Source organism: Vidua macroura, chromosome 1, assembly GCF_024509145.1.
Source record: "Vidua macroura isolate BioBank_ID:100142 chromosome 1, ASM2450914v1, whole genome shotgun sequence".
NCBI classification, from domain to species: domain Eukaryota; kingdom Metazoa; phylum Chordata; class Aves; order Passeriformes; family Viduidae; genus Vidua; species Vidua macroura.
In genome coordinates, this window is record NC_071571.1 from 73,940,740 (window position 1) to 74,012,828 (window position 72,089).

Consider the following 72,089-nt stretch of genomic DNA (forward strand, 5'->3'; position numbering starts at 1 on the left):
TGTTGATTGATGAGAAGCTCAACACAAGACAGCATTATGAACTTGCTGAAAGGCAACCATATGTATCCTGGGCTGCATCCAAAGCAGCGTGGGCAGCAGAGTGAGGGAGGGGATTCTGCCCCTCTGCTCCACTCTGGTGAGACCCCACCTGCAGTGCTGCATCCAGCTCTGGGGTTCCCAGCACAAAAAAGATTTGTTGGAGCAAGTCCTCCTGAGAAGGGCCATGAAGATGATCAGAGGGCTGGAGCACCTCTCCTCTGAAGACAGATTGAGATACTTGGGGTTGTTCAGAAGGGAGAACGGAAGAGTCCAGGGAGAATCTACAGCAGCCTTCCTATCTAAAGGGAAATGTGCAAGCTGAAGGGAGACTTTTCACAGGGTTATATAATGATGGGCAAGGGATTTATTCTCTTTCAGTTTAAACTGTGAGAGAATATACTTAGATTAGGTATTAGGAAGAAATTTACTGTATGAGTGTGATGAGGCACTGGAACAGGTTGGTCAGAGAAGCTGTGGTTGCCCCAGGCCAATCTGGGTGGGCCTTTGAGCAAGCTGGTCTAGTGGAAGGTGCCCCTGCCCATGGCAGAGGACTTGAAACAAGATGATTTTTAAGGTCCCATTGAACCCAAACCATTCTGTTATTCCATGATCTAACACAGCAAGTTAGATATCCGGTGTGCTGTTCAATATACCTAACCAAAACAGAAACTTTCAAAAATACCTTTGCATGCCAGTCTGCTTCATGTTATTATCTAATGTTAATATCTTCTAAAATATTACTGATGGGCTGTAAGTGTGCATTTTCTACATAAATGAGAATTTCGCCATTTAGACATTTACATTATTACCTCTGCACTCTTTGAAATTTGGAAATGTGTGTGTGTGTGTGTGTGTGTGCGTGAAATACAGTTTAGCCTTATATAGGATGAAGATATGATTGAATACCCATGCCCAGTGTCCAATTGAAAAAAAAATTAAAAATTATGCCTTTAATGACTAGATATTTCAGAATAAAAAAAATTTCTTATCCTCTTTTATAGAAAAATAAGGTGGGTTCCTGTGAGGGTTTTAAAAATCTTTTTTCCAGTTTTAGTGTTATCAACAAACAAACAAATTCAAATTAATACAGACATTAATTATCAAATTTACATTAATTGCTCTCAGCAGACAAAGATAATTTTGATCACATTTATGCTGAACACTTATGAAGAAACCTAAGAGATTGACAGGAAAGACAGAAAGCCAGAATGAAAGCTATCATTTTTATAGCCTGGGTCATTTTGCTGCCACAAAGAAGAATAAATATATGTGTTCCCTTGTGTTTGAGTATGCAAAATTTTTTTGCATAGATTAGGAAATTAGGACTACAGAATTCACTTTTTTTACCCCTTTATGGTTTTGTGCTTGATGGTATTGTGGAATTCTAAGCAGAAATTTAAAAATAAAATCATAGTTAATTGATAAGTCTACATTACTTCTATGATATTATTTCTGTTCCTTAAGAATAAGCAAGAAAATGTTTGATTATTTTTTTTTGTTTAATTTTCTATAGAATTAGCTTGGTTTTTTTTCAAGACTTTTTCTCTTGATTATATGTCAGACATTGCTTGTGAACTGAAATTCAGTTCAAATTGCTAAGTCAGTTTCCCTCTATTCTTACCAAGTATTTTGACTATTCAAACTGAGCTTCCTGAAAACCTGCACAAATCTGAGTAACTGGAAATTAATTATTTTTTTTTTTCAGGTAAGATTTGGCTAGTGAAAAAAACACCATAACTAATCAACCACCATCATGATAGATTGACTCTTCAGTGGTAAGAATTATCTTACGATCATGGTTTCAGACTGCATGTGTTTGATTGTTATTTGATATGTGTTCCAAGCATTTTCTGTTAGTTTTCTAAACTAATTTTTTAGTATAGACAATATTCCTTTAGCTATTAAATCCACAGTTTTAAGATCAAGTTTGAAATTTTACTTTGGAGACCATGCTTATTTTTCCAGGTCAACTTTGTACTTTAATCATCATTAGTGTATATTTAAAAAAGAAATTAAGAGGTTTGTGAAGAAATAAAGTTTACTGCTAAGATAATTTACAAAATGTTTGCCAAACACTAAAAAAAAAAAAAAACCAAACAATTGAACAATTACAACTAAGTGAAGTCAAACTTTTGGATCAAATTAATAATTTCATGGAAGCTGAAAGAACTAGAGATCTTTGACATTTAATCACTGCTTTTCTAATTGAATTTAAATCAGGAAGAGGAATCCAAATTACTTCCTTCTCAGGCAAATGTCCAACAAACCAGACTACTCTGATGTTATCCCTCTCATTTAGTAGTATATCTGTTACATTAAGCTGCTCAGAATGTGCTCTGATTTAACTAAATTTTCATTCCTTGGTAAAGATTTTTTTCCGTAAAGTACCATCCATCTCACTCAAAGTACTTCTTAGCATATTATGGAATTGCATCTATTTGGTGGCTTCCTTTTTATCTTACCTGGTCCAAGAGCTAAATCATCAAAACTAAAGGCCTATTTTCTTGCATTACTGAGAATTTTCCTAAATTGATTTTCATCTGATATTTTTCCCTGTTGGTTCCATGTTCACATTATCTCTCCAGATCTTACATTTTCTAATGCTTTATAATCACAAAACTCCCCAGGTTTCTCTTTGAAATTTTGATTTATGTCTTCTTATGAAGTGTGCTATGAAGTTTTGTTTTGTTCTACTTTGCACTCAAACTATAACATTTTAGTGCCATAGAAGACTAATGATGGTTGTAACAAATCTATGTTTGAACCCTTGTAAAATGTCAATTGCTTAGTCAACTGAATTTTTTTTGGTTTTTATTGATTTGTCATCAATAACACAGGCTAAAATCCATTCCAAAGGTTTCATGATAGCTCATCATGCCTCTTAGAACTCAGTGCTACACAAAATACAGTAACTAATATTCCCATAATATTTTCTCTTATATGTCAGTGTTAAAAATGATTCTTCAAAATTAAAAGTTTTCTGAGGTTTAAAAAAAATATGTTGCTATCCATGTAATTAGAAGTTAAAGAACTTTTAACATATTATTAATGACTAACATTACATAGAAGCAAACATTGCCACCAAGCATTTACTTTTCCTTTCTTGGATCAGTCAACAGAATTTTGTTTGCATCATGGAATTCAGTGTGATTCTGTGATATTTTAATATGTATGGGTATACACAGGAAAATTGATGTTAAGTTTTAGTCACACTTTCTTAGCACATCACTAAAGCTGGATAACATTGAAAGCAGTGAGAGGGTAAACAAGACAAGAATACTTTGGATAGCCAGTCTTTAATTCCCACTCAGGTGAGAACTTAGATGCAAATCTTTTAAGCAGGCCAGGGAGGTCACCAGTTTCTTTGGTATTTGTCTTACTTCCACTGATACTAATAGATCATAAAAGTGTTGTATATCAGCTCCAAACTTCCCTTGATGTTTGGTCCCATTGATTCCAGAGGAGGGCTCAAATCTTTGGGAAGCTAGAAACTTGCACTTTATGGTAGGATGCTAAAGATAAATGCTCTTTCATTGATTGAGATTAGTCATACAGAAGGTCTATGGATTTTTCTATCTTTTGTGATTATACATAACACTTTGAGATGACCTTAAAACTAGGAGAATGCTACTGTAATCACCTACTTACCACTAGCATTTAAACAAACAAAAAACACTTCACAGAGCTCAAAATGTGTGGATTTCCTTTCAGAGGTGCAAAGGGACTAGTGAAATACTTTTGTTATTTACATTGCACTTAAACTCTATCCTCACTACTATATGCAAATCCACTTTAGAACACATATTCCAGTTGAATATTTAAGGGATTTTGAAAATTCATCCCTTTGGGGATGAAAGTTACAGCCAGAACTAGACCTGGGTAAAAATATTTAATAAATGCAAGCAAATCCACCATGTATAGTCCCTTCAAACAAATACTGATTTTATACATTTGTTTACATACAATATTTTGTTCATGTTGATAAGTCAATAAAATAAAAATTAATCTCTAAACTGAATTTGCTCAATTCAATATACCAGAAAAATCTTGTTTTCTTGTTTAGCTAGTTACTGTATTGATGTATCTTTTAATTAAAATGTAACAACCAAACTATTTCATATTTCATCAAACCATTTCAACTTTAAAAGACAAATGGTATAAATGTTTAGAGCATTTTGTTTTCATACAATTGAAAATTATTTTTAAATAATTCCTTTCCTGAGATATGTTTACTGCTAACAAATCAGAAAGCCTATTTCTTGCCCAGTTCTCAGTTTAAAGGTATGACTTGTCCCAAGTCTGACTGAAGGCAGTAAACAGACAATGACCTCTAGCAGGTAGCAACTATAGTCTAGAAAATGGTTTCAATGTTAGTTAAAATAAAACAATATAGTTATTTATCACTTTTTTTTTTTTTTTTTTTTCATATTTAATTTCTGACAAGCCAAAAGAAGCATTCTAAAATATTTTCTTGTTGTAACCAGAAGCTGGAGAGCAAAAGAACTGCATGGGGCTAAAATGAGTAAAATTAAAAACAGAAAATGACAATCTATTTCCTGAAATACAGTGAAAACGATAATGCAGTTATATGGGCAAAAGATAATTTTAGACTACAGCATGCATATTTAAGTAAAAATGACTGGGCATTCTTGTCCACAGTTTCACAGCTGGTGACTTATTTTCATACATGAATTTGTCATTTTATGACACCCACTGTTGCATCCTGGGTTTGGGTTCAGATTAGGGGTTCTGATCTTTGTTAGTTAACTGGTGCTGTGTACCCTCATGCATCCCCCGTGTTTTCCACCCCCCGCGGTGGTTAGCTCCAGGCTGCCTGCCATTGGAGTTTCCCCCTGTCACTCCTGTAGCCACTCCCTGTCCACTCCTGAGGATTCTGTGTCCGTCACCCCATTCCCGCGATCCCATTCACCCTGAAGCCCCCTGTCCGCCCCTGCCACATTCCCATTGGTCGCCGTGGCCACGTCATCGCCACGGCACCTGCATTCATTGGGCGGGAGGGCTCCTGCTCTCCCTGTCCCACCCCCCATATCATCCCACTCGCCCCCCCCAGTCCCGTCACCATTTTCGTCCACATGAGGTTGGGAGTGGGCTGCAGTTTCTACTTCATGGCTCCTGCGGCCAATAAAGCCTCCAGCCGCCACGCAGATGGATTTGGACTTTTTCCCTGCCTCTTCATTTCCTCCCTCGCGCCAACGGCAAAGCACGGCCAGCCCACCCCGAGGCGCGACAACAGAAGCGCCTGGAAATAGCGACAAGCGCTGGCCCCAGCGAGAATCCGAGACACCCGAAGCCAGGCACTCGGGAGCTGACCGGGGCCGAGAAAAGTAACGCACTGTCGCTACCCACTTATAGAATCTGACTTGTCTACCACAGCCCAGAATATACATAGAAATATTTTTTGGCACAGTTTCATACATTAAAACCAAAGGAAAATACTGTGACCATAAAGTTTTGGGTAGGGCAGAGAATCTTCCCTGGCTGATTCTACATGATGATAATTTCCATATAAAAGCAAAGAGATTGCTATTATCTAAATTACCATTTTGTATATATTCAATTGCTTCCACAGCCTTGAAAAGTAGAAGGATGTACTCAGTTTTAGCACCTTTTAAACATTAAATTCATCAGCTGTGATAAGAGCATGACTGGAGATTTGCCACAGACCACTGAAGCATTTAACAGGTATTCCACTAACCTTTCTGCTCCATCTGAACCTGAACAGCCTTCTTACAGTGCAATCAATGAAATGAGCCTGCCCATTCCTAATGACTGCTGCAGGGATACAAAGTTCTGAGTTCTAATACAATAGTAGAACTACATACTACAAATGCTAAAATATGTCAAGTTTTACCAGATATCTTTGAAGACACTTGTGGTATGCCATCATCTGAGGTTTTGCATTTCTACCTGGCAAATTTTCTGCAGCAAAAAAATACAGAGAATGTACGCTAAGTAAGTAAGTTATAATGAAAATCATGCACTAAATATATCAGTTGATATCAGTGATGAACTTCAACATTTTAATTTTTATGACTAAAAAAAAGGGAACTTAAGAGGATTGTGGAAAAACTTTTTAAATTTTTAGATAGGAATTAATTTTACCATTCCATTGATAGATAGTAAGCTCAAAACATTTAAAACTAAATCCTCATTAATTTTTTTTATTCTGTACATAAGAAAGCAATTTTTATACCTTCAGTTATGCTTGCTTCTCTCCAAGCATATATAAGCATATCTAAGGTTTTCCCATGCACTTAGTTATTCAAGCCTCCTTGAGGTTGATATAATTTTTCAGGGTTCAAGGGAAAGAGAACTTGGTCGTTTTATGAAGGAAAGCAAGAGTGAAGTAGAAAAATGAAGAATTTTCTTTTGTATCATTTGATAAAGCACTAAACATGAAACAGTAAATACCACTGGTTAAAGATTATTGCATCTACAACAGGCTTCGCAATCAATATGATCATGCAGAGCAAGTCCAGAGGAGGGCCATGAAGATTAGCAGATGGCAGGAGCACCTCTCCTGTGTAGACAGCCTGAGAGAGCTGTTGTTGTTCAACCAGGAGAAAGGAAAAGTTCAGAGAGACCTTACAGCAGCCTCCCCATATCTGAAAGAAATCCAACAAGAAAGCCAGAGAGGGACTTTTTACAAAGGCATGTAGTGACAGGACAAGAGGTGAGAGCTTTAAACTGAGAGTAGGTTTAGTTCAGATATTAGGAAGAATTTTTTTACTGTGAGGCTGGGTGAGGCACAGGAACAGATTGCCTAGACAAGTTGTTGCTAGTTCATCCCTGGAAGTGTTCAAGGTCATTTTGGATAGGGCTTTGGGCAACCTGGTCAAACCTGGTCATGGAAGGTGTCCCTGCCTGTGCCAGGGAAATTGGAATGAGAGGATCTTTAAAGTCCCAAATCATTCTATGGTTCTATGATTTAATACTGAGACTGATACTTTGTACTGATTAATCCATACCAGCCTGGGTGATAGAGATAATATAGAAAAATATGCAGTAACAGCAGTAGAACACATTTTATATAAACTTTATTCCGTAGATAGCAAAGAGGATAATTTAGTACAGAAAAACTGAGCTACATCTTTCTAGTAATTTTAAAATTTATTTTATATTTCAAAGAAGTCCAGAATCCTTAAAATTTGACATGTTTATTTTTACATCTTTAAAAATTGTGCTATTGACATTTTGCAACAGGAACAAAATCACAAGGTCTAGTAAAACTCACAAACATTAAAGCATCAATACAAACAAAAAATATAAAGAAAAACATTAATAAATACATGTTAAACCATTACATAACTTTTGTTAATTTTTCAAGCTTACCTAAATTATTTTTCAAGTTTAATTCAAAGTCAGTATGACTTTGTTGCTCAGTGATTAATCATTTTTAAAATTGGATCTCACATCAATGATGAATAATAGAACATGATATAGAAATTAATCACAATATCTTAGCATTCAAGAGAATCAGCAGATCACTTAGCCCAGTTGTTTTTACACAGCTTGATGTCAGAATTACTGAGGTAAATTGTTTCTGCATGTGTTTTTTAGGTTTTTAAAGCATTAGACCATTTTTCACTGTCTCCACCATATCTTTGTTTCTGACCATTGGTACCTTACACAGTGGTCTCACAGGATCCGTGACCTAGTTCACAGCTTGAAAGAACCCAAGCAAACACAGGCAACTCTTCAAAATTGGGACGGTTCTTACCCAGAGCATCACACAAAACAGCTGCACTGTTAGACTTCTGCATGCACAGAGCACAGAGATTTATAAGCTGTGAGACCTAACTCGTCATCCATGAGCGTAAGTTGTGCTCAGGGCCTTCAACAGAAGGTGACATTTATTTGTGGTTCCCAGCTCTGCCCCCACTTCTGTTTGTAGAAGCAGCAACAACCAGCCAAGGTCAACTCTGTGACCCAAAACAAAGATAAATTAATGTCTCTGAGAGTTTGGTACACATGAGCCAAAATTTCCAAAAGGAAAATGTTTTATCCAGTTCTTCATTCTTTCTTCAAGTATTTACCATACTCTTAACAAACAGAAAAAAAATGAAGCAGTCAGACTATGAATGTTGTTGTTTTGGTTTGTTTCCTGATACTTACTATACAAGTCAGTAAGTTAATAAATGCCATCCTGATGTGTTTCAATACACCACTGTAGTATTTTTAGTGATGTAACTTCTTAGCTTAGCAATCTTAGCAAACTCCCATCTAGATATCTGACAGTGTTCACTCTTTTGCCCTTTAGCTGAAATTCAAAACACAAGAAAGAATTTTATCATGTTTTCTAAATAAATTATTTGGGATGGGGAAGAAAAGGAAACAACAATAAGTTGTTAACAATTCTAAAGGGTGAGCCAGTGGCCATGTGTTTGTGCAAATGTAACCAGGTTTGAGAAGGTGAATTTTTATCATATGGATTAGTTATTATATAGATAGTTTGGAAGAGGAGGAAATAGACTTTATGCTTTGCAAATGAGAGTAGCTCTAGCAGAGTTTGTGGCACTGCATGAACTAAGCCCTGTGCAAACTGAAACATCTCAGTGCAGAGATAACAGCAAGTCCAGCATGAATTCATCCCATCCACTATCCACTGCTCCAATAAATTAAACTTGCGTTTTAATACAGTGTGTGTTTTCTATTTCCTCAGTATAGCTGAAAGATTTTTTTTCCGTGCATTTTCTGCTACATGCCACTTTGTTGAACACATATGGGTTTGCAAATGAATATTGCCTTGTCCTTTTCATTCTTTTTACAATTTCTCTTTAATTCCTGGTTTTAATTTTGCTCTTGATTTCCTAAAAGAATTGTTAGTTCAAAAACTCTTGGAGAAAAATAATCAGTCTAGCCCAATCCTCTGCAACAGAAGAGAGTTCTCTACAATTTAACTTCCAAACTTACCTCTTATTCCAAAGTTTCATTTTGAACAAGTTTCACTGCATCTTTCAGAACACTGTGCTTTATTGTTTTTTCTTTGAATGTTTAGCCTAATTTTACTTCTATTCCTTCACTTTATTCTTCACTTAGATCACTTATGTTCTAGCACTTAATTATGCTCTTTTGTAATTCTTAACACAAATCCATGCTTTCATTTGATATTTACACCTTCCTTATACACAAACACTTATATCAGTCTAAATCACCATTTAGTGAAAATTTAAATACATTTTTTTCCTAGTAATTCTTCATTTCTCTCTCCTTATAACACCTCAATAATTTTCTGTTCTTTAATTTCCCTGTAATTTGCATGAGTAGTATTGAATTGCACATATTTATCTCCCTGTACTTTGATGGTCAGTCACCTTTACTCTATTAATACTAGGATAATAGCTGGTATTCTAAACTATAAGCTGAAATTTAAAAGGCAACACAAATTTTTGCATGCAAAACTGTAAATGTTTTCTCTACACATCAGACTTCTCAGTTTCGCAGCTAAGTAACAGTCCAGTATATTTGTACTTTGAAATATCAAGCAACAAAGCTTTCTTTTACTTTGGGGACAGTGGGCTTCATCATTTTCAAACATTTTCAAATATTTTTTATTCCACCTTAATAAAGACATACCATGGCCTACATTTGCAATAGAGTGCAGTGCAACTGCATATTTCCATGCACATATATTTTTCTACAAACACTTAGACAAACTGTTTATTTGTAATTTACTTCTGGCCTACAGAGAACCCTGCAGTGGGTTTTCACTGAATAATCTCAGTCTTGCAGAAAAAAAGAAAATCTGCTGTTACCTAGAATGAGAATGGAAAGGGGAAAATACCAACTATGAAGTCCTCTAAGAGGTAGTGACTACTTTACCTGTTTTTTCCAAGTTTTAACACCTAAATTGTACTCTGTACATGGATTTGACTAGAATTAGATTTGAGAGACAAGAAAGCCCAGGGCAAAACTGGAGCAGAGCTGTAAACAGATTCTCAAGGGAAATGAAGAGGTATAAAAATTCTCGGTGCTGAGGATTTCTAGTGGTGAAGAGATGCATTCCTTGACTGTGAGTTATATTTGAATTAAGGCTAAGAGAAAGAAAATTTTAGAGGTGTTTTCATGGGGGTCTGGGAAACATTTTCCCAGGCAGGCCAGGACTGATATTTAGGTTATTTTCTGAGGAATAATTTATCTCTGGAGAAAGTGAGTACCCTTGACTGTGGCTCAGCCAAGTTTTATGGCCAGGCCTGAGTTGGAGAGTCTGGAGTTTTGGTGGAATGGGGCTGGGATGAGTCTTCTAAAGCAATGTAAGGCTTGATGCTTGTGTCTGAACTGAAGGGTGTCTATTCCAGGTTTAACTTTTGCCTTAGGGATCAAAGGATCGATCTCCACCAGAAATGTTGTCACCTCATCTCTATCTTCCCTTGTGACTCTCCCCTAAAGGTGACACACAGCAGGTGTGCAATCAAATGGCAGTAATTGTTATCATGAGGTGCAGGCTACAGCTTGGTGCACCATGTACAACTTTCCACTTTCCTATTTTTTACTCACACGTAAAGACATAGCGGACATCTTGTCCATTCATGGACATGTTTGGCAACTCTTAACCCAGATTTTGCTTGAAGTGCTCAAGTTCTCAGATTAGTCATGTTCTAGCTTGGGCTGACCCTGAAAAGGAGCAAGAAGGTGACAGTGATAAGGTCCTTTAAAAGGTAGTCTCTTTTTTTCCCCGTTTTTCTAGTATACAGGTACAAGGTAAATTAATTTTGTGGGCAATATCCTGATAATAAACAACTTCAGTTTTTCTTTTATGTTTCTTGTTTTTATATTATTTTATATCTTCTTTATATTATAAGAGCATCTATACACATGAATCCACAAACATCTACTGCCAAAATATGCACAACCTAAGATGCATTAAAATTACAACTGTCAATAGGTGTTTAAATTCTCCCATGCTTAAGTTCAGATTCTTTCACTGAGCTGAAACTAGGAAGAACATTTTTCTTTTGATGGTGTTAAATATAACAGAAATTTAAAGATAATTAAGTGGTGCTCTGTAGCACTTCATAGCAGAATACAGTGAAATATTTTTCTTCTCTTTCTGAAGCGTCAGAAATAACACTCATGAGAGCTATAAGAAGAGTTCAGTAAATTAATTGTTTGTGTAGGATAACAGGAATCCTAAGAGGGCAAAAATATTTAGCCTTAGCTTTGACTGGAAAAATGTTATTTTATATTGTTTTTCTGCTGTTGTTGGGGGTTTTGTTTGTTTGTGGTTTTGTTTTTTTGCTTTAACACGTTTAGATAAGCTGGATTAATATTCTCAAAATGAAAAATTTGTTTCTAAAGCAACCAGAACTTATTCACTCTTTGCGCCTAATCAATGCTTAAAGGTTAAAGGACTTTCTAACACAACGGAAGAAAATTAAAAGCAAGCACAAATCTATCAGTCCTGCTAAACATTGCATTTATAGATGCTAATGAATTTATTCTTTTTTTCCCTGCATAAAATGCATCTTTTCAGAGCTTGGTTACGATTCCCTAATTAAGAATTCACAAATGTGCCATGTAAACGTACATAATTTATCTCCATCATATTGAAGGTCTGGGAATTTTGCCAGTGAATGAAACATTGTATTCCATAGGAACAACGAAATGAATACTTCTGTGTCTGATATGAGAGATTCATTCCTTAAACTGACATTGTCATAAATCTAAATTAGAGCAAACTGTGCAGTCAGGTTAATATCTAATCAGTCTTTCAGTCTGGGACTTCAGAGGCTTGAAATGTTGATTACTTAATAAGGCAAAGAATAGCCAAAACTTTAAAGGCAGATATGAATGAGCTTTGTTGTCAACCTACTTTCCTCTTTGGAAAACAGAAGCTGGTGTTGCCACTAATCTCTGCTTTTTTATCTGTTCCAGAAGGCAAGTTTGGGACTTTGATGACTTAAGGGGGTTTTTGTCGCGTTAGAGTTGCCAACAGCTGCCTTAGCGCAGAGCCAGGGAATGAGGCAGACGTGGGACCAGATGGAAGAGCAATCTCAAGGGGATTGACCTTACAAGAAAAATTAGAAAAAAATTAGAGAAAAAAAAAAAAAAAAAGTCTCAATATCTCTGGCTTCTGGCAGTATGACCAGAGCATCATGAGCCTGTGTCCTTCCAAAAAATCCCATCAAGGTTCCACATACACTTCAATAGCAATAAGCCCATGTCACAGGCTGTATTCATTTCTACCTAGAGAATGACAGTATGTCACTCTTCTTCATTTAATGGTGACAGAAAAAGCAGTCAGAGTATAATCTGGAGTTCTGGTTACTCACACTTCTTTTTTCTGTTTCACATATACTGTAACAAATTGGCTTTCTTTGCTGTGCCCTAAGTGCCTAATGTAAAATAGAATCAAACTGGCGAAACTGAATAGGAGACACTGATGTCATGTTCAGGGGCTCATTATTTACAATCATCTTAGTATTTGAGACCTCCTTAAAACTGAAGAGGTTCTTCTATGAACCCTAGAAGCCAAGTAGGTAACAGTATGGAAATCTGGCTTTAATCTGGCATGGAATGCAAACATATCAGAGATACATTAAAATTTGTCCTGCCCAGTATAATTTTCAACAAACGCTTGCTTCCACTGCAGATCTTCCCACTGTGCAATAATTTGCCTTTAAAGCTTTAACTATCATCCCTCTCCAATGTGTCCATGGATATAAAATTAACAGCATGGTTTTGCTGGATAAATTAGTGCATATGTCATGACATTGAAACATGTAATGAAATTCACAGAAAAAGATGCATCTGATTTATGTCTCTGAGGTTAACAACATTCTTTTCTTTTTCTTCCTTTTTGTTTTTTTTTTTTTTTTTCTGAGAGAGAATATAGTTGATATTCTGAGATATTTAAAAAACATTTTAAATAAAAGACATTTTGGTTTTTTTTTTTTCTGACATTTTGTTTTTTTTTTTTTTTCTGAGAGAGAATATAGTTGATATTCTGAGATATTTAAAAAACATTTTAAATAAAAGACATTAAAAATGTGGAGAAGGAAAGGCCTTCAGACCCTCAGAATCTGAAAGTTCAAGGTAGAGTTTTCAACCATTTCATTCTGATTAACATATTCTAACTTTGAATTAATTCTAAAAAATACTCCCTCTTGCAAATATTGTTTAGGAAATAATATATTTGAATAATATTTGAAATAATATTTGAAATTCATAGAAAATACATTAATATCCTTGGAAGTGTTCAAGAAACAACTGGACATGGCACTTAGTGCTGTGGTTTTGTTGGCATGATGGTATTTCGTTAAATGTTGGACTAAATGAACCTGGAGGTCTTGTTCAATCTTAATGATTCTGTGATTCTATATGCTAATCCTTGGGATAAAATTCTAAGAGTTAGTCAAAGTAAATCATCTATCTCTGCTATGAAAATTCAAAGTGTATGTTAATTCACCCATGATTTGCCCATTCTGAAATGAATTCTACTTGTAAGAGTCAACCCTCTCAGAAGAATCTGAACAAAATAGTGCAGCAACACCTCTTAGTTATGAACATTCAGTGAGAAGCTGTCATGAAATAAAGCATAGCTTTCCCAAGAAGCTCAGATTCACTGTGATAACTCAGCAGAACACATCTGAAACCAGTTGGAACTACACAAGGAAGTTAATCACTTTGAACCTTTTCTAGTTCTACAACAGTCTTTGCTGTTCTTTAAGATAAATTCTTCTTAAAAGTGAATGGAGAGTTTGCTTATATTCATCAACAGAATGGCAATTGCAGCAAAGGCTGCATAGAGAGTGCTTTGTATTAGTGAAAATGGGCAGAATTTGTACATTGGTAGAAATGTACAGCTCTCTTGCTGTAGAGCTGTTTGGCAAGATTGCCAGCATGGGTCAAGAAAGATGGAGAAATTGTCTCATTTTAGATTTCAATTCTGTGTTTCTGCACTCTGGTGTAATTCACTAGTCTATTAAGAAGGGACAGTGAACTGGGAATAACCCTCTTTTCTGTAACTGGAAGAGAGGGGAGAAACCCCTCCCAGCAACCCTGCTGTGTGATTTTAGAAAGAGAGAGAAAGATGAGGTTTCTCAATCATGGGAGGGATAAATTTGAATAATTAGGTCTTCTAACTGAAAATAAGAAATTAAGTTTAATGATATCTTGGCACATAGTACAGCCATTAATTTAAAAATCTCTGGTTCACACCTGATCTTTTTTAAGACAAAGTAAAATTTATAATATCCTACATTTTATCTTTTTTTTTTTTTTTCTTTTTTTTCACAGCATAGAGATACCTTTGACGTACCTGATACCTTTTACTTCAACTTGTTCTTTTGGTTCTTGGGTTGATTAAATTCTATGTATTTTTCATCTTAAAAAGGTATAATGCTATATCTGGTCACCATTTTAAAATTTAAGTTCAAAGCCCAGTGGATAAGTCACCAGGATGTCTTCCACCTAGCCTGATGGTATTTAAAATTTATTTTGACAGTTCTAAAATATTCCAGCTGATTGAAATGTCAACATTTGCTAGATGGTGCACAGTATTTAACAGCAGTTATTTTCCAGTGAAGTTACATCTAAAGAGAATGATAGAAGTAAATGAAATAAAATTAAAATATAAGAAAATGAAAAAATAATAGTAAGAGAGAAAGATAAAAAATTAAACCATACAATGCTATTTGGTCTTTTTAATGTTTCTTTTTCCACTCTGTTTCAAATCACTAATCAAAATCACTTCCCTATTTGTAGGCCAGAAGAAGAATTTAGTTCTAAGATTATATCTTGAACATCTTGAGATAGATGGTGGAGGAGAACTCAAAATAAACCATAATTGGGCACCACCCGTCTTCCACAAAGCAAAGGAGATGCCAAAAGCCCCAACGTGCCCTAGGACTGAGATTGTTGCTGAAAGAGTCAAGATCCTACATGAGGTCAGCATTGCAATCTGGGACAGAACCAGTGCAGATCCAACATGGAAGACCCATACTAGAAGGAACTGTGTCATTTCCAAGCCACTAGATAGAGGTTGCTGGTGTTTAAAACCCAGTTCAAAATGGTGCAACATTACAACAGTGAATCAACAAAGTCAGGGATGTAGGAAAGTATGAGAACTGTAGTAAGTGTCCTGAAAGGTAAAAATTGAAAAAACCCAAAACACTGGCAATGACTGTCAACAAAATAACATCAACTTGATAAGCACCTTGTAAACCTAATATTCTAACAGTTCAGAAGAATGATTTTATACTCTGTATGCACAGCACATGATACAAACTTCCTTCTCTCAGTCAAAGACAGCAGACAAAGCTGTAAGAGAATTCAAATGGCTCTCCTTGCCTGACCACAAATGATTTTTGATATCTAGGTTTTCTTCAGTGGCTGGTAATTTTGGTACTAATTGGACATATTTTTAAATCACTTGATTTTTTGAATAACCCAAAGTTCCGCCATTTAAAAGCACATTATGAAAAGGAATGCTTAATTATCTAACCTAGTATTAACATTGGCTCCAGAAAATTTATAATTAAAAAGGTTACAAATAAAAAAAAATAATAAATAAATTAAAAAATAAAAAATACATTGCATCTCATCACTTGATATATAAAAAATATTATGAAACAAAAATTTAAGGAATCCCTTGATTGTTTTCCATAGGAGTGAACCATATATTTAAATCCCTTTTATCTCTAGTTTAGACTTCCAGTCTAATGAACAAATAAAATATTAAAAAAAAGAAAAATAGAAATAGTACTCATTATAAAGCAGACATAACTATTAATATATCCTCTTCTGACTCCAGTAGATTAACTGATGTCACTGCAGTAGAATAAATATAAATTATTGTAATCTGAAAATATTTATAAATTAAAAATCCCAGAGTTGTAAAAATGCCATGGTATCTGTGTGATCTGTTTGTGCACAAATATTTTGGATGCTGCAATATTAATATGTCTCAGAGACCCCTCTTGTCAAAAAAAATCAGATATGTGGTACTGTCTGGTGAAAAGCCAGCAAAAGATTTTTTATGTTTTCCAATTTAATTGCTTGTAATACTGAATCAATATTAATCATACCAGCTGGCAAAAAGGTAAGTGAAATCAAGAAAGTCTACAGTAGAAACAGCAATATAGCATTAAATTTATACAGCTGCAAGCTTGACAGCACTGACTGCATATTTGAAAATCCATTTTGCTTCCTCACATATGCATATGGTTACGGCTTGCTTTTCAAATAAATCTGATCAACATTTTGTGGTATTTGAACATTTTCCCATCTGGTGGATTGTTCATAAAACTCATTTTCCCTGATTTAGTGAGGCAAGGAACACACCAGACTGAATGGTTTTAGATTTGTATTTGGAACTTCTGGGTTTTTGCAATCCCTCATATGTCGCAGAATACATTCCTAATTTTTCAACAGATTAATTTATGTTTTAAAGCTAATAAGCCAGGTGTCATGGTACTTGACTATTCTTTGCTATATTATGATATTTTATTGTGAAGGGTCATGCTCACTGGGTGTCTGTGTATTTTATTCCAAAAGAAGAAATTAATTTAATTTTTAGAGGCATTTTACTTCTTTACCATAATGCTCGATCTTCTAAAATGAGTCTCACTATCCCCAAAAGTATTAATTAGTCCACATGTAGCTCTTGCTTTCATGGCACAAAATACTGCTTGTGACTCTAATGATCCAAATTAAGTAATATTTTTTTTTTAATTAAATTAAGGCATTAGTATTTCCTGTACTGATTTTTACTTCAAGAGTCTTATGGTTTAATGACACCCAAAAGCTTGCACAGTGCAGCAATTAAGGCAACATGGGAATATCTTAGTAAATATCTAAACAACACACCTGTGGTAAATTGCAAACACCTCTCTTTCTCATCACTAGAAAGTATGCTAACACTGTGCAGAAACCAGATATTTAGTGTTCAGTTCAAACCCTAAATCTGTCCACTGGTTTATAGAAAACAGTAAAAAAGATGGAACTTATAATCTTGAAATAACCATATTCACATGATACATGTTTTTTCTTCTGATCCAAAGCATTTTCTTTAGTCTGTGACTGGTCAGCCTGAGCTGACAAATATTTTCCTGTCATTGCTTTTGTCCTCAGTAATATTCTTTCCACAAATGTGGTGTATTTCTGAATTTCTTGTCACAAGTCTGACAGTTGTGTCCATGCTGCCAACCTCCTACATGGCACTCAGTGAGCAGATCTAAACAGATATAAGTGTCCCTCATTGGATGGCCTACACTAGGTGCCACCTTTGCATTATTAAAATATCAGTCATGGTAGAACCCTTGTGGTGTACATGATTCTGCTGAAGAAAAGGAAGTAAAATTAAATTCTCTGTTAAACCAATAGAAAACATGTTAACTTTCAGTATTCTCATGTTGCTTCTCAGCTATTACTCACTTCTTTGACAGAATTTAAAGAGCTTTCCTTATTATGTTATGAAGTAATTAAAACTATCCTCCAATAATGCTGGCAATATTTTCTTTAAAGAACCATCACTGTCAGACATTTTCAGCTGCTCTACATCAGTCCTTTGTAAAAGACTTCAACATTTTAACAGGGAAAATCTCCCTTGTATTTTTAGGAAGTGTTCTCTAACTTACTTATTTATATGCAGATCAATTAATATTGCTGGTTTTCCATATTTTCACTGAGCATGTCTTTGACTTAGTTCATGCAGCAGGCCTCAGCAGGCTGGATGTAGGGTACAGAAGCCTCATAAAATGATAAATGCTTTTCAATGAAAATTTCTTGCTCAGTTGACAGCTGCTGGATATATTTAGTTGGTTCTGATAAAAAGTAGGATTGATATCACCCCATGTTTTTAAATGAAAGTGATAATGGCAACTATGTCCTGTGTTAATCTGGTTGTTGATGGGTTGTATAAAATGTGGTGTGAACACAAAACAGATTGGGCTACACAGATATTGCAGCTGGGAGAGAGACATAACAAGTATATTACATACAAGCTGCTGTGTCAGACACTGTTTCTCAGATCAAGCAACCTGGACATGCACTCCACAAGAATTATAACTACCTAAGGAATTTAAAGGATTAAAGTATTGATGTGTATGGATGCCCTGAAGACTAAGCTGTGAGGCAGGTTTTGAACTAGTCTTTTGTATCACTTGAGTACATGCATGTAAGTAATGCTTTAGATATAAAGAGCCTGTATCTGTCCCAAAATCTGATTTTTGAGGAGATTTAAGCTTCTAGAAACTGTTAACTTGAAAATCCTAATCTGTTGTGTCATTCATTTTATTTCATGGCAGCTCTGTGTCCTATTTAAGCACCATTTTATTTTTCCAGACTTTATTAGGCTGGTGATTATAGGAAATGTTTAGCTGGAGAACAGTTGAAGGACAGCTACCCTTACATCTTAAATCTTGCTTATGAGGCAAGATAAAGCTTTAAAGAAGAGAAATAAATCCAAAAAAAATGCAATAAAATGTAATTTAATTAGAGACCTGGCAACAAAAGTATGGTTTTTATAGCATCATCTACTGATAAGTACACTTTCACCTTCTTCTGCATCAGACCTTCCCTGTTTTACACTCAAGAATGTCTTGGCATTACTGAGCAAAAACCTCACACATTTAATATAGACCAAGGATGAAGGTAGTTTGGCAGGATTAAGTATTAGCACATCAAAACCACTTGGAGTATATTTTTTCCATTCATGAAGCAAATTAATGCAGGTAGTCATTATAGAAACAGGTATATTAAAACAGAATCAAGGCCATACATCTAACTTCATTGCAAATCTCAAGGAACATGCCTTTACAATAATATATTACACGACCTTCAGCTCCAAATATCCATTAGACATTTCTAGCTGTCATTCATTCTAAATTAGTAAAGTATACAAAGTGATTTCTTCTTATGAATTGACGTGGTCTGGATCATCACCAAAAACATATGACTACCTCATTGAGTGTCTAATCTACTTTTCCTTGATAATGATTCTTTGCACTTACATTTCACTTTATCTTTTCAAAGATTTTCACAAAGTACTTTGCAGTTCTTCCTCTGCATAAAGGGAATGTTTAGTTTACACTCGGGAGATACTGTACATACAAACTGGAAAGGCAGTTGGGTTCCACTAGTGAAAGCTATTTTTTTCCTTAAGGTATTTTTAGTAGTTCTTATAGCGTATGACCAAGGGAGTTTGTGCAAGTATTACAAGTTATGAAATCCTTTCAAAGCTGAAATAGGTAGCTGGTGATAGGTAGATGTCTAGTGAGGAACAATTGCACCCTGTTCATTTCACCACCATTTGCCTCACCAAGAAATTCAGGTGCTGACCTCTCACCTTATTTTAGGGAGTAACAGCTTCAAATCCCCAATTAAATAGATTTGTTTGGCACACAGGGGTTTTTTTTTGCTAAAAACGCAATATCCAATTCTTTCAAATGAATGTTATTTTCATACACTTAGAGATGAAGCACAGGTTGGGTCTAATAGTTCTGCAGGATAAAAACAAATACTTAGAGCAGAGAGCCATATCTGTTCTTTCCTCCATGATCCAGAAACCCTTTTGTTTTAATCAGAGCTAGTAGGGATCCTAGTCTCTCCCCCTTCCCAGCCCTCCTTATGGCCACACAACCTAACACCCCTATTATAGCCTTTTGTTTCACATTTTTCCACTTTCAATTCATCCCTAAAAATGTTGTTATCAAATTAATGGAGTTTAATGTGGCCATACTCACTTTGGAGTTGGCCAGTAGCTGAGTAGACTGATTGTCTCATTCATTGTCAACATTCAATAACTGGAAAAACTCCTCAAAGTTCTTGTCCACAAGCCCTTTGAGAAGAAATCATACCATTTTTATGAAATCCGTATTACATGTAACTCTTATTCTTCAATATAATGACACTTTAAGGCTTCTATTTTCTGAAAAAGTTAGTTATATAATCACTACCTTAATGCAACATAAGAGATTAATTTCTTTCTAGTTTAGGACTGAACCCATGGGAATACAGATCTCAATCACAATAATAAAGCAACCATAAAATGTTCAGTACTGTACTGTGTTAAGAAGAAGACCCAAACTGACATTCTTCATGTCCTTCTGGATGATTATCTCTCTAGAACAAGTACTCCATGTCTCCACAGGATGACAGCAAAAATATGTATCTGTGGACATGTAAGGTGAGCATAGAGACATTATCATTAATTACTTCTGAACAGCAGTGAAAGTGCTTCAAGGTTGTTTGCTGCCTGCAGACTTCTCAGTTTCTCCATGCAATGTATCACAAGGGAGAGATTTTTGAAGAAATATCAGCATTCAAAATAAAATAAAAAGGTATCAATATGATATATGACTCTAATCTCTGCTTTGCAAATGTTAATGCTTCTGCTTTTGACAGTAAAAGAGAAAAAATAGAAAGAATAGCTAAAGAAAGCAAATCTGGTCATTTCAGAGTGTAAAAGTAATATTTGTGTTAAAGAAAAAGTACTACATAATTTGAGCAGATGGAGTGCTTTGCACACCCCACCCCACCTCCATCCCCCAAAACAGATAATGCAAATCTGAAAATTTTCACATTACATCAAACCTTTTTTAGGCTTCTGCACATAGTTCAAAAGTTGTGTCATATGTGATACTTCCAAAATGCTAAATACAATAAAGGTGCCTTCCATAAAATGCTAGATGCAATGCTATCCTCTGAGGATAGAATCTCAGTTTATGCCCATCAGAAGCAAACATGCTCTAATAATGTAAGGATTTTGAAATCTGCTTAAAAATAAACACATTCTGAATTATGGAAATAATTAGGGTGTATCTTCATTTTACTTTGGAATAAAAATATTTAACCCTTTTGTTTTGTTCACTGTTTTAAGCAAATCATGAACACGTGCTTGTGCCAACATGGATAGGTGCTGCATTGAAGAGAGACCATTCACATTTTTCAAAATATTACAAAATAGCAGGGCAAAGTTTGGTGTCTTGTCTTTAATTGGGTCAAGATCTCCATTATGGAAAAGGAAATAAAATACAAAGGATATAATAAATATGTTAAAAATGACAAATCACTATAGTACCTATTTACTTAAAATGGAAAATGACAGACTACTAATGCTCTGTTAAAGGTGAGACACAACACATGCTTTGAGTAAGCAGGCAGAATGATGGAAAGTCTCTGTCCCTTTGTTAAATTAATATAAAATTAAAAGTGTGTGGAGTAAGAAAAAGCAAAAGATTTCTATCTTCATACCCTAGCAGAGACCTTTTCATTTTTTCTTTCTGTTTATTTGTTGTTTTCTTTTTCCCAATCACAGCTTTTATAGAGTCTGAATAATATTTGTAGATATATCAAATGTAGGCAGTTGTCTGACTTATTTTTCATGTTGAATGAATCTTCACTGTGAGAAAATTTTTTCACTTACTTAACCCCAAGTTAAAAGTGTTTCATCATGTAGACAAACATTCAGTGGACACTCAAATCCCCAAGTATGTAAAATACAGGAAGCTGAGTTTGATTTCATGGCTTTGTACATTTTGGTAATATTATACACACCTCAGACATCTCTCTTAGTATCATTCCAGAGGTGATTTACAAAACAAATTACTGCTGAAAATGTGGTTGAAAGATAAAACTGTAAGTTAATGCTTGTAAAAATTTGGCTTTGATAATTTTCTACTGATAAGGAATCTGTGCTCAGCAGTTGATATTTCAAATTATATATTATATAATTATATTTAGCTTTTCTATCAAATTGTACTCTAACATCCTTTCAAATATGGGAACACTTTCCACCCACATGACAGACATGGAAGGCATTCTCTGTCTTAGTGCATACTTGCTAGAGTTTTTAAAATTATTTTTAACCTTGAAAAGGGTATACAGACCTTGGTAATATGAAATGGACCCCTTTATGTCACCAGAACATAGACAATCATTACAAAGGATTTAGCATAGCTCTTCTTTTATACTAACTCCTCATCTTTGCCTAGCTGATTTTCTTTATTTCTGCTTTTAACTATAACAAACACAGGGGAAAATAGGATTTTGACAGATTGAGTAACATTGTAAGAAGCCAGGGTGTTACTGTTAAAGCTTAAACAGGGTGGAAAGGGAATAAGGGTAAAGGCAGTACAAAGGATTTACACATTAAATAAACCTTGCTTCAGCAGCTTGTGCTTCCCACACATAGCATAGTGCCAAAAAATCACATGTGCATACTGCACGTACAGGTAAACCAGACAAAGCCTCAAAAGCATGAGGGTATTTCTGAACACTTGACTGCAATACTGTTACCCCGCAACATATTTCAACATTTTCATGTACCTTCCTACTCCTCTTCAGGAGTTGTGAACAGTTTGTACATGGAATCAATTGCCAGAAAACAGAAAACTGTTGTGACACAAGAGGCTGAATTCCAGTTGAGCTACAAACTTCCTGAGAGCTTGTACAGCAGTGAAGGTCCATGCTCAACCCCACTTAATTTCGGGTAGCTGACTGCAGGGTTCTGTAAGGCGAAAGGCTGCTGTTATTGTCAACAAAAGGAAACAGGAGCTCCAAGGGCACTTCTTAAACCACCAGCTAAAGACAGAGATTACAGCTGTTGTGCTCTGTCATGGTTTAACCCTAGCCAGCAGCCAAGACCTACACAGCTTTTTACTCACTCCCAGGATCAGGGAAAGAATCAGAAAGGTAAATGGTAGAAAACTTGTTGGTTGAAATAAAGACAGTTTAATAGGGAAAGCAAAAGCCACACACACAAGTAAAGCAAAACAAGGAATCATTTCACTCCTTCCCATGGGCAGGCAGATGTTCAGCCATCTCCAGGAGAGCAGGGCCCCATCCCTTGGTTAATTCTACCTCAGAGAAAACTAGTACAACTTTTAATGGTGAAGATGTATCTATGCCTTAAAACTCAATCACCACACTGATAAGTTTTTGTACCACATCGAGCTCCAGAGATTTCAGTGGAATGCAGAGGTTCTGTCAATGAGTCACAAAAAAAAAAAAAAAAAAAAAAAAAAAAAAAAAAAAAAAAAAAATTAGTGTTTTCAGAGTGGGGATGCACAACATCCCAAATGTTAGAAAAGGAAGGTGGATAAAGCAGGAGACAGGAAACACCTTACACAGGGATGTGACCTGAAAGAAATTAATCCTGTTCCTTCCTTATCTCAAGCAATTTACCAGGGCTGCAGAGGAGTGTCTCCTATTTGTACTGTAATTATTTTGCATCCTGCCATAAAATTAAACCAGATTTTCTGCTGTAAAAGTTAGAAAGACCCTTTTTTATTTCAAAATGTACCTAAAACAAAATAAAGTATGATATAATACTCCACCAAGATATGAAGACCTAGAAGTCATATTTTCCATTTCCTTGAATGAGGATTTGAATCTCAGTCTCTGTCCTTTCAAGTTCCTAAATCAAGTGTTGTTGTAGTGTGTTTTGTTTGAAGTTCATGTCTGCCCCCTGTTCTCCTCCTTAATCCCCTCCTCTCCCAAGCTGCCAATCTTCCCCAGGTCCTCCCTAACCCCCTCCATTCCAAGTTGTCAGTCCTCCCTTTCCCCACCCCTTTTCTCCAGAATGTTCCTTGTCAATCCTCCCTATCCCTACCCTTCCTTCCAGAGTGTTCCCTGTCTATTTTGTTATACTCGACACCCTATTTGTTACTTTGTGTTATTCCACTCCCCTACTTCTCCTGATAGGTTTATAATAGTTTAGTCCACTTTAGACCTCTCCCCAGCTTTACCCTCATTGGTTAATGTTCCTGCACCCCTCCTCCTGTGTTACTGTATAAAATTTCTGTTCAGCCCCCGAGTCTTGTCTTGGGGCTCCATCTTGTCCATCCCATAAATACACTCTGGTTTCCCCCAAGACCCGTGTCTTTGTTATCTGTCCCTGCGCCGAACCTGCCGATAGCTGGGATTGCAGAACTCGCAGGGGGACAGTCGCGCCCCTGCATTCGCCGCCCAGCACGCCCCGTGACAGCGCGCTGCAACAAAGCGTAATCTCTGCTGCTTGGAAAAAGCATCACACAAAGTAATTTAACTTTTGCTGCTGAAGCTGATCCACATACTCTGGATTATTTACACATTTGGAGGGAAAGACTGACAAAGCTAGAACAAGAAAAAATGTGATTCTTTAGCCTGGTGGACATACATATCTCTTGAGACAGTGGAACTGCAGATTATGGTCCCTGCTCTTACATAATGAGTTATTGGAGCATGTCACATTTCAGCCAGCAAAATCACAAAGACAGCAGGACATTTTATTAGGAAGGAGAAAAAAAAAAGTTTAATCTCTCAAAGTGCAACATCTGGTGACTATTGCTTATATTTTCTGATGTTGGATTAATATCACATATTCAATGTGGGTGCATTTGAACTGTAATCTAATTAGATATTGAAAGTATTCCAGTGCCACTTAGCCAAAATATTGGTTTTGTTTGCAGTCATAAGCTGCTGCATTTACTGACACTCTGTTGTTGTACCAATCTTTCCTTCACCAAGGTCTCATCATTCTGCAGTAAGCAGCAGGAGGGTACTAATCCTCTGCAATAGCACTTCAATTTTCTCATTACAAAAATTGGCTCCATTTTCCTGGCTTAGGCAAACCCAGTGTCGCTCAGACCTTGGGGGCCACAGATTGGGAGCAGCGAGAGCAGAAGAAGCGCCAACTGCAACAGCAGATAGATATTTTAGCAGCAGCTGTCTGGTTGTGTGTGCTCCTCCTGGATATCGGTTTAAATGCTCCAGCTCAGCCAGCATGAGGTGTTTGCCCCTTGACACATTACAGAGCCAAGTAAGAGTAGGATGGTCTTTAGAATGAAGCAACAAGCAATGTCATAACAGCTCAGCAGATTGTTAGCATCTTCATATATTCTCAAATGCACTGAAAGAGTAATCAGAGTAATAGTAGCAATATAGATACAAAATTATGAACCAAAATCATCTTAAAATCACGCCTTGTAGTTGTACCAAGGCTTTTTTACAGTGCATGTCACTGTTTTTAAGTTTCATAGCATATCTGAAAGAAAAGCAAATTTCACTAGGCTGACTGTGAAAGTGAGAAAACTGAAACAGAGAAGTCCATCTTTCATGAGCAATTAAATGGCACAAAGGGCAAGAGCAGCAAAGTCTCTTAACTTACATCTTTGTGCTATTCTATTAGTTAGTTAGCTCCATCCAAGGTACTGAATGGATCATTTATTCCTTATTTTATTAAATTTCATTTATTCCACTTCAGTATTCACATGCAGCTTTGTGTACAGGAAGAAATTAAAACCATGAGTTCCTATTAAATTACTCATTAAATTTGTGTAAGTCTGGGAAGGTACAGGGCTCCCTCCACCTTGAAGTCTGAGCACTCAATGCATTGAATCCCACAATCATAGAATGGGTTGGGTTGGAAGAGACCATTAAAGGTCATCCAGCCAAACTCCCCTGCAATGACCAGGGACATCTTCAACAAGAGCAGGTTGCTCAGAGTCCCATCCAACATGACCTTGAATATTTCCAGGGATGGGACATCCATGACATCTCTGTGCAACCTGTCATAGCATTTCATCACCACCCTCATTGTAAAAGAAAACCCTTCAAATTTCCGTATATTGAATCTAAATCTCTTTAAGTTTAAAACCATAACCCCTCATCCTGTTGCAACACACCCTGATAAAAAGTTTGTCCTCATCTTTCCTCAAGTCCCCCTTTGAGTACTGAAGGGCTGCAATAACATCTCCTCAGAGACTCCTACAGATTGAACAATCCCAATTCTCTCAGCCTTTCCTCACAGAAGTTCTCCATCCCTCTAGCCAACTTCATGGCCCTCCTCTGAACCTACCTAGACAGGACTATGCATTTTTTAAATAATAATAATAATGTATTATTGCACTATGTAATTGTACTTAATTGCACTATGCAGTGACACTACAGGCAATCATCCATTTTATTTGATTTTTCTTGGCATGTCCTAGACCTGCAAAATAGGATTTCAATTAGTAAGAATAATTAATATTTCTGCTTTGGTATAAAAACTGAAGATACATGAAAATAATATCTATGTCCCTAATTAATAAAGAAAAACAATCACAATACTGCTATTTGTTGTCTTGTAATGGCTGTTGGTTTTACCTATGCTTAGTTGCTAGTCTGTGGTCTAGAGATTAAGTCTCTGACCTAGCAATGGAAATTCTTAAAGGTTTCACATGGAATCAATCCCAAATTTAATAACTTTTTCAATACTTAATGTTGAAGTATCAGCTTTGTCCACTAATTTATAACTGGAACATAAGTATTCATGATAACCTATTTCACCTCTTCAGAAAAATTTTGCTTCTTAATCCTTTGTTTTCTAAAACTCTACAAGTAACTGTGTTTAAGTTCTACAGGAGCAGCACAGCAGTTGAACTCTTAACAATTGGCATAATATATCTAATAAAATTTCCCACAATTTCTGGATAGGTGAAAAATAATCAAATGCCTTGGAATTTGTCCAAGGTCTAACATTAACACTCTCCTTTCATAAGGGCACCAAGAGTAGTGTTTTTGAATTTCAGTTTTATGTCCCCTTTATTATAAATTATAATAATGAACTTATCACTTATTCTTGAAGTTGGTCCATGCAACAGAGATTCTCTGTCACTAATTTCTAAATGAACTTAGCAGTGTTCTTGCCAGAGTTCTTGGCTGGAATTGTTCCTGGAATTAAAAAAAAAAAAAAATTAAAAATGAAAAAGTTGATCCTACAAGAATCTATGGGAAAAAATGTCTAGCAATATAACTGATGTAAAACAGGAAACTGAGGTACTTATAGGACTTTACAGTCTCTCAGGCAAATAATATTTTATGTGACTGCCATGCAATGCTGACAGACAAGTTTGTTTGCATTTTTTTAAATTTTACAAGTTTAATTTCCCACAACCCCTAATCCCCACCCTTCCCACACAAAGATTAAGAATGCTTAAATGACATAACCAATTTTCCCTTTTTTCATGTTATCTATAGTATATATTCAACTGAGAAAAAAAGAAAAGCAAACAGTAAATCTGAATAAAATTTTGATCTCTAAAAGAGTATCCACTGACTCTCCCCTGATCAAAATGGACTTAATAAAAGCTGTTTCTTTAAAGAAGAAAACAGAAGGGAGAAGTATATTTATTACTTTGGGGTTAACATTAATTATAAGTTTTCAAGAATGTTGTGGATTTAGGGGCCTCTAGAGAATTACATGAGAAGCACGAACAGTATTTAACCACTTTTTCAAATCAAATTAAAAAAATGCCTTTTATTTTCAAAAGTATATTTCAAGGCTGTTTCTATTAACAAAAACTTATTTACAGGAATGTTGCTTTCCTGAAAATATTTTCAGGACAGAAACCCTGGGGTAAGAACAATAGATCTGCACAAAGACACACAGCTTTCTGATTGAATATCTTGAATTTTTAGTTTTACCCTTTCCTGTTTAATGGAAGAGAAGACACAGTACTATATTGTCTTGGTGACCAATCCTAAGTGATTAACTAAAACTTTAAAATCATTCTGAAATCACAATATCATCATGGAAGAGCTCACAAACACCTTTTTTGAAATATAGTCATTTTAAAACTTCTTAAGGTACACTGAGTAGCAATTATGGCTTATAAAAAAGTTTGTTTTATAATAATTCCTTAGCTAAAAACATGGCCCAGAGCTGCTTTTGATAATTATAGGATTTCTTCAAAACCCAAAAGCTAGCATATAGCTCTCTGGATTCACTCAGAAACACTGATATCAAATTATTTTTTCTTCTGTATCACTAATGGGATTTTCTTATGCTGCTTTGGGTTCATCTGAATGGCTCTTCAAATTCCAAGACAGTCCCATCTCATTAACATGAGTGAAGTCATACCACTGCAGAAGTGCAGAAACAGAAAATCTTTCTGCATTAAACTTTTAGAGATCTGATATCTCTCTTCTGCCTGTCCACCATGGAGGAGTTCTTCAGGTTATGGTGATAACATGTCTCAGTTAAGGCATTGTCCTTTTCAGATTTGACAAATAAAATTAGCCTTGTGCATATGTAGCCAGACCATAAATGTGTGTGTGAAGATGTATCATCACCCATTTAGTATCCAAGCTACTGCTTTTAACTGGCCATGTCCTAAGCAGACATTTTCCAAACCCAACAGTGTTTTCCTAATGCTTTCCCAGAAAGCACTTCCTGTACGTGCTGCTCAACCCATATTTGCCTTTTGCACAAAAAAAAAAAAAAAAAAAAAAAAAAAAAAAAAAAAAAAAAAAAAAAAAAAATTATTAGAATTGCTGACATGGGGGGAAAATTTCTCTCACCTATCCTATTATTCAGTGTGTTTTACCTGCGTTGATAAATATTTGAGGTAATAAGCCAGAAGGAGGATGAAAAGAGGATAATCATAAATGCAAATAGCATATGAGATGGCATTGAACCTGTACAATCAGGAGTCAGAGATGCTATTCTAACACAGCTAATTATTAACAGTGCCTGAGACATCCTTACTCTTCCCAGTGTGCTTTCAGCCACAAGCCTCTTATCCTCACTCTGTCAACACAGTGACCTTATATCTCCTTCCTGAAATGACAGTATTAATGGCACAAATACATAATTTCCATTGTCTAACTTTGTGGAATTAGGAAACTTGCTGTCACGTGTGCCAGGATGTTTTACAGGGTGATTTCTGTCCTCCCTCCCTGTTTGAGGGGGTGATGCTGCTGTACAGTGGCTGTTGCTGTGTAGCTCACCACCAGGATCAGTGACCTAGAGACATGCAGGATCTTCCATGTATCTCACACGTTGTCATGGAAAATGCACCATGCAGGCAACCTAAAAGAGCAACACAGAGCTGTCTGGCAAAGGAACATTGCTCAAGAGAGGAAAAGTGTTTGAAAATACCAGTAGATGTGGCAGATAGTTAAGCAGTTCATTCCTTATTGATCCACAACAGAACATCCATCAATTTAACATGTACATACGGAAAGGCAAGCAAAACTTAAACTGATTAGAACCAAAGTCAGAGAGTTGGTTAGATTTAGATTATTGGCTGTTAGTAGGGACTGACATGTTTTGCACCTCTGGCCAAATGATAACAATATGTTTCAGAAACTAATAATATCTGAGAATTTCTCATGCCAACTGAATTCTTTTCTGTAAGTCAACTGAGCCTACCAATGAGAGCAGGCAGGGAAATAAAATTTTACTGGAAAAATTTCTTATTATTCTCTATTTCAAATAATGAGGGAAACCATTTGACTGTTTTGGCTTCTATGCAATTATGTTTATTTAAAGAAGCAGAACACTACTTAATTATGTATGTGAATACTTGGCACGTATAATTACTACCCAACAGGCAAACTCTGTTTGGGTTTGTTGGAATGCCAATGGGCTTTTATTAGTTCAGCCCATCATTCTGTTGTGAAATGGAAATGAAAAGTGGAAAATATGTTTTCCTTCTCTAGGGATCACTTCAGCTCCTTTTTCTCTTTATTTTATCAGACTTCTTGTTGCTATGGGGGTCTTGAAGGCCTATTATTAAAACACCCTGCAGTCCTAAGGGAAGAAAAGCAAGCTGGTGCTGCAGATGGAAAGAGTGTGAATGGAATAAACTATAAGCACCAGAAAATTCCAATAAATGCAGCAAAATCTATGCATTATTCTCTTTTGTTTCCAAAGTTCATCTAGAGTTTTCAACTTTTACCTTTCTTTTTTTTTTTTTCTGAATATAAGATAATTTATAGTGTAATTCAAATATAGAAGTACAAAAGAAAAAACAAGTTAGTTATGCTGGCTCTTCTTGGGTCTCCTTTTGCACAATGCAAGCTATATCCAAGCTAATCTATTCCATAAAGATATCCAACCTGAAGCAGGAATGGATTTAATATTAAATATCATTGCAGAAATGACATCTCCATAGCTCATTCAGAAAAAGAAAGGAAAAGACACAAGATACACCTACTTGGCAGTTAAGTACTAGTTTAACCAACAGGTTAAGTCTATTGAAAACTTACATGACAGTAGTTTTTACAATGATTTAATCATTATACCAAAAGAATAAAATCTGGAAAATTATTATAATTGTCACCAGGATTGTTTTTGTAATTAGCTTTGTAAGAATGAAAACTGATAGACGTTACACGTAAGCTTTTTGGAACTTAATTACAACTAAGAGTATAAGTACTGAGCATATTCTATTAATTTTCTTTTCTTCAGTTGCATACAATAAATTTTTAACATGGCCAAAGAATATCCATGCACACTGAATAAGATGATGATATTGCACTTCAGGTGAGTCAAATAATCTTCTAAAAATTGTGTAAAAGTCAACTTCCACAAACTGAACACATCAGAAAAAGCAAAGACATTTCCTATATTTCTCTGACAGCATCTACATGAACAGAGTCAAAGATTATTTTGTAATAACCAAATGATTCTTGATCAACTCTAGACCTAATAGTGACACATTTCTGAAGACCAGGAAATAAAGCCACAGCATAAATTTGATTTTTCTCTGGAAGAGAAGGAGCATATTTTGCATGAAGTTTTTTGTTTTGTTTTTTTTTGTTTTTTTGTTTTTTTGTTTTTTTTTTTTTTTTTTAATTTTTATTTTTTATTTTTGTTTTTTTCATCATTTGTTTCAAAGGGCACTCTGGTTAGACTAGTTTCTAGTTTTATCTTGGAAATATTTAATTTCTCATTCACATAATTGTTCTTAACTTCATCTTTGGCTTATATCATGACTTCATATATCCAGAGAATGGACTTGCTCCCTTCCCTTCCCTTCCCTTCCCTTCCCTTCCCTTCCCTTCCCTTCCCTTCCCTTCCCTTCCCTTCCCTTCCCTTCCCTTCCCTTCCCTTCCCTTCCCTTCCCTTCCCTTCCCTTCCCTTCCCTTCCTTCTGGTTTTATCTTTTTTATTTCCTTTGAGGAACCTGGAAGCTAGTTTTAATTTATTTCAATCTTCTGCTAAGAGGTGCTACCTAAAATGCATTCACTGCCCTCAGCTGTGTTGGTTCCCTGTAATAGAGTGCAGAAAAATTTGTGGAATTTTCTAGAAGAATTGTACAAATCCATGGACATGTATAAACCTAAGCACAGGATTTTTAAGGTACTTCATTATGCATCAACAGAGGCAGTACTAATCTGCAATACATTTTTGAGGTCATTCAACTTGAAAGGCAGAATAAGCACAGCTTTGCAAGCCCTCTCCTTAAAATGCTTGAAATATGGGTGGCTGTCAGGACTATGAGATCAACAAAAATTATGTTATTGCAACTGACCTAAAAGAGTGGAAGAAGAAAATAACAAGTAATTTGTGTCTGGCCAGAATGAATAGCCTCTCAGGACTTTTTTGTGATTTTGCCTTTTTGAGGGAAACACAGGTATTGCTAAAATAATACAATAGTGGCTACACGACTACTTACTCCCAGCTCCATTCAAACTGAGGCTTCAGCAGTTAGTACAATACTTCCTATCCTACCCACCACATATCCACATATATTTTATTCATCATCTCCTGGTACAGAAATGTATTACAGATTTTGTTACAAAGTACCTTATGCACATTTATAAGTGTGCTTGTTCCACTCTGCCCTGACTTACAGAGACCTAAATCTTTATATAATAATTTTTGGGTTTGATTAAACTGAAGTACATAAATAGCTGTAAAATGCTGTAATCAACATATTGCTCAACTCTTTCCCAAAAGCAGTGTCCAGTTCTGAAGCCTTCTGTGAAGGAAAACTTTCCTGGCTGACTGACAAGTACTCTCCATGAAATTGCTTCATGAGAGTCGTAAATGCAGTAATCTTGCCCTAGAGCCTCATGCATTATGCTCACAGTACATACCTGTCATTATGTGGCACTAAATGCATCAGAATGAACTGATTTCATTAACTTTCCTGGATCTAGATTGGAATGGATAAAATACTCTGAAGCCTTATCACCAAAGAAATGGTCTTGCAAGCTAATGTTTACAATATAGATTCACAGTACCAGTGCATAGTGCAAGACTCAGGAGCTGCTTAATTTATTTTTAATTTGCTCAGAACTAATTAACACTTGTTTTAATCTAATTCTAACATTCAAGGAAACAGGGATGGGGGGTTGAGAAAAGGTCAGAATAGGGGTTGTACACACCAACATTTTTACATAATTCTAACTTAAGGCTGAAGAAAATCCAACAATTTCTCCAAATCTGATGAAAGAAAAGTGTTCCAAATATAACTGTAGAACAGCAGGAAGTCTGGACAAGGTATTGCACCGTTTATTATCATACCATTTTGGACACTTTGACAGTAAGACAGAATTAAAAAGGTCAATAGTAATAGAAGCATAGGTTATTTCATTCAAATCTGAATTGATAATAAAGGTAAACTCTCTCTCTGGGCAACATGAATCAGTGATTCTGCTAAAGCTGTTTCAACTCCTGTCATAAAAAACCTTATTTTTCAAAACTTGTGTGAATATCTGGCTGAGTAGAAATTGCAAATTGTCCTAAAATAGTTGATTCTTTCAGTATTGTGGCTACTAACACGTATACAAAAAAAAAATAACACTTTTTATTAATGCTTCAGAGCCTGTTCTGGTGCAGGGATATTGTAGTTGATATTCCTCTCTGGGAAATTCTTCAAACTCCATAAACTTATGGGAAAATAATATAATATTCAGGTGAATGAAGTGCCATTTTATGTTTATATACTAAGCTATTACTACTTTTTCTTAGCATTAGTGAATTAAAATATAAGTTTAAAAAATTAAATAATGGTGAGTGTTCTTGGGGGACAGCAATTTCTCTTAGCTGGGTAGATTTGGTGACATCACATGAAGTATGTGCATTGGAAGTAAAAAAGACTCATAGCATAATGTGTAGGTCAGTGGTTTTGAAGTAAAAATTCAGAAAGGAAGGTAAAGGACCCATAACACAAGTGACCAGACAACAAAAATAAGAAATTTATGTGTTGCACACCTGCTAATCAAACAAAACAAACAAGGCAAAAATATAAAATTATCATAGGACTTATTTCTTCATTTATTATTAAAAAAACAAAAAACCCAGAACTTAACTATAGCTGTTTAGAACTCTATTATCCTGTAGGAAGTATGGGCTTCATTTCAGATTAATTTGATGATGCAACTTTTTTTTTTTTTTTTCTGGTACACAACACAAAGTGGAAACTGTTTGTTGTGCCAATACAGATGCCTTTCATTATTCTACTTTTCTCCTGCCTAGCACAGTAAACCAAAATTTTAACTTTAGGATATTTATTTATGTGGATAAAGATGAGAATAATCTTAATAAACAGCTCTACTAGTCCTTACATTCTGTTACTGTTCTTCAGTAATGCTCTTTCTCTTTGCCTCATTGTCTGATTCATACAGGTAAATACATAAAGCTTCTAAGAACTGCATCATGGTCCCTGTAGGGAAATAAAGTTCTTTATGCCAAAACTTTTGAAATGAACACTTAAAATGTTTCGGGCTGTTGGTCTTCTTTATCAATGCCCTAAGTATCAATTTGAATGGATTTATGACTACCATTTGAATCATTACCAGTCTCAGTAGTAGTGTATTTATGAGCTAGTTGTGCTGCATTATAACCACTGACTAATAAAAAATGACACTCATTAGCAAAATTCAAAAAAGACAGAACAAAATTTTTGCTTTTTTTTTCTTTTCCTTTTGCCACTCTACCATTAAGAAATGAGAAAAAGAAACCCGTTGTTATTTGAGGTTATTTTTTTGTTTTGTTTTTACACTTCAGTATTTTACTGTGACAGCTGCTGGTTTCTATTTTTTGTTTCTTCCAATTTTGCTATAACTAAATTTCATTAACACTTTAGGAAATGTGAACATTTTCCTTCCATCTGCTAAATGGCTTTTAAAACTCATTTACTTTGATTCAGTAAACCTGGAAACAGCTGGCAAAAATTATTTTTATTAAGTTCCTCAGTTTCATATTTACAAGATATGTGACTTTTGTATTCTTTCTTAAGTTCTGTAATTGGTTTCTATTTCTCAACTGTACAATTTCTTTCTAAATGCTAATCAACCAGGTGGTCAGATGTTTAGTTATCATTCTGCACATTAACCAGTTTAATGTGTCTCAATTTAAATGTCTACAGCTGATGATTCAAATGATGTGCATAAAAACTGTAAGAATGGTTATTTAGTTTTCAGTCATTACTTTCTTCTTCCTCTTTCTAATTCTGAACTTGATTGTGATGATTAAATAACCTAAGAAAAGAATATGAAAAATATGTTCCCTGCCCTGGATGCCTGTATACTAAAATGTTGATATTTTGCAGCCTCTGATGTACTATCAGAGTGAAAGAATGAGTGATAGAGACTGGTTCACAGCCTTCTGATTAGCTCCTTCTGCTTAGTTTTGGATTTGAGAGCCTATATGCACTACTCATTCACTTTTAGCTTGCTCCAATTCTACAAGAGGAGGCATCCTGCAGCCAGAGAAAGACACTAATTTGTTTCTGGAGTGACAAGTCCATGATCCTGGTCTTTCAGAGCTGCAGAAGATATGTCCATGAGTGCAAATCCATTAACGCAGAAAAATTTATCCTTTTGAGACATATTCTTGCACCTGATACAACGCTAAGGGCTGTACTCTGCCACCAGAATTTAAGGTGTGAAAGAAACATCCAAAACCAAAACCTTTCATATCACTTGAGCTGCACACAGCTGTATTAAAACAGCATCACTGAGATGCTTTGCATCAAGCCGTACTTGATGGGCTTTTTCAGCACCATGAAGATATTTCAAGTTGTCATTTTGGGAATATGTAATTAAAGTTCAGATATCCATAGAGCAGTGCCAGTCTTATTACCAAAAATAAGACTTGAGTCTAATTTAATCAGTTCTTTGTTTAGATCTTTGACACTTAAGTAAGGACTCTATTTTTTTTTCCCCATGAAAATATATTTCTTTCATCTTCTTAACAAACTTAATTTGTGATTAGTTTCAAGCAATAACTGAGTTACAGGAAAAAAAGATACAATAAGCATTATTATTTGAACAAACAAATATAAATCAAAAATTTGTCAAAAAATTGTGGCAGTGGTGTATGCATCATCATCATGCTCAATCTATTCCCACAGATTCTTTCATTATCTCTGGTAGATGCCATTGGCATGAACTGAGTCAAAGACTTCCAACACCTTTGGGAATCCAGACTGCACAGATAAATCTTCACTGACTTTCTGCAGATGAGGTTAGCTTCTATGAAATGAGGGAAATATCTGTGTTCCAAAATAACCTTTGAAAAATGTCGCTAGACACTCTGGCACAGAAGGTTGACTAATTTGAATGATGTTTCCAAATAAAGGAGTGCAAGACTGAGTAATTTCAGGCTCAAAGGACAAGTTTTGCAATATTTCTAAATAGAGTACTATTGTAAAATGTAGGTGAACTTAATGGGAAGAATGATGATGTTTAACTCTAGTTCAGAAGGTTGAATGATTTCTTTATTATAACTATGTTATAATACATTAATATACTATATAAAGGAAGATATTAAAACTATATACTTACTTTCATTAATTATTATATTTACCTACTCACAACTCATGACTCTGTTTGCCAGAGTCCTAACATAGGTGGATCTGATTGGCCACCAGGCTCAAACAATTCTCACTAGAATTTAATCAAGCAATCACCTCTGGTAAACAATTCTCTAAGCACATTCCACATAGGAAAAACAAGGAACGGAAATAGAAATTGTTTTCTCTTTCTTTCTCTCTGTGCACCTCTATGAAAAATCCTGAGAGAGAGAGAAATGTGCTTGCCACAGAGTACTGACAAACAATTACAACTTTAGCCATTGGAAAAGTTCCACACAAACACTGAAATCTGCCTTTGCTCCACTGAACATGAATCTTCAGATTCTTATGATGTTTTCAGATAGTAAGAACAAATCCTGTTGAAATAGTATTTATGTAACATAGACAGTGCTGTCCTACCATATCCGTGTTTGAATTATGTACACATGACGTGCATATTCCACCAGAATAAAGCCTTAAGTCATTAAACAGTAAGATTCAATCAGTTACCATGCATTCCTAAATATTCATGGACACATCTGTCAACTCATATCCATATCTTCTTGTGTAAGTAATTCTGATACTCTGAAATGTACCACTTAAAATTTCATGCTGCACAGTGTAGATTTTTAATAGGCTAAGTTACGAATATTACGCCTTTTCTTGTCATAATGAGCTAGAAATACATTTGTCATTAAAAGCTTCATTTAACATTTAGTTGTTGACTAAGTGTCGACTGATGGTTGAAAAAAGATTAGGTGCATTTCACTGTGCTGTTGTCAGTAAGGCAGTGAGCTTAACCCTGTGGGGTACAAAATAAGTCACAGAGGATGTAAAGCTGCTTGGTCAGTAGCACTTTAAAAACACAGTTTCAAATTTGCATGCAATCTAGGTAACAAGGGCTATCTCTGTTTTTAACAAAGGAGAATAGTAAAGAGATGACTTGTTAGGGGATGTTTCTAGAGTACTTTAGAAGTTGTACTTAATTACACTAATCGATTCATACTATCATCTCTCAAGTTTAGACTGGCTTTATGTACGTGACAGAAACCAGCTGGGGATGGCAGAGAAGAGCATATGAAACAAAAACCTTCCCTCATCTCCAAAACCAGAAAAACTTCCCTGTTCAGGTTTCTGAATACAGGCACTTAGGAGGGCAGAGAGCAGAATGTAGTCAGAGGCAGTCACACATCTCACAGCTTCTCATTCAGATTCCCCTCCTCCACAAGCTTCTCTTTGCCCCTTGAAAAAGCAGTAGTAGTAGCAAGAAATGTGTGGTCCTCCATCCAGTGAAGACCAGCAGTGGTGCTCCTTTCCACTGCCAACTCCAGCAAAAGGAGGGACGCGCTGCTGAGGGCAAAAGTGCCTTACCAAGATGTGATATGTCTAAGAACCTTCAGCTGCTCTTGAAATACAATCTACTTGGTGATAGTCCAGGTGACTCAAATGTGGGATTATCTGAGTAAGCAGTTCTTAAAGAATATCACACCTTTCATTTTCACTCATTTTAACACAAAGGTCATTTATATTCCTTGCAAGGATTCAAATCGTGGTCCTATGCATCTTAGCCCCTCTTAATACCTTGAGTGCTGTCTCTGGGTAAGAAATGCCAAGCATACTATTCAGAGCTAAGTCTGTTGCTCAGAAACTGGGTACACACCAGCAATCCTCACTTGCTGTGTATGAGATGTATGAGATGGGATTCAAGAAGCCTGATAATCTGGGGCCAGAAATCCCTCAGTGTTGCCAAATGCAACCACATGCAGTGAATACATTTATGAATACACTGTTTCCTGTGGTTTTAATTTCTAAAATAAAATCTAGGTTTAGGACTAGATGTGGGGCTTTCTCTTATTTCCATGGGAAAAAAAAAAAGATTTTCAGACCTGGCAGCAAAATTGTAAAAAAAAACAACAAAAAAAAAAAAAAAAAAAAAAAAAAAAAAAACAACAAAAAAAAAAAAAAAACAAAAAAAAAAAAAAAACAACCAAAAAAAAAAAAAAACAAACAACAAAAAAAACCCCAAAAAACCCAAAAAAAACCAAAACAAACCAAAAAACCCCCCCCAAAAAACTAACCAACAAATGCCATATTAAATAAATAAAGATCAAACTGTATTTTTAAAGTCTCTACTATGATCTTTTTGTATACTATGCATGCCAGTCTATGAATGCAGCTTTACAGAAGACAAAAGCAACAGTCTCTGAGGCAGCAAAGGATATAGCAATGCTTGTATTCTCTCTGAATACTGGGAACTCCAGGAGCCAGAAGGCAGAAGTTTTCTAGAAAGCTGTCCAAGAGAACAAATGTAGGGCCTTGGAGCATAATTAAGGAAATAACTACTTCTGTTTTACATTCCTCATGAAAGAACATGTTAAGACTTATGAATTCAAAACATGAAATTAAACAAAACACATTCCCCCTTCTCTTGTTCCCCAAATAAAGTAATTCAGAACATTGCTTTGAATTGCTGCCTGTATTAGCTAGCACAGACATCAAATATTCAGCTGGCAGCCTGTCTGAACACAAATGCTTTAAGCTGCACTCCAAAAGTCAACTAAACATAAGAAAAAAATCAACTCTCCATAACTACTACATCTATGATTATGAATAATTCCCTGGCACTTATTGAAAGAAAATTATACATCAAACCTCCTTCTTCTCCATATTTTGTATGCTTTCAACTGCAAAAAATGAAAGACATCACATTAAGTTGAGTTTTAGCTGCATTGTAGCTATCTAGTATGCATTGTGGAAAACATCTTCATCTTAACTTTGTTAAAGTTAAGTTTTAAATCCAATGGGACAGATATTTACAAATTGGTATTTATCCTGCTCTGTTTAAAACATACTTAGAATGCAAGAGCTGAATATTATCAAATTTTCAGAATCACTCTCAAATTAGTTTCCTTATTATTCCTGCTCAAGATTACACTATATGAAAAGATGTGTAGTAGTTTGACTTCTTATAATGAGAAAATAGTGAAAATGTAAAAAATTTCATTGATGTATTTGTTTTGCAGAAGAAAAAAAACCCAACAAAATATATAGCATAAGATGGTTCCTTTGTCTTCCACCTGCAGTTTGATTCATTGATTATGAAATACAGTAAAAAGAAGGAGAGCAGCCTTGGTGAAACACACATTCATAAGGGTCTCCTTCACATTTCTGAATCTCCTAAGACCATGTCACAATCCACCCGTAGGGGTAAAGGAATCGTGATGGTTCTTTTCACCGATCCCAAAAGTGCAAAAAGGCAAACAAGAAGGGACTATCAGTTAATCACAACAAATGCACCTTTATTAGGGGTCAAAACAGTAAATGCGATAGTGGAGTCAGAAAGGAGATAAAAGGATAGAGAGAGAGAGAGGAGGGGGATGGGAATAGCTACCAACACAGGCGAGATCCTCAGTGGTCAGGATGATGGGGATCCGTCTTGTCGTGTCAGGGGAGTCTCCAAAGTTCTGGTCAACTCAGGGGTCCAGTTATAGTCCACCAAGGAAAAAGCAGGGAACATGCAGGACAATGAGAGTCTATTGAAGTTGCTGCAAGGGAACAGGTGAGTCCACTGAAACCACCAAGGCAGGACAAACACAATGAAGAGTAAGTCCATTGGAGTTACTGAAGAAGCACACCACCCTTTTCCCCACTCCCTGTGGTAGGGGTCTCAGTCTCAGTCCCTGGGAGGAGGGTTCTTGATCTCCATCTGTCATGGTGGCAATGAGGCAGATGAGGGGTCTTCAGTGAGAGACCACTAGAGTCACCCCAAAAGTTCATTCGGCTTAAGGGAGGAGAGTGGGCAAAAAATGCAGTAGTCTGTTCCTTGCTGGGTCCGTGCAAGGTCTTTGCCGATTCCTTGCCAAGTCCTTGCCAACTCCTTGCCAAGTTCTTGCCAGGCTTTGTTCGGAACAGCTAACGTAATGGTACAGCAGTTGCACCTGCACTGCCGCTGTCTCCAAGCTGGAACAGTAGTGGGGGAAGGGGTTTCTCCTCATGGCAATTGGAAGGCAAAAGGAGAATGAGGGGGGCTTCAGACAGCCTCTTACAGAGTAAGATATAGGGCACCAGGTAGGTGTCTAAAATAGCAAACTTCAGAAGCAGGAGGAATGGGTGAAGTTTCTTGATATAGCATTTATGAAAATGCAGCATTTCAAATTTAAATGTTTTATGATTTTATGAATTCCCTCTCTTTTGAATCCTCTATTTCTTATGAAGGGATTTCTATTCTTTATCTTGTAATCTGTAATGTACTTTTATCTTTCAACTAGGCACCAATAACTATCTTATATATTGTCAATAACTTTATTTTATAAAAGGTCTATGTAACTTAAATTAGTATTTTTTTAAGACAGCACTAAGTATGCACACTTTCAGTCATAATTTCAAATGTATGTGACTAATGAGACTTTAAGAAAATGTACTTTGCGGCTGTGCGTTACTTTTCCCGGCCCCAGTCGGCTCCTGAGCGCCCGGCTTGGGGCCTCGGCTTCTCCGAGGGTTGGTGCTGGCCGCTACTTCCGGGCGCTTCTGCAGCTGCGCCCCGGGGTGGGCTGGCCGCACGTTGCCTTCAGTGCGAGGGAAGAAACGAAGAGGCAGGGAATTCGTGCAAATCCGTCCGCGTGGCGGCTGGATGCTTTATTGGCCGTGAGCTGTGCTGGAGAAGCCGCAGCCCGCTTCCAGCCTCACTTGGACAAATCTGGCAGTGACGCTGGGGGGGAGCGGGATGATATAGGGGAAGGGATAGGGGAGGACGGGAGCCCTCCACCCAATGAATGCAGATGCCGTGGCAGTGACGTGGCCACAGCGACCGATGGGAACACGACAGGGGCGGACACGGGGCTTCGGGGCCAGTGGGACCGCGAGAATGAGGTGACAAGCATGGAACTCCCAGGGCCGGATGGGGGAGTGGGCACAGGAGTGGCAGGGGAGAAAACCCAATGGCAGGCAGCCTGAGGCTAACTTCCGTGGTGGGGAAACACAGGGGATGCACGAGGATACATAGAACTGGTAAGCTAACAAAGACCGGAACCCCCAGTCTGAACCCACACCCAGGATGCAACAGTACTTATCATTAAAAATACTTAAATAATAACTTATGGAGTAGCCATGCTCTAAAAGTTTCCTTGATGTAGAAAATTGAAAGACCAGTCATTCAGGGGTGAGAGAATGAGAACATCCTGGGAAGCAGATTTATTGTGAGTTTCTAGATTAAATCTAACCCAAACTCTCTTAAAACCATGTTCATGCAGTTTCACAGTTATAATAGATACGTTCAGTGAAAGAAGGTTCCAATCAATACTGGGCTCTTGTTGAAGTAAATTTGTAAATTAAAATTGGAGTTTTAGATCACAAAAGGCACTTTTGGTAAATTCAAGCTGAAGAGAGAACATTCTGGTGATTAAAATTACTCTATGTGATTGTTTCTTTACTTTCTTCTCCATACTGTACTTAATGGGTTAATAAAAACCAGCAAGATCTTAGACAAAACTTAGTGTTTTCCCCTAAACTAGCCAATGCATGAGTTAGCAGCAGATGTAAATGTGAGTACTGACTTTTTTTATTTCCTAAAAATTAATAGATATCCTCAAGCATTTTGCAAGAAGGGAACAGTTTTCTTTATAAAACTGTTAACAAACAACTTAGAACACTTGGGGGGGTGGGGGTGAGGGGTTGGTATTTGTTTTTCCTTCTTTGCTCAGTGGCTAAAAATAGCACAGAAATTTACAGTTTGAGTGTCTTCTTAAAATTAACTATGATATTCACTTTTCCTGAATACTACAAGGCAAAAGCTGTTTAATTTACCAAATCATGTGTAATGTTAGTAACCATGATCAGGAAGAAGGATTTTTTTGCCAGCTGTCTAAATTTATACTTAGCCATGCAAGTTACATTCCAGGTTAAATATATTTTTCCTCTCACTTCAGTGTGAAGTAGACAACTGTACACTTGGATGAGTAAATTCTTAGGACTTCTCCACAAGATTAATATTTTAATGCTCAGTCACTGTATGCTCTTTTGTTTAAAATAAGCCCTTTGAAGATCAAGATTCTATTGCCTTAGGAAATGTACAAACAACCAAAGTCTATAGCATAAAAAAGAAGAGCAAAGACAAATCACATAGCAAGACTTGGTAATCTCCCTAGCAGAGCAGGTTTCTGCCAGAAACATGAACAGAACTCAGTAATTCCAGTACATGGCCGGACCCATTGGTTTCCTATTCGCTAAACTTCTATGTAGCAAAAAAATTGCAACTAAATAGAAGCTCACTCAAAAATCTTAACTGAGCATCAACCTCTCTGTCATTTTGTACAGCTTCCAATGGCACTGCAGCACTGCATCTCTGCACCTACCTGCTGATGGCCGTGCACCAGACAGTTTTCTGAATTTGGGACCTTCGTGCAGGCAGCTTCAGGATACAGATCAAATGTAAATTGTGTGACACTTTTATGCAATTGGCTTGCTGGACTTTCAAGAAGCCTTCAAAAGTTTAAGTGAAACTTTTCTCTGAAATGATGCCAGTTCTTGAAAGAACTGAGATAAAGTAGATTGAATTTCCAAACTGGTATCTGCGCATTGCAGTCACAGGGAAGATGTTCTTCAGCCAGCTCACTCTTCAAGGCCGATGGGCAGTCATGAGAGCGGCCGCCCCTGGATCTCAGCAGATGGCTGTGGCGTGGGGAACACAGCAGCAGCACAGTACAAGAAACTGAGGCAAAGGAATAGAGAAGGGTCACTTGTTTGAGTTCCAAGGAAGGTTTATTCCCCAGAGGACTCAGGAACAAGTGACAATAACTGACGGCAAAAAGCTGCTTTTAAGGAGAGGCGGGAATAAGGGGAGGACACAACCTTTTACCAATAGGAAGGGATTAGGGGAGGAGTGCAGGGTAAGGGCTATCCAATAGAAGCCAGCAAGGGGAAGGAGCAAACTCTGCACCCCAATCTTGCTTCGAGGAGAGGATGAAGGACAGGGAACATTCCAGAAGGGAACAAAGGAGGTACAAGGAGACTGACAGGTGGATTGACATACACTTGGCAGGAGAATCTTGGGGTAAACAACTCAGGACTGACTCATTAGGAAGCCAAATGGGGTACATGAGTGAACCATTACAAACTTATAACAAGGAATATTTAAAACCTACTATAGAAGACCAAAGTGTAAAATAACAGACTACCACACAAACTATTATTTTTTTCTTTCTGTCTTACAGGAGGGAAAATTGGTATTTTCTAATTGAGAGTTATGCACACCAATGAATAAAATACTCATTTTATCAAGAGCAAGACAGGAAAGATTAAGATAAATGCAGCCCTGTGGCAAATTATTGACCTTGGCCTACATGACCTGCTTTTGCAATAAGCAGTGTTGCTGCATCTAAAGAACCCTCCCAATAAAACACAGAAACTGACCAGAAGTTCTTTTTTGACATATCTCAGATTCAATGTCAAATATATTTTCTTTAATTGCCTGATTCTGGGGGCATTTGGATATCATCTTATTGATAATCACATCTCACTTGAGATTAATCATTTAAAGAAGAAACATTGACGTTTTAAATTAAATGCTGCTCAAAACATAATGTATTTCACATTGTTTCATGACCAAAAAAAAAAAAATACATTGAAACTTCTCCCTCAGTCGTTATTATATTACATAATTTTATTTTTTAAGAGATACTTCATATTCAGTAAGCCAGGTATAGGCAGTACTTTTCAAAAGAGAAACATAATGGAACCACTCAAAATTAAGTGTCTGAAATAAACTACTCTGATGATGCCATTTGTTCACCATAGTCTTGCTACTTCAAGTGACAGAGAATTTAATTAAAACATAGTGTTCTTAGAGGAAAAAAAAAGAGAATTAAAGTGTTGTGTAAGTTGTTTTAGTGAATAATTAGGTCATATTTCATTCAATCTAATGAACAATAAAAGATTATCTTTGCTTATATTTGAAATCTTTATTCAATAACATATCCAAACAAAATCCAGATGTCTCAGGACAATATTTTATGCATATGTTAAATAGCTTGATTGTTCATTTTATATACTTACTAAATCAAGATAAATGCTGCTGTCCCTTACCTTTTTTTGTTGTTTTGCAATGATCACTGAGTATATCAACTAACATCTGAGTATATCATCTAACACCAACTCACTAGCTTCTCTAACATTTCTTAGAGTGGATCTATTTTTTTTTCTGTTTGTGAGTATTGTCAGGAGACTTCCTTTAGCCTCTGTATTTTTATCTGCAGCAGATAATATATTGCGTTCTATTTCCATTGTCAAAAAATAGCATTGGCATAGTCAGTAAAATTGGTGAAATTTAATGGATTGTTCTACAATTACATTCTTTTTCTATAGTCTATCATTCAATTGCTGGCTTTAATCAAACATACAAGGTAATTATAATATACATTTGAAGTTACTCTGAAAACAAAGATTATCCTTTACATTAATAATTTATACCAAATATTACACACAGAATGTGTAATTTGCTTTGCCAATACCTCTGTTACTTAACCTCTTTGCAATTTTCTTAACACTTCTACAAATCCAGTGTAAATCATTACTACACAAGAGTGGATTTCAGAATATGTGAGAGGTAAAAAATGCACACAGCTTCTTCTGCTTTTATCTGATGCATTAATATTATTGAAAAATGCAGTAAAAATTCACTTCCTTGAGCTGATATAATTGACCATTTAATTTTGTGCCTCTGAAAGTTCTTATTAAATTTGTCTTAAGGTGTTAGATGTTAAATCTAAGAATTCAGAAATATTTAAAATTGTCACATATGTGCAACCTCACAGGAAAATATGTTAAATTTTTTACTACTTTAGTAGGACTTCAACTTAATTTAATTTCTCAGCAAAGAATCTTGGTGAAAAATACATGTTTTTTGTTCACGTTAAAAGCCCCTCTATGCTCTATTGAAAAGTGGTCCTTTTAGCCCTTTTCCACAGAGGGCCTTATAGTCCAGAATATTTAATGTAGCTGTAGTGTTAAAAATAAAAGATTCTGAGAAATACACACACACACACACACATATATATATATATTTTTTTAAATATATAAATATATATATATATATGGAAAGGTTGCAAAAAATAAAGACAAAGATAAAGATAAAGATAAAGATAAAGATGATAAAGATGATAAAGATAAAAATAAAAAATAAAGTGATCTTTTACAGTCCTGCTTTTTTGGCATTCATTTCCAAGGTTTTCTTTTGATCTAAGCTAGTTTTATATCAGGGCTTGCCTACAGCTCATGAAAGTTGATGGTAGAGTAACTCTGGTACAACACTGGGGAGAAACAGGACATGATTTACACTAGAGAAGAAACTCAGTATAACATTGAATGTAGGAATCAGACTCTAAGTCTGGCATAATAGAGCAAGCCAGCAGATTAAACAGTTACCCAAATCCAAAATATGTTTTAAACTACCTTAAAAGCCAAGAAAATGAAAGGATTTTGTTCCTCATAGACTCGAATCCAATGAAAGGATTTTGTTCCTCATAGACTCGAATCCAATCCCTAGCCTTTATTTTTTTGGTAGCCTGTCTAATGATGAAAAATAGGCATAAAAGTAGCCCTGACCTGATTAATAAGCATGAACTCTTCTTTGCAGTCTTCAAGTAAAACCGAAGTTGCTTAGCCAAGAAATTGCTGCCATTCTGTTTCTCACTTAAAGTACATGCTTTAATCTCTTCTTTAGTATTTTTGAAAACTCATTTTACCCTTATCCTGGCATGCTACAATATGTTACTTCAAGGTGACATCAAATTCTTTCAGTTTGGCACTTTAAAACATAAATTTTTTGTACCTTTCCCATTCCTATATTTTTGGGGGATTATTCCTGTTACTGCTTAACAACTGAGTTGTCCTATTTTAGCTGAAAAAAAATCTCTCCATCTCTGCAGGGTGTTGAATGTACAAAGTGTCATTGCATTTTTGTATGGATTCTCTGTCTCCTTTTTTTTCCTTCACAAAAGCTTCCGTCTGAAACTGGCAGAGATAGGAAGCTGCACTTATGAACCATAGGGGCAGCTGGTTGCTTCTTGCTGCATCTTTTCCTTGCTGTCTTATGACTAACCCTATTTTTCCCCTATCATGGAATAGATGATGCAGGGTTATAGTTGTAGCATTTAAGTGGAAAGAGATCATTATGAGAGACAACTACTGAAAGGCACACCGTAACTTTGGTACTAAAATTTGGAACCAGCTAGAAACATTGAGCTTGGTGAAGGCAGCCTCAGGCTCACACAAATTCAAACCCTAGAATAATGGAATCAACTTTAAGAAAAAAGCCCTTGTATTCTTCCCTACACTTTTATGGTATACTGCTTCAATGTTTTAGATACCACAAGTCTTCCATTCCATTTCAAAAAGCAATAGATTCTCAAACTTCCAAGCTCCATTTCTCAGCTTTAACAGCAACCTTAGGAATGTCAAAGTAGAACAAATTCCCATCTGCCGGGATTGTTTGAAAGAGAGAGATGCCAATCTGTTAGTATATGCATATGAGGTGAGATTCAACACAAGTACAAAGTATTAGTTGAATCTCTACTTGGAAAAAAAATACCAGTTTCCTCATTGTTCTCTGCTAGGTTACTAATGGCTGCAAGGATGATTTGGGAATAAAATTCTCCATAGAAACTGATGATGGACAAGACATAAGAGAGGACAAAAAGGAATTTTCAACTCAATATCTTACATGAAAATAAATTTTAAAATTCCCAGTTGAGTGAATTAAAGTAAAAGGCCTTAAGCTGTAGATGTCTTCATTGTATTACTAGTAGTTTTACATCTAAAATTAAAGGAAGATTTTCCTAAAAGACTTCTAAAAGAGAAACAATAAATCATATTAATTTGAATTCAAGGCTGACAAATTTAATTCCTAGGTGAATGTAATGAAACAGACAGGAAATTCTATGTTAAGTTTCTGGCACAAAAAGGTACAAATCACTTCTTACTTTCAGACACTGTTTCATTCTTCATGTTCATGTGCAAATATAAATAGAGTAAATGATTACTTAATAAGGTTAACTCTGATTATTCTTTACATGATTCTGTCATACATTACAATTGTAAATTGTTATGTCAGAAATCTACACAGTGTTTTCTCTTTTAAAATTTCTATAGAACCCTGTATCCACCAAAAAGGAAAAAAAAATCTATCCTTCTTTTCTGCTGTATAATCAGGTCATGGTGCCATTATTACTGCTGCTAAATTTTCTGTACAAAGTTATTCCTGCTGGTTTGTCAGCATTTGTGCCATTTGTGTTGGATAACCTGAAGATGAAATAAAGAGCTTGTGATGCTCTCCTGGCGCTGCAAGAAAACTGACAGTGCCAGAAAGAGCCTGTTTGTGATAAAGCAAGTCATGAATATTTTTTAAAATTCTTAAAACAGATAGACCTTTTCATATGGAATCAGCATACAGACCATGTGGCCTTTTTAATTCAGAACTTTGAGGTTTATAGGTAGATTTAGTGTAGTGTTGAATAAGAGTTTCAGATAAACCTCTGCAGGTAGCAGATGAGAAGTTGTGGTTTTAATCTCATAAAAAGTTCTCTGTTCTCAAATCCTCTACTGTCTTCAATGGAAAGCAAAGTTAGTAGCAGAAAACAAGCAAATAAGCACTAAAATATCTTATATTTGCAAATGGCTAAACTAAATCTCACGGCCCAGAACAGGAAATATTTCTCAAGCAGAGAATTCTGGAATCCTTGTCTGTATACGGCCTCCAGCTTCCATCTTTCCTCTTTAAACAGTCCATTCAGCTGATGATGGATAGTAATTGAAGAGTTCAAAGGATAATTCAAGTTTAAATGGCCCTTAGATCAGACTAGTATCTCAGGGATTTACCAAGTCTGATCTTGAGTGTGTTAAGGACTAGAGATTGCACAAACTTGTCACACAACATCTCAGATTCACTGTTCCATGGCAGCTACAGCCCAGGCTACCATTAATTGCCACAACCCAGCACGTCTTTCCAGTGAATAGCAGATCCATCTGTGTCACCCTTGGTAGTGACAACCAGTGTCTGTATCATGAAGTTATCCTTGTAACCCTTCAGAAATCTCCTTAACTGTTCACATCTCATTACATTGCCCCTCTAGTTGATGTAAGGGAATCTTGAGCCTTCAATGAGCACCAGTGTCTGTGATCCCAAGACTTCCTAGAGCTATTTAGCTTTTCACATTTTTATCCTGACTCAGTAGGCTGTAACAATCTACCCCCACACTCTTGTCCTCTCTTATCTCATCTTAGATTCTGATCCACAAATGTTTACCAGACCATCATCCGTTCCATAGAAGCACTCTAGGCTTCTGAGCTAATCTTTTTACAAGAATGCAATTTCCTTCTCTTCTCCCTGCCTGTTTTAGTGGTGGACTGACTTGGCAGTGTTAGGTTAACAGTTGCTCTCAATGATCTTAGAGGTCTTTTCCAGCCTAAACAATTCTATGATTTTATCACACTCCCTCTCTCTTCATGTGCTTTCCCTCTGAGAGAGGCCTTGAGAGCTGCGTCCCCTCTCCAGACCTTCACTGGGCCCAGGATAGTGCTCTGCTGTGGTCCTTCACCATTTGTATGAGGAATGAGCAGATTCTGCGCCCTCCCCGTGCATTCTTCTGCACAAACAGATGCATTTGTTGGGTACTGCTGGGAGCTGATGTCTGGGCTGGCAGGCAGTGCAGGTGTCTCCCTAGCACCCACTGAACAAGGATTATCACTGACTCTTCAGGAGTCAGCTGAAGACAGAAGGGTAAAGTGTCCTTCAACCACAATATCTGATGGACACTACCAGAAACAGGATCTTTGCTAATAAAAGCAAAAGCCACTAGAAGCTCTGTAGCAGCTGCACCAGCACACACCAGCATCACCAGCACTCACCCTGAGGCTCCCAGAAGTTCCCAGAGGATCTGGAAGCAAAATTCACAAACTGCTGTGCAAACCACTGTGGCTGCTAGCAACATCTGTTTACATTGCTTATTTACCGAATAAGCTTACAACAAGGCATAACTAAAGGATGATCAAAATTATCATCTTTTCATCAAAACAGACAGCGCTATAAAGAATAAATTCTTTGGTGGAAACATCGCTTCTTTCCAGTGTTTCAAGATCTAAAGGAAACATTTCTTTTATCTTTTTAACTACACTAATTTTGACTTCACTTTCAGGTCAAACATTTAGTTGAATAAAATACTTTATGTTAATGATTTTATTCAATATGATTATTAGATATTTTCTCATCAATAAAATGTGCAGCAACCCTGTAAAAAATTAACTTACTAACACTGACCTTTTGACACATCTTAATTGAATCTTTTATTACTGTTTCTATTTTGTGAATATTTTATCTGTTGGGCTTGATTTTGAACAAAAGAACATCTTCAAACACTGAACTTTTCTAAGGAACTCTTCAAGCAGTGAACTTACCTAGTGACTCTACTACAGAGCATTGATCATCTCCCCAAAAGTACATAACTTGGAGGAAAGGAAGGAAAATACAAAGAGTATTGTCAGAGCCAAGGAATTCTCCAGAAAAATAGATAACAAAACATCTGCCTATGAACAGAAGTTGATAACTGCATTGCAAAATGATAAATAAGCACATACAGTGTTTGAACACAGTTAGTGATCCTTTCAGCAGGGAAATACCATTTTAAAATTAAAATATATTTTATCATATTAATGAAAGATACTATTTTAGTTAATAATTTTAGAAAGGATGTTAAGAACTCAGGGTGTTTTCATGCTGCAAGAATGTGTCCAGAGTATGGACAGACAAGGAAGTACACAAGGGCAAACCTGGAATTAGTGAAAAACAATATTATGAAACAAACTAGATTTGTGTAACTTTGTCATTTTAGAAAGGTATATTGAACTTCCAAGCGATGGTATTTTCAATGACAGCACACTCTGAGACTTATCTCAAAAAATTCTGACTTACATTCTTTTCTATATCGCCAATCAGGTTAGCAACTGCAAACAAAAAATCTAAACTATAGCAGGAAGTTTTTTCCCTCAGATAACCTGTGCAGAAATAGCATTTCTATACCCTAAAAATAATCTCAAGTGACAAAATATGCATTCGCATCAGGTAATTTGCATCATAAAGACTATATCATTTAAGCATTGTTATCCTCTCCAAAGGCTTCCAATTCTACCTTCAACCTGCTTCATCAGAAGCAGGTTGAACTACATAATCACCAAAAGACTGCTTCAACCTCAACCATTCTGTGAAACAGCTCAGGTCTTTAGCTCATATATTAATGACACATATGTGTTCTGGAGAATCTATCTTTTGAGGACACACTTCAGGAGCTGGGCCTGTTTGGTCTGGAGAAGACTAAGAGGTGATTTCAAAATTTATAAATATCTCAAAGTCATTTGTCAAGAGGACGGTACCAGACTCTTTTCAGTGGTGCCCAGAGGCTGGATGAGGAACAATGGCTGTAAACACAAGGAGTTCCACCTAAATATGAGGAAAAACTTCCTTACATTGAGGAAGCACTCCAGAGCACTGGAACAGGCTGCCCAAGGAGGTCATAAAGTCCCCTTGTCTGGAGACATTCACAACCCACCTGGATGTGCTCCTATATAACCTGCCCTAGGTGACCCTGTCTTGGCAGGGAGGTTGAACTATATGGTCTCCAGAGGTCCCTTAGATCCCTTCCAACTCTATGAATTCTGTAATTCTGCAATATTGACAGATTTTAGCAAGTTTACAACATTGTTTGCAATGGGACTTAGCAATTTAATGCCAAGTTTTTCACTAGATGGCTTTATACACAACTAAGTAGATAATTTTGATCTATGGAATGGCAAAGCAGAATTATTTTTATCACATTATTAGTGGAAATGTCTACTACATATGTAAGGGTCAAGCCTTATTCATGCAAAATGGCTGCAGGAATTGGACCCCTAACAGTCTCTAAAATATTATCATGTTTTTAATATTATAAGTCATAATTCAAATCTATCAAATTCAGTTGCACTATACAGGTAAGCAAGAGTTTAGACAGGCTTTTTAATAAACTGAATCTTCTATTCCCATAATTAAATAAAAATTTGACAGTTGATTTAACATCAACTCTCTTTTTACACAGGAATTGTACCTTTTTTTCTTTTCCACCAAATATGGTGTGGATTTCTAAGTCTACAGAGGTCATTATTCACTCCAATTCTTACCCCAGTATCCTTATGTTTTTTTAAATTTCTGAGACTAAAGCAGCAGCTAGTGTCAATGTATCATTTTTCTTATGCTTTCATAAACATATGAGAACTTCTGTGATTTTCACATATATTTTGTTCAAGCTCTGAGCCAAGATTGAATCAATTAGAGTGATTTTCCTAGTTAGACATAAATATGTAGCAACTCTAATCTCTGTTTAATGACATAAATAGCTTATATTTAGTTCTTCTGAAAATACTTGAGAAGGTTATGCTACACATAAATGCTCTATTTCAATCGTTCTTTTCCATATACTGCATTTGAGATACGTCTTCACTACTTATGACAAGTTTCACAGACCCCTTTGTATCAGGCACTGCTATGTATCTACATGAAAAGGAAGATCCAGGTCCCAGACAATTTGCAGTTTGAACATAAGGCAAGAGTCTATGAAATGACAGCAACATATATCAAAACAGTAGAAAAATAATGGGCAGCAAGACAAGCTTCTTCTAATAATATAAGTTACTTCTCAGGTTTTTTTAAACATCTGAAATTTTTTTATGAGATGGGCTAGCCGTGTAGCAGATTAGGGATAAGGGACATTTTTAAAGGAGCAAGAGGAGCCTTCATTATAAAAATATTCTAGCTAACTGAGCTATCTTAGCTTCTTCCATCAATTTTTCAGCGAAGTTCAATTTGTCAACACTTTCTCTGCAGCTTGCAGACCTAAGCTTGGCGTAGCAGATGCTGGTTGGGATAGAACAATGTGTATACATTTGTGCTGAGGAGGATCACTGACACTTGCTTTTCCTGATCAGTAACATAACACTGTTTGCCTATCCAAAGGACACAGGTCCATTACAGCTGGTGCTAAAGATGAAGTTATAATCACTGTAGTTTAGCATTTTCAAGGCTCACTTCTGTTCCCATGCAGATTAACCCAAGACCTGAAGAGAGCAACTTGGTCTTCTTTCACCAAAGTAGTTGTAGATTTAACTTGCAGTGATATCCATGCTTAGGTCCTGAATTTTGTCCAGCTAATTTTACATACACATCAGTCATACTGATAAGGTGATTATGTCTTATCAAATTTCCTTTTTTCCCCAAAGAGTTTAACATAACTATTAAAATAAGAAGATAATCCTGTGTTTATAATAAATCCTTAGTTACAGCTAAATTATTATTTAATTTCATTTTTATGTATTTTTTTAATATTGCACAGGTAATTTGGAGCAAAGTTTAATAAAGTTCACTTTATAAATCCATATTCATATACTCCTTTTATACAAATCTCTTCTTTGTGTGAACTTAGAGTGGGGAAAATGGGATAGAAGTCCATTTTCACTTTTAATTTGCACTGTTAAGCTCAAAAGCTTCTGTACTACAAGAGTAGAAGATAAATTCATGCTGAAATTTTTGAATTTATAAATGAAATTCTGAAAAGAATTATTCATTGTCAAGCTCTGAAGAGCATTCTACAGTATAACTTTTTGACCAAAAATGAAGTAAAAATGCTGCCAAACCACTTAAATAGTGTATTTAAGAAGTCTGTGCTCTGTTACAAGATCCACCAAGACAATTTCTGTGAAGTTGGAGATTTGCCTAGGCAACACCCTGCAAAAAGACACAAAACCCCTGTCAGCCCACAAAGGACATAGAGGGTCTCTCAAGGTACATACATTTCTAAAAGCCAGAAAAAAAAAAGATAGCAGAAACCCCTTCTTTGTAAATAGCAAAGGAGAAACCAAAGTGCCAGTCACATTAAATATTGGAAAAGAACAAAACTCTACAAACCTATACTGTAGAATTGAAGGATTCAACATTCATGTTCCCTTAGATACTGGAGAAAGAAGTATTCACTGCAAAACCCATTCTTGTTTTAGGAAGCCCACAATGTTCAGTGGACACTACATTTCCTGTACTTCAGGAAAAGCTGACTGAAAATGGTTAAATTTTCCATAGCATTCAGACATTGAGAAACTGCCTCCTGCACACAGCCCACCTAATTCAAGTGTCTAAATTCCTGCACCTGGTTGGGGAGGATCAAATACAGTCACCTTGCTGCCTTCAGATGGCCCTGATACCCAAGGGAGGGATGATGGAGTTAGGTGAAGTTGCAGAAATTTGATATCTCACGTCTATCTACACCTTTTTAGATTTGTTGTTTGTTTGAAAGATTTCTGAAGCTTTAACTTCAGCCAGACTGTTTTACTGCACCTCCGTAGTCAAAAATGCTCGGGAGCAAACATTAGCTTTGGGAGAAAGGAGATTTCTTCTGAACTTTCATGTTACATGCTTTTATGTTTTGTCTTCCATATTTTTGGTTTTGAAATAAGGGAAGTGATCTAAAGTCTAGCAAGTTGCAATTTCAAGGATTCTGCTTTTACAACTTTATGATTTGTCTTTATACTCAGAGATGCTAAATAGTATCTTCAATCTGTTGTACATCTCAAGATGCATAATGAGGTTCACAATATCTCATCCATAGCAAACATCCCTTATCAATAGAAAATTCTCAGACATCACAAAAATTATATTTATCATTTACCTGCATTTCTGTTTGAGTCAGAGGAAAAGACTCTTTCCACCTGCCCCTTAAAAAACATGTATTTTTCATCACAGGGAAGAATTGTCATATGCAGAGTTCAGAAAAGGAGAGACATTAATCTAAAGCACACTGAATTATTAGTAACCTGAACTGATTGAGAGCTGTGTTTTCTAGATTAGTTGTAGCTTCTTTTTAAATAAAAAGGCAGCTTAAATGAAAAAAAAGTTTGAGTCAAATAAGCTACTAAAATAAAGGTGAAGACAACACTGCTTTTCCTTAACCATCCTAATCTTATGTCTATTTCTAGCTTTTCTCTTTATCATGATAAGGGCTTTAAATTATGTACTTCTAATTCCTTCCTATTTTTTTTCTTTTTTATTTTTAATTTCCTAAAGCCAAAACTGGTTTTGAACCTATCCATCTGCCTTATCTCATTATAACTGTCTGATTGAAATTATCTTCCCTATGGCTTTGCTGAACCCATATATTACTTTGCCTCTGAGAATCTTCAGTCTAGTATCTTTTTTTTTCCTTTTTTCTTCTTTTTTCTTTTTTTTACTTTTTTAAAAATTAACTTATGAAACTGATTTAGGAATGATATTTGCTTATCACCTGAGTACCAAAGTTGGCTTTATCATACGTCTCACTGAGTTTATACACAAATGGCATCTTTACAGGCAACAAGGAATATAAATAAACTTCTTAAGCACTCAAATTTCTTGCATACTAAAGCAAACAGAACATTATGTGTTTGTTTGTTTTCTAAGTGAATGAAACATCCATAAAATTGACAGCAAATACATGGAGCAGACTTATGCAATTATGGTTTGAATGTCAGACAATAATATAATCTATATTATTTAAATTGGATTAGCACTAATGCCAATACATTTATCACCCTTTTCCCTTGTGACTTTGTTCAGAAGTTACAGAAGTCAAGGGAAAGAAATTTGTTGACAACAATGAACTTTGAATTAGGTTCAGGCTGTTTACTTGTTTTGTCTGCTATGGTACCTAAGAAAGCACTTTTTTCTTTTTCAAAGCAATACATTCTTTCTTTCACAGATTCCAATTCTACATACCGTCAGCATAAAGACTAAGCAGCTGACAGCATTTCTCATACCATGATATTATGCTAATTTCTGACATAACTGAAAGCAGACTGCATGAACAGAAGGAGTTGTGTTGTAGATCATCTGTTTGTTTGCAAAGATACATTTTTTCTCAAGTGACCAGTGTGCTGAATGGTGGTTCTCTTCCCAAAGTTTTGTATCCTATATAAGTGGCCAAGATTATCATAAATAAGTGGCAAATATGAGTAAAGTATTTGTGACAGAGGTATCTGGCCTTCTAGAAATACTAAGCATCCACTTTCAAAAAATCAGGGTAAGTTAAAAAGTATCTGTGGTTCGGTCACCAAAAAAATCCAAACAATCAAACCAAAAACAAAGCAATAAAATCCAAGTTTTAGACTGGCAAGTTATTATACATTTCTGGAAAAGACAGAATGTCACTAATATTAATTGCCATTCACTATTTATGTTTTTAAGAAACTATGAGCAAAGATCCATCATCTGCATATAAAAGACATGTACATGTATTTCCAGAAATGGAAACAACCTGGATAAAATCTTGGAGACATAACTCATATTTTATGGAGTGTATCATTGTATTTGGTTGTTTACGAGATGCAGAATGGCATGACAAATGAGGTGTGACACAGCAAGTCAACTTTAAAATAAAACAAAACTCTTCTATTTCTGGATCTGTTATTTTGGATTATGTCTCACAAAACAGATCCATAGGAACAGAATAATAAAATATTCAATGCATTTGAAATGTCAAGGGTTGAGGTAGCTCAGCTAGAGTTAAAGCTAGGTGGAGGTAAGTTTGGTCTTCCAGCTATGGAATGGATTTTAGTTCATTTCTAATGCCTAATTACAGTTTAGTGCACCTTCAAGAAGTTTAAAACAATCACAACCATTTCTGGAAAATATTTCTGGCCATTTGCATTCACTGTGTCCTCAGTACTGAAGACTGGGAGCTATTTTTGAACATATTCATTTTGTGGAATCAGGTTGTATACCAAGAACGTACGATAACATTAGAGATGAGAGATATTCAGTTCTTAACTACATAAGTGATATATTAAAGGAAAAAATATCAGAAACAACCAACTTGCTTTGGATGTTTTAAGTAATGTGATAAATACTGCCCATTATGTTTTTTATATTCTTATAAGAACTGTGACACAAGTGAATACTCCTCCCAACAATTTTTTACATAAGTATTCCTGATAATGGCATAAGATTCAAGTAATTCAATTGAAATTATGACTATTTTATTGTAAAATCAGTTTAGAACTACAATCAGGCTGCAAAATATCTTAGAGGCACTTCAGGGTAACTCTACTGCATTTGATGTGTGAAGAGTAATAAGGGATAAGGAATTTTTTCTCCGCTTTCTTGTATTCTTGTATTCATAAAAGCAAATATAGAGCATAACAAACATGAGTATCAAAGTACAGCACTATTCTTCAAATATAAAAACACTACATTTGAAACCTGCTACTTAATTATTAAAACTAGTTGAATCTCTTAGAAACTTTTTCTCTGCCACACTCCTGTGAAGGCTGGCTGGGAGTCCTGACTGCAGGCTATCATACCTCTCTCTCAACAGTAATAGCAGCATCCTAGGAGTGCTTAAAAGGATATATATTGTCTGAGGCATTCTGTTGAGAAGGAAGCCTTGATTTAAGACTGACCATACTGAGAAACTTGAAAACAAATGCCCAAAGTGGACATGGTTTTCTGGGTTTCTGGGTTTTGTTTTGAGATTAAGGCAAAAAAAAGAAAGAACTCCTAGGAGAAAGTAAGATATATATCAAATCTTTGGTATCCCTTCAATACAAATTCATATTGCTGGCAACATCAGCAATCTTATCTATCAATCCACTTACAAAACATGAGAAGTATTTATAGAGATCATAGAAATTCCTCTTCCACAAGAGGAATGGACAATGGACAATGACAGGAAAAGAGGCAAGGGCACAAGTTGATTCAGGGAAAATTCTACTTGCATGTAAGAAAAAAATATCTTCACCATGAGAACAGTTCAACACTGAGATGAGTAGCCCAGAGATGTGATGCAATCTTCCCTGTTGGAAATATCAAAGAGTTGGCTTGACAGAGCCCCAAATAACCTAAATCCTGCTTTCAAAGGAAGATTACACTACACAATCTCCAGATGTTCCTTCCAGCTTAAAACTTTCTGTGATGTTACAGAATGCAACCTTTACTATCATGCAGGTTTTCTAAGTTCTTTGTGGTGATGTTTTTGTTTTTATATTTCAATAGATGCTAAACTACCATAGCTACAAGAAACTTCAAGAGTAATCTAGACCAGAAGCCTGTTTTAAGGCAGCATCAACTGTACCAAATATCACAATGACAGTCAGAAGAACTGTTGCTTAATCTTAAAAGCCTTATTTGACAAATACCTTTCAATTCTTACTGTAAACAAACTCTCCTATTCCTTGCACCTAACTGTAAGCTTTCTCACTGCAGTTTAAACCTATTGCTTTTTTTCCAAAAAGCTCTTGGTGCAATTACTCTTTTATTTTTCTTAATGAGTTTTGAGAGTATTTTATAATGTCCGCCCTCAGACTCTTCTTCAAAGAAAGCAATATCTTCATTCTGCCTTTCCTGATGGGTGCTGGCCCTTGATGTTTAAAATAAGAAAGTACACAGCTCTCTCTATGGAGACAGCTGTCATAAAAGACTTGGTGCATAGTGCCATCCTCTCCCCAACGCTTCACTGAAATCATTGGGAACTAAGCACATAAGTACTGCTGTAGAAATCTGCCCTAAATAGAGTAATTGTTCACTGCAATGATTGGATTTTTTTGTTAACTCACATTTTTGTCTGTGGGATATTTGCAAAGGGATATTTTCCAGTAGCAAAATTTGCTTCTTAGTTTTATATAGGTATAGTTTAGTCAGTGTCAAAGCTGGTTTATGAAGGCTCTGAAATCTGGAATAAGTAGTATTTTAATGATAGGGAAACAAAGGGAAACTCAAATGAAAGATTACTTAAGTTTTGTTTCAGAGCTGTGACCTTTCAAATAATCTGCACACAATTTTTTCTTCTTTTCCATTCTTTCCATTGCCTTTGATTGTGAATAAGTGGAAAAACCTCACTCTTAGGTTCACAGTCATTCATATATATAAACATTATCTAATGTAGTGTTAGCAAGCTTAAGATAAAAATATTGCTATAAAGTACTAAGGGTTGCAAATGAGTTAATGTGCTGTAGAATTGAGCCTGAATACAAATGTAAATCCTTGTAAGCTATTCATAAGTTTAATCTCAATAACTATTAAAATTATTTCTAGGTATTTTAGCCTGTATCTATTTGTAACCTTGTCTAATTTTTACTGTGCCATGCAGAAAGGTGCAGAAAGTATGACCTAGATTGAATAGTTCAAAGAGAAAAAAACACACAAGGGACACGCTGATGTTAGCATCCTAATTAAAAAATGAAACAGTTAAGCAGAGATGTAATATTTTTGTTTCATAATAGAAAAATTGTTCCAATCATACCTGGCAATGTCATCAATCACCACTTCTTCCATGGAGAAAAAAAAAAAATATTGGCTTATAGTGTTCAAAAATGTCAATGTTTTACCTTACTTGAGAGCAACATTGGGACATATCTATTAATTTTATTACAGATCAGAAATGGAGGCAGAACAAACTAGATATTTAAATAAGATTAAAGGTCCTAGTTAAATTGACAAGAGACAAGAAAAACAGTTAAGAATGACACTGAATATTCCTATGTGCCAATGCAAAACATAAAAAAAAAACCCCACAACAATTCATTGGTGTTTTAATCTAACAAAAACTGACTTGTGCTATATAAAAATATCTTTGATTATGAAGGATTACTAAAATGCTTCAGAAATGTAGCAACTATTAAAAACCCCACATTTTTTAAAGTGGAGAGAGCCACTAGATATGATTTGCTGTATGTTTATCAAATTGTTTGGCATGCTTTAGAACAATTACAACTTTTCTATAGAAAAATTATCCAATGGGTCTCTACTTTGCCTCAGCACATAGCATGTCCTATGCTGAAATAAATATGTTTGAGGTCCATTCCTGCAAACTGATCATATTTAGTGAAAGTTGATACATATTTGAATGAAATTTGAAATATTTATGTATAACAGAAAATATTTTCCTCCTAAAGCTGCATTAATAATAGGTGGGAGAATAATTTCCTACTGCCAATTGTGACACAGCAAAACATACAAGTAATATATCATTAGTATTGAAGCCTATGGTCCACACGCAATCGAAGATTAAGCAGAGCAAGAGTTGTAGATCAAATCAGAGTAAACATTAATAGCTGACTGGTTTGCATTTCTTGTGAGATTGTTGCAATAGGTCAAAATCCTAAAACAATTAAAGCAGAAAGAGGAGACAAATAAAATTAAAACAGATGGAAAGAAGAGACGATATTAAATAAAAAAACCCCACACACTCTTTCCAAGGAGACTGCATTGTATCTAAATTCTTTTCGTAGAATTACAAGACTAGTCTGTGTGTTTAATACCTTTCAGAGGTGAAGCAGAAAAGAGGGGACACAGAAAGGTCTCTAAAGAGATTGTTTTCCAAGCCATCCAAGCTACTAAGTATAATATTCAGAATGAAGGAATCTTGTTATATTTTTGAAATCATTGAAATACATACCTATATTCAGGGGTAATAACTTAAGAAGTGGAAAAGGCACACTGTCAAAGAAGAAAATGCAAAGCAGGAGAATATCCAGAAAAAGGAACTGACATTTTTCTAGAAAACAAGGATGCAATTGTAACTCTGTAATAAATGCCGGCAATGACTTTTAAGATGCATAATTAGAATCAAATAGTTTGCATGCATTCCCCAGGTATCCCAGCAAAAGATGTGGACCAGAAGCAAGCTCCAAAAGGCCTCTGATCAGCCAGCGAGTCACACAATTACAGAAAAAAAAATGGAAAAAAACTTGTTCAAATTGCTCACAGGGGGAAAAGCGGTTAGGGGTAAGGAAGAAGGAGAATAAGCCAAGAACAAGTGACTTAAATGACTTATTGGTCCAGCAGTTGCATCCCAGTGAAAATTTCTATCAGACCTCCAAATACCATACAGCTAAAAAAGACATTTATACCCATTAACATAGTTCCACAACCTTAATACATGGATCAAATCAGTGACCAACTCTCCCTGAACAGTAAACTTTCTTTATGACTCACTTTTTCTGTTCTTTATACACGCACTGAGGAAACAAAGCTAATTTCTGTATCTTGGGATCCTGTAATTGTCCAGGAACTGGTGCTCAGAGGTGTGTTGGCAAGTTTCATGGAAAATGCTCCCTTCTCACGTGTCAAGAAATTCATAGAGATTGAAGATAGACAGTGACAATGAAACAGAATTTCAGCATCTGACAAAGACAGTAAGAACACTCCCAAAACAATAATGTCTTTTAAGAAGTTTACAGACATGTATAGGAACTTGGAAGGAGGGATAATAACTATGCCAGCTTTCAAGAAGTAAACAAACAAATAATAATTTTGTATCTTCTACTAATCTTCTGCTTTATGAATCATCTTTTTTGAAAAAGGTTAGAATAATTAATCACTATTAAAAAAATCACTGCTTATAAGACCACTGGGAAAAGAAGGCAAAAAATATTTCAATTTTCTTTTGTCTTTCCATCAAAAAATCTTTTAAGTTAAGGAGGTTTGGCTCTGTTTTTAATTTAGTATTTTACTTTTGAGTTATATTTCATAGTTTTGAAATGTCATCATATAAAAATTATCATTGTGGTATACGTACATCAAGCATATAGTACATAAATTAATTATAGATACATATTAATGTTGCATGCATATTACTCTGATATTACTCATTCATCTCTTTTATTCTGAGTAAGTCATGGTTTCATGGTTACACTTGCTCACTTTGTGTTATTTAGTTGTAAAAATAAATCATAGCTATTAAGAATATGTCCTACAGTCCAGGTTTACTACCTATTCCAGTTAAATTATCACTTGATAGCTGTATAGACTACTTAAAAATACCATGCTATTAAAGAAATTAGGGCACAAGAGAAAAAATATTGCCTTTATTCACAGATGAAACTTCACTTGAGATTGCTACAAGTTATCTGGAAATAACTAAAGGTAGCTTTTATCACTTCTGTCTCTCTTCTTCCTTTATCCTGTTCCAAGCACATTAATATTAATAAAAGTCATTCTATTATTTCACTGGGAGTAGGTCTACAAATACCAGAATGTTACTTTACTTCATGGTATCTAATAAACTCACATCTGCATGGAAATTCCTGGATGCTTCCTGAAAAACTGGTGAGCTTTCATATGCAAGCAAGTTATTTTAATGATCAATTAAACAGCATTTATAGAGGTACAGTAGACACTGAGTTTATCAACTGAAATTCAAGAGAAAGGTAGCTACATTCCTAACCAAAAAAGTCCAGGTACATAACAACAAAGCATGATTCCAGCCCAGAGGCTTCAGAGAAGGCAAGGACAGAAATAATACTACAAGTTGTATTTCCATAAAGCACCCAGAAAGAAATTGCTTTTCATGGACAAAGAACTGCATCTTTTATTGAAAATTACACTTTTTTTCACTTACCAATAGTAAAGCTCTTCTCAGCTTTTAGCAAAACATGAAGTACTTGTATTATGAACCCCAAATCTCCTTTCTGAAGTGTATTCTAAAGTCTTGTTTTTGTCATACTGCATTTAATTTTTTTCTTCTCTGCTCTCATTGATATTATATCTGTGTACTAAACCACACTTAATTCCTAATAAATAGGCCACAACCTGTAATCAAATAAATCTGTACATTCAACCCAACAGAAATGTGACCTAGATCACACTGTCAGAATATCCACTAAGTCTTGTCCAAAAGGGCTCTAAACAATGTCAGAGGTGTCTTTTCATTTTCCTGAGAATCCTAATGTCAAGTAATGACCCTGAGAACCTGTGACAAATCTCATCCTCGTCAGCCTTTAAGAACAAATAAATTGCAAATGCATATTCCTAAGGACCTGCTAAACAGTATTCCCTGGCCACACCCTAGCAGATGGATGAGGGTTTGGCAATTATTTTTGGTGTCTGGTGATCATTTCAGGTGTCAAACACAATGTTGTAGTGTAAGAATATCAGACCAGAAGATTCTAAGCAATTTAAAGGTTTTTTTTCTTGCTTCCATCTATTGGCATCAGTTTTATTTTTCTTTTCTACTAGTCTCTATTTTTCTTTTCTAGTCTCCAAACAAAGTCATCTTACTCACATTTTTTTGTCCCTATTTCAGTGGTATCATCCTGAGCATATGATTTGAATATGAAAATACAATCTCAAAATACCAATAGGTACCTGATTTTTCAGTGAATATTTAAACATAAACTTCAATTCCTTTAATTTTATCAATACAACTAATTTCTACTTACTTATTTTTAAAGTTCCATTTTTTTTTCTTATAGAACATCAGTAAAGCAATATTTTGACAAGGCTTCATCACACACAAACAATAATAATGAGCACAGAAAATATTATAATATTGTAATAATAAAACCTTTATCTCCTAATGTTCTTTTGCTAATGGGAATCAATCACTGATTTATTTTGATTGCTGTATTTATAAAGACAAAATGCATATAACAGTTGATTCTGGACATCTAAAAACCCATTTACTCATGAGCAGCAATGTAAATGACCCTATAATTTAGAAATCTTTAAAGATCAGGAGAAAAAAAACCCAAAAAACATTTATTAAATGAGATGGTTGAATCACTAGGGAGCTGGGGAGCTGAATGATTTCCAGCCTTCATTTAACATGGATGAAGCTCGACACAATGTTGAAACTTTAGCAATCCCAATAAACACAATGAAAAACAAGACTGTCTCCTGTTATATTCAAGTTATTCTGTTTAATGAAAAAGAACTCACACATTAGTAAGCAATCTGCAAGACAGGTACTACTCTCATTTTAGGCTTATTGAGGAGGCTACAGGTAAAGAAACAATTACAGGCACAATAGGGCCTCTTTTTTTTCCCAATTTTTTTTCCAGAAGTTCACGTGCAAATGCAGCACATACTGAAAAGATCAATAAGTAAAAAATATAACCTGAAATTATTCATAAGGCACAAATGAACTAAAAAAAAATAAGACAAAATATCTAGATGTTCTTCTAAACTAAAATAAATAGCTGAGCAATAGTTTCCATCAGCCATCTGCTGTTCCACATAATATTAAATAATTTTTAATAAATCTATTTGGTGAATACTTAAGGAATTTGACCCAAGAATTAAATGTACCTAATGTATTCTAAAGTTTTTACCATTACAGTGAAAGATTCCATTAAAGGTATGTCAAATATGTTAGGCACTCCTGAAATCAGAGCAGGAAAAAGGACTATTTCTTCTGAAGTTGTTTATCTTCCTTCCCCAGCCTCTCTGTTCACAAAGCAGCACTCATGTGGTATATGCTGTGCTTCAATAAAAATGAACTATGGCCTTATTAACAAAAGGAAGAGAACAAATTTTGCTTTAATAAAGAAGGTCATGCATAAGATTTTTCAACAACTGTTTTGGTAATAACACTCTTTATAGTCCTTGCAAAACTAAACCATTTTGTGGATTTATTATTCTGATGGGCCTGTTGCTCATGAAAATTAAAAACAATTTCCACTGGTAATAAAATCACCTATAAAAATACATTAGATGTCACTCATATTTCAAGGTAAGAGCCAACATCCAAGTTCCAGCACCATCTTACGCAAACTTTCTTGCTCCTTCTTCTGTGTCTTCAGATACCACGCAGTTTGAGACAAGAGCCTGAAAAACAGATATACCTTTTTAATGTTAACCATTATGGAAACTTGTATGAGCTTTTATTCCTAAAGAAAAGCACCAGCAAAATCCCAGACATCCCGATTAATTTAAGAGCAATTTCATCACCTGCTAAAGGTGGCATTCTATTTTGAGGTAACATTAGTGGGATTCAGTTGCCTGAACACCAGCACTCAAGTGTCATTTCAGACATCCTAAAGTAAATTAAAATATTCACCTTAAACTGGAAAGAACTATATTTGCAATAAGATATATATATATATATATATATATTTTTTTTTTTTTTTAAAGAAGGAAACAAGGTTGTGTGAAATTCAGTTTCCTGAATTCAGATGTCTAGCGTCACTTCAGGATAACACATCTGGCCTTCAATTCTTCCAGAATGGTGCAAGCTGATTGACATATCTGACAGATCATTCAGATTGCTCAGGAAGCCAATATTTCTGACTCATAATTTTATCCTTTTTTTAATGTCTCCATGAAAGACATATTTTTGAAAATTCTTTGAAAGAGATAAAAAAGAGTTTAGAACTATTTGAAATATTAGCTAGCCAAACACTAAAACTTAGCTGAAATGTATGTCATAAAAAAATAGAGAGTATTAAATTGGCATAGATTTCATGATTTCATTCCTTGCAGTTGTGAATAGAGGTTAGATCAGTAATTAGGAAAGAGAAAATAAAACCTTAGGCTGTGCATTTCCAGTCAACTAAAATTGAGAAATTTTCTTCCTTCTGTTCTGTATCTCTCTGAGACAATGGCTTTCTGAGGTTGGTTCTTCTAAGCTCTGCACCTGAAAACAGAATAACAGAATTTTCTGTTATTATTTCATTGCTTTCTTCTTATTATCTGGGTTTGGGTTTTGGTTTTTTCTTTTTTTTTTTTGGTTTTGTATTTTTGGTTTTGTTTATTTTTGTCTCATTTACTTAAACATCAGTAGCCTTACAACACCTGTCTACTTACTTTACTAATGTCTAGCTGTAGCACCTACACATCCTTCATGTGCCTCACTCCCCATACTTCCACCTGTATATTTTTTCTCAACTTTCCCATTGTTTTCATGGAAGTAGAACTGTTGCTGTGAAAGTCCTGAATAAGGAAACTTAAGAAGCATGAAAAAAGTTCCCCTTATGGCACTGAATGGTGTGCAATAAAAGATTACAGCATGTAAAACCAAAGCAAAGATGGGAGAGAAGCTGATGACATGGATTTGAAAAATGTATGCTTACAACTGACGGAGATTACAACAGCTTTATTATTACTGCAGATTTATTAACTTTATTGTGGTTACATCAGTGACTCAGTTATTGTAACACAAAGAACCCACATTTATTGCTTTTTAAATATTTGGGACTTTTTAAAGGTGTAATTATTTTTTTAGCCTACTGTGACTGCCATTTTTGAAGGATGAATCCTTATGGGAATCTACAAGTGATCCATGTACAAAACACTGCTTCTGCATGAATCATCCCTAAACTGACAACTCACACTGCTGTCAAGATTTTAGTGGTTGCTTTTTCACCTTTGGTGGTATGTTTAAGTAACTGAGTGAAGCGACTCATCTTTTTATAACTTCATAAAAAACTCTCTGCATCTTTCTGACTTCCTGCAATTTGTAAAAGAAAATACTGATATCAAAATTATCAAAATTCAATACAACATTCCAGGTGCAGCTGAATAGGAGCAAAGTAGATGAGCCGTTCGAGCAAAACTATTTCAGTCTTCTGTTTATGCTGACAGTGAAAAGGAAGCTCAAAGTCAGTGGAAACACAGGATTCTTCAAAAGCTTTCCTATAGGAAGTGAAAACAAACAACCCTATAACTTCAGAAACAGAATTTGATAATTTAATGGAAATGTATATGATACATAATTGCAAGACCAATTTCCCATAGTGTGGAAAACTGTATATAAGCTACAAGTCATATTTATTTAAAACCACTAGAACAGAAGACAATTACAATCAGTTATTGCATAAGAACTAATATGTACAATAAAACCAGAAATTTTCTACATCTTTCTTCTTTTTCCACTTCAAGGAATGTATGCTAATTACATATCCACATAGTTTTCTAAAAGTATTACAGTAAAAATTGCATTATAAGCATCATACATACGCAGTGGATCTTTTGCAAGCTGTAATTTTGTTCTTTGCAGTTCTGTTTGCAGAGAAAAATCTCCATAAATAAATATTTCCTAGAATAAAACTACATTAGAAAAATATTCAGCTCATTTGAATTCAGAATCACATCCCACCACTTCTGGCCTGCAGATGTTTAGTTTTGAAAAGAAGCCATTTACCCATATAGTGTAATCAATTTACATGTGTTGTTATAGTTCAGTCATTGTTTGAGTTGATGTCTGACATAAACAACTTTCCCCCCTCTGTAACATCTTTTTTTTTTACTATTTATATGAAAATACCATCATGACAAGATCATTCACTGCTCATGCAAACCTTTCCTTTCATGATGCTTTGAGACGCATTTGCATCTCTTGCATTTTCCTCTTTTTATGTGAAGATTGAATATCCAGCTGTTACCTAATTAAGTCTGCCACAGGCAAAAATCTGGCTTTATGTACCTGCAGAGAGAATTTCATGGTGTTTTAATGACTAGCTATAGATTGAGCGAAGTGACTCAAGAGGCAATGCAAGCAAAAGCTTAGCTCAAATGAGTGCCAGAGCTGTCAATTTCCAATTAAGAGACTTGTTTGTCTCTCATGACAGTGAACCACCACAAATTACTTGCTTTAGCTCTGCTGGTTAATCTTTTGCCACCTGACAGATGGAAGTAAATCAGTTGACTTATGTTAATCACTTCCAGGAAGTGAGAATATTTAAATCTTGGCACAGTATTGCATCTGTGAGGACAGCATTAGGAGATATCACAACAGCAACACATTATTTATAGATAAGGTGTCATTTCAAGTGTATATGTGTGGGGGGGTTGTGGTGGAATGACTGGCAAGGAATATGGGGAAAATGAAAGGCATCATTTAGCTTTTTCTCAAAAGCTCTTCCACTTGAGGAGAAAGCTTCTGATTGTTCCTTTCTTGCATATTTATGTTTTTCCAAAGCTGAACACAATTTTCAGCAAAATCAAGTTGTTATCACACACACACACACACACACACACACACACACACACACACATATACATATATATATATATATAAGATTTGAGTACAGGTCTCCTGAAGAGTTTTATACCTAGCAACAATATCTGTGGGTAATAATTATATACAACTTTACTAAAAATAATAAAATAAGTATTGCATTAACATAAAACCTTGGGATTAATTCTCTGCAGAAAAAGGGAGAATAATTTTCTCTATTAAAAAAAAAAAGGAGAATAATATTTGAAAAATTATGAAACATCTATTAAGACCTTTAACATGTAGCTCTAAAAATCCAAGCTGATGACATGAGCCTTGAACTAATGCCTGGTAATACCTGACAATGTGAGAGCAAAGAGCATTTCAAAGTAATTTTAATATGATTCTCAGTTTGCTTCTGGCAATTTTCCTATTTTAATAAAACTGTATAATAATTTGGAGAACAGCTTGGATTTCCGTGGTACCTCATCATTCTACTAGTGACTGGCCTTTCCACAGGATTAATACTACCAAAATTGCAGTAAATTATTTGATGGATATGGGCTTTCAAACACTTTTAGTTAGTTCATAATAATACGTGATATCACGTAATTTAGGATAAAAGGTAATAAGAACATTATTTAAATTAATTCACACTTAAAATTCAAACTTCCACAGTTCAGGGCAGGACTTTATTTGGTAAGGAAAAGTACTTCAGGAGAGAAAATAGCCTTTTCTGGGAAATGCCATCAAGGGGTGGTTAACAGGTACATTTTTAAATATATAAATAGAAAAACAGTTCTATGCCTATAAACCACAGTTTGCTATTTAGATTGCAGTCAGTCAAGTAAGCAGGTGTCATTTTACCACAGATCATTAACTTGACCACCTTGAGGTCATGAAGGATGATGCAGACTGAAACTGCACCATTCCCTTGTATCATCAGCACCTTCCAATTCACACAAATATTTACTCACTCCAGCTCCCTCTCTGACATAAGAAACTGAGCTCCACTTCGTTGAGATTGCAGGACAGAGGCACTTGGGCTGGATTAAGATTACACAGATATTAACAAATTCAAAACTGCTTCTGAACTTTTCTAATTTATTTTAAATCATTTATCTTTCTTACCTGGCTCCCTTTGGAGACAGTTCATTTCTGTGCTGCATGGCTCAATGTTTTTCCACGGACTTCAGAAATCTTTGTGCATATAGGGAGTATTACCAGGAGTGCTAATTAAAAAGATAGTATTATTGCATTCTGAATTGCATATGAAATTATACTAAGAATTGTTACACTCCCCTCCCATTCCCCATATTTTTTCTGACCAAATATACATCCACCTTCAAAAAGAGTGCATTTTACTCTGGCTCAGAAGTCTAACTAGCTTGTTTTCCTTCTATCTACTTTCAGAATCACACCGGGTTAATTATCATTCATGTTTGCAACAGGCAGCACAAACTCCACTTGAATGGATGGAGGGGAGTCTGCAGTGCTGTTCAAACAAAATAACAGGCCACAGAAAAACATGGTGCTAAATATCACTTCCCAGGTAATTAACTGTGTCTTGAGCGCTCTCCATCAACCTTCTTTCATGTTCTGTTGATATTTTCCTTGCATGCAAAATGTTGTGTCTTTAAAACATAATACACCAAATTTTGTTTTACATTGCTGTTTACTCACAGAAACGCACATATTTATAAAAGGCTGTTCTTTGGCTTTCTGCCTACACAGCTGATTTATTTTTCCTGGCATATAACACATGCAAACTGTAAAAAAAATCTCACATTCAGAAATTCAGTTAGAAGTGAATAGCAAAATTACAAAATAAACTTATTTATGACCTCATTGGCTTTCAAATTGCAAAAATATCTTACTGCTCTATCTAAGCATATACAGCACAATGTATTCAATCGGCCCATATAAAAAATATGTAGAATACTGTATTTTGAATATGCTAGAGTTGTTCCCCTCATGTTAAACATAAAATTCCTCAAGTTGTAATTGTTCTTCAAAATTTCCTTCTCTAAAATTGAAAGTATTTCATTGGTTAAAAGATGATATCTTGAGGTTTTTTTTGCCTTTTATGTACCAAAATTCCTGTTTGCTTTGCTATATTTTCCAAATAAGTTGTGTTGAACTATTACAAACATCCATATCATGTCTATGTCCTTAAATTTCAGCTCCAGTAATACAGAGAGCTTAGAAGGAAAGATAATACAAAGATCCACAAATGCTGAGCTTTCAGATGGAGTCACCAGGTGGTATTCTGCTGCATTATATTCAACTTAGAAAGCTGCCATTTAAAAAGTATGTAAGTACAAATCCCAGTGGAATATCTGATTATTATGATTCATGAGTAATTGGGAGGGAAAAAAAAAACCCTAAACTGAAAACCTGGTAGTCTGCCAGACTGAAAGCCAGAAAATGACTGAAGTGAAATAAATAAGTAAATAAAATGAAAATTAAAACCTCACCTAATTAACATGAATAATGCCATAATAAAAACAATAAAGGGGTTTCTCTATTAGAATAAAACCAGCTTGTATATTCAATTTTTCCACTTTATTAATACATCTGCTTGAATGTCAGATAGCTATATATACTAATTTTTATGAGTAAGAATTTTGTGTTCTTTTGGTATACATACAGCACACTATAGCCTTAGGTCATTAGAATGTTAGTATCATAGCAAGATATAGAGTGGGCAAACATGTTCTTTGAAAAATAGTGGGAAAACCATGATAATAGGGGAACTATGATATAATTTCAATTTTCTCAAAGAAATTTTTCTTGACTTGACAAAAGGGAATAAAGTATCTTAGAATATAAAATTCACCTATAAGTAATTCTTGGTGAGCAGAAGCTAAAAGTTTCAATATTGACAAACCTACTAATGTATCTAATTCAAAAGGAATTGAAGCTCAGAAAACACCATAAAAATTATTACTACTGATAATGCAAATACAATATTTTATCTTATAAAAAAGAAGTATAGAGACCCATGTAGTAGAAGTAGTAGACATAAAAATACATATATAAAAAAGATATATTTACAAAAGTATAAAATAGAGAAAATTACTTGGAAAACAAAGGTAAAATAATCAATTATGGGTTTATAATGATCTACATTGAGTAGGATATTATTATCCTTAGAAAAGAAACTTTGAAATAAAGCAACAAATAATTCATGAAACCAGGAAAATTTGTATTTCCATATTACATAGGAAATGTAAAGAACACAATAGTAACCACATGAATATACAGCTGGCTCATAGAGTAAGGTTTTGGGGAAAATATTAACTATTTAAAAAATTTATTTTAAAATATTTGTTAAATTGTTATCTTTAAAATCATAAAAGTTTTAAAATATCTGAGACACTTGGCCACAGTTTAAGGTAAAGAACAATCTGATTCTCATAGCACTTGATAAGTGGAAATTCATCTGTCTACCTGTTGTTGAAATGAATGGCTTATCAGCAGATGCAGGATTTTAGGCCAGCCTTGCAGTGAAGAAGGTAAATATATCATGAGCAAGCTTTTAAGTCAACTCTTTTTCAACATACCTGTTTCACATTTCATAAGAAAGGAGTTTAAATTCTGTAATATTTGTGATTTTGACTTTGATGTGAAGAAAAGTACAAAAGTACAAAAGTACTGAGTAAAGTACCACAGAGATCAGTACAGGGACCTATTTTCAGAATTTAATAGTTTTATTAAGAGCAGTATGGAATATATGAGGTCAATCTACTTTTTTTTTTTTTTCTTTTTCCGCAGCCAGATTTGAACAAACAGGAAGACAACACATCTAACCAATGCACATATTTTTTTTTCTATTTTGGAGTAGCAAGATGCCTGACTTAGATGAAATTGTTTTAATATTAAAGAGCAGCTGTATACCAGGATACAGCTAGTAAACATAGTCCGTATAAATATTCCTGGATAGCAATGTATGAAAACAAGATTAAAACATGTCTATGGTATATGAAACTAAGTAAGAATTGCTGTATTATTATGTCTGAATAAGCAGCAAATTAACAAGTAACTGGGAAGAAGTAGAGAGGAATTATTTTTCTGTATATGCAAAATCAGTTATGGCTTCAATAAAAATAAATTTTAATCACAAATAAACAAGCATGAAAAACAGAGGAGACTGATTTCTCTTTATAATAGGGTATAGACAAATGTAAGATATGAGGATTTTTCATAAGTACATTCAGCTATGTACAATTGTTTCAAAGCAATCAGAAGGAACAAAGACAACAAAGTTCATTTAATCTCTGTCCTTCATTCCTATGGCCCATACCAATGCCATTTTTAAAGGAACATTTCTATGATTATTTCAAGAATACTCCAAGAATTCCAAGGTTTGTGTCTCTGGAACCTCCTTCAGCAATCTATTTTGACACTTTGATCTTTAATAATATATTATTTCTGCATGTTTCATCCAAATATTCCTAAGTAAAATTTAGTCTCAGTACTAGTCGCCATAGAAACTTCACCAACTGCTTGCATTAAAAACAGTTCAATATCTGTACTTATTTGAAAACCAGGCAATGGGACGAAAGAAGCAAGGGAGATGGATGAACTCTTCCTTAGGATAGATAATAGCAATTTATTGAAAGCAGTCCACACTTATGTTTGCTTTAGTAAAATAAATACTTCCATGGACCATTTCCAGGCTGTGAAACTTAGTTTCTTTCACAGCTAGATAGTTAGTATAGCTTTCATAGTTTGGTCAATACAAATTTTGCATTTGCCAAAACAATTCTGAAGGACACAGAAGGAACAATGCCTGGAAGCAGTTCTAGATCCAGTCATTCCTTTCTGAAGTGTAGGAAGTGGTATAATGGTGTGATACGAGCCATTCTCTGCCAGTTGTTTTTCCTGACAGAGACAGGTATTTGGTTTACTGGAACACACTCAGCCTAATCACTGCTGAGTCACCACTTTTTTCAAGGCTTACTGCTTTGAGCTATGCAATTATCCAGGCTTTCATACTAATAGAAGAAATGGTTCAGAAGACTGTGATCTTTTGAACTTTAGAATCAGAGCTTTCTTTTGGGATTTAGAAAATGTAATCTGAAACTTGGAAAAAAATGCAAAATTAAGGAAGGCATTCTCTTAGTACAGATTCTAATGAATAGAGCATAATTCTAGAGAGATGGAACATTATTTACAAAACTGTGGCTTCTATCTACATTTTTTTTTCCATTTTTACATTTAAAATTAAAATTTTCTATTCAGGCAAGTGAAAAAACAGTTGCTTTATATTTTATCATTCAATTTTTTTCATAAATAATATTTACTCCATTAGGTATTTTTGTCCATTATTTAACAATAATTTTCTATACAAGTTTATCTTCCCCTTCAATTATTAAGGCTTTGTTCAGCACATCCCTCTAAACTCTTCCTACACTAATGTCTTAAATGTTAGTCTCCTTGTAAATTACTGCAGATACAAAGAGAGCAATAAAGAAAGAACATTAGAAGTTTCAATCAGGAAAAAGAATATGACTTAATATATATAATAAAGTCAAATATTTAAAGGAACCAAGATGTAATTAAAAATATCTATCTTGAAATATTTTTCAATTCCAAGAGTAGATTTCTTTTATGTTTTTGAATATTAGAATTTGAAATTTACATTGAAGAGAAGCTTTCAATTTGATGTGTAAAATAGACTTTTGAGTATTATGTAAGATTCACTTAAAAATAAGGAAATGTTTTATAATTAGGATAAATACGTAAGCAAAGTGATCATTGACATTAAGATTTCTCCA